General features: G+C 29.9%; 3 protein-coding genes across 5 annotated transcripts; all 3 read left to right on the top strand.

Annotated features, from left to right (window-relative positions):
- The first annotated feature begins 16,244 nt into the window (after positions 1 to 16,244).
- LOC119603292 (facilitated trehalose transporter Tret1-like) lies at positions 16,245 to 18,623 on the top strand. Its single transcript, XM_037955283.1, has 6 exons — positions 16,245 to 16,553; positions 16,635 to 16,867; positions 17,247 to 17,377; positions 17,460 to 17,803; positions 17,880 to 18,301; positions 18,367 to 18,623. The coding sequence occupies exons 1-6, from the start codon at positions 16,478 to 16,480 to the stop codon at positions 18,568 to 18,570; spliced, it is 1,410 nt and encodes a 469-aa protein (XP_037811211.1). The 5' UTR covers positions 16,245 to 16,477; the 3' UTR covers positions 18,571 to 18,623.
- A 4,724-nt stretch (positions 18,624 to 23,347) lies between these two features.
- LOC119603304 (receptor-type tyrosine-protein kinase FLT3) lies at positions 23,348 to 56,138 on the top strand. Of its 3 annotated transcripts, none has more exons than XM_037955321.1 (16): positions 23,348 to 23,468; positions 45,034 to 45,058; positions 45,591 to 45,659; positions 46,319 to 46,401; positions 49,588 to 49,732; positions 49,855 to 50,014; positions 50,356 to 50,600; positions 50,677 to 50,753; positions 51,259 to 51,398; positions 53,231 to 53,267; positions 53,323 to 53,485; positions 53,547 to 53,701; positions 53,792 to 53,996; positions 54,399 to 54,540; positions 54,599 to 54,704; positions 55,391 to 56,138. In XM_037955321.1, exons 1-16 carry the CDS (start codon positions 23,391 to 23,393, stop codon positions 55,745 to 55,747), a joined length of 2,187 nt encoding a protein of 728 aa, XP_037811249.1. In that variant the 5' UTR covers positions 23,348 to 23,390; the 3' UTR covers positions 55,748 to 56,138. The 3 variants fall into 3 exon arrangements, with proteins under 3 accessions (XP_037811249.1, XP_037811240.1, XP_037811234.1); XM_037955312.1 differs by having other exon boundaries at positions 45,579 to 45,659; positions 53,329 to 53,485; XM_037955306.1 differs by having other exon boundaries at positions 45,579 to 45,659.
- A 4,399-nt stretch (positions 56,139 to 60,537) lies between these two features.
- Positions 60,538 to 70,670, top strand: LOC119603298 (facilitated trehalose transporter Tret1-like). The gene is made up of 8 exons (XM_037955298.1): positions 60,538 to 60,720; positions 68,552 to 68,784; positions 68,966 to 69,096; positions 69,152 to 69,344; positions 69,424 to 69,577; positions 69,639 to 69,853; positions 70,098 to 70,364; positions 70,452 to 70,670. The coding sequence occupies exons 1-8, from the start codon at positions 60,678 to 60,680 to the stop codon at positions 70,596 to 70,598; spliced, it is 1,383 nt and encodes a 460-aa protein (XP_037811226.1). The 5' UTR covers positions 60,538 to 60,677; the 3' UTR covers positions 70,599 to 70,670.
- Positions 70,671 to 72,089: the final 1,419 nt, after the last annotated feature.

Genomic DNA, 72,089 nt, shown 5'->3' with positions numbered 1-72,089 from the left:
GGAACAAGTTCGCATTAGCTACATACCTACACTGCATTAAATGTTATTATTAATTTCAATTGAAATTAATGGAAGATTCATATGCATGTATATTAGAGTGTTCCGAGGAACATCATTTTTAAGAATTTCATGTAGGAATACCACTCAATCGATACGTATTAATGTACTCAACACGAGAAAAATATTTTTTTTGGAATGGTCCTCAGCTCCCTACAAGCGATTGAAAATCCTGGCCTTAGTATAATTTTTTTAAAATAAAAAATTTTCGATTTTTTCGAAATGGGTCTCAAAAATTCCATAATTTTGAACTGATTACGGGAAAAATAATTTTAAAATTCTTGTAGTGGGTTGGAGCTGAAAATTGCGGAATTTTTGACACCCAATTCGAAAAGATTGCACTAATATTTTTTTAACATATTGTACTGAGATCAAGATTTTCAATCGCAGGTAGGGAACTGAGGACCTTTTTTAAAAAATTGTTTTTTATTTTTCTTGTACATTGAAACGCATCGCACATTGGGGTCTCCTTTAAGTAAACTTTGCATAAAGTAAATATTTAGAAATGATTTTTTTGATAAAAATTTAATATGCCTGGAAAGCTAAGACTTTTTTCTATATAACGCTAACATTAATTTTCACATTTTTATTGTATAGGATGATGCAGCAAAGTTTATATTTTTCCCGATTTTTTTTTAATTATTTGATACCATAACTTTTTTTGTACGAATCTAACATTTAATATAAAAAGTCAAAAAATTTTTTTTCTATACCAAATATACTATTGTTATGTGTGAAAAGGTGTTATTTTAAATTATCTTTACAGACAAATATTTAATTATTAACGTTTTTTTTTTGTTTTGCAATTTTTAAAAGTGAAAAAGTACACTTTGGGCACTGATGGCCTCTAAGCGACCATATCCCAGCGGTAAAAATACACATTATGTACTCGCTTATCTAAGTGATATTTCGTGGAAGTCAGTGGTGATGCTTTCACTTATTCTTCCACTTAGATTTAACATAAAAGTGTCCTAGGCTGCCACATCGATGTGCTCTCGCTTAGAATGTAAGCCACAATATCATTAGGACAAATTAAAATTTCACTTACATAATGTGTGGAGTTCTAAGCGAAGTTAATGAGACGCTTATAAACGCTTGCAAATAGTAATGTAATGTATGTATGTAGATTACAATCCTATTTGCATTTGTCTTCCCTTTTTGTTATAGAAAAAATATATATTTTTTTATATTTATTTTAAAATTATGCAAGTTTATTTAAAAATGATTATCAAATAATAAACATGTATATAACAATAAAAATATAATTAAACAATTTTAACGAAGATAAATGAAATTTTTCTTAATTTTTTTTTGAAACTTTCGGCCATCTTCCTTTACAGATCCTGTAAACAATCAGGAGGAAATTATCAGTATTAAAACTAGAATGTATGAAATAAATTTACACCAATTTTTACATCCATTTCTGCCGTTTAGATCACCACAATTATTTTAAATTTTTACAATAAAATAACTTTTTTAACAAAACACAACTTCACTTACAAAAGATCAACTTTAAACTGATGCAAAAAGATTCTTCTTTTCATGTAGTATACAAAAGAAAAATAAAACGGTACTTTAGGTTTTTTTAAGAAATAAAAACAAAATGAAAAAGGCAGCTAACTCTCTGCTTAAATCGTAATCTATGTTATAATTAAAGTGCATGATATGTTGGATTACGCATACATTGCACTCTAAGTACTTAGATTGCTCGCTTAGAACGTCATACTGATGTCATCGAATATTATCTAAGTACTTTGTTTCATTTACCGCTGGGATGCTAAAGATACTCTGAAATCTTCTCAATAACACCAAAATAAAAATGTTTGCCTCTTTTTGCCTCTGCGTCATTTAGGCTCACTTTTCCAACACTCCATGATATGAAAATATTAATATTTTATTTAAAATCTAATTATGGAAAGTGAAATGAATTGATTTAAATAATCAGTAAAATAGTATAAACTAGTAAAATAATGACGGGAATTGCTATTGATTGATGCTTTATTAGTCTTACATTCTTGTAAATAAGTTTTGCAAGAATATTAGATGGAATCTGTTTGTACGGAAAAAATCCTTGATGAGAAGAGTAACTGTCATGAGAGTTTGGTATCACTTGAAACCACTTATTATCATGTTAGCGATTTTTAGTGACAAAATGTAGGAAATAAACCTGTTTTTTGTATAATTCCCTAACCCTATATAACTGTTAAATCAACTTTCTCTAAAAAAATCAAATAATCTTCCAGAAGATGCATTAAATTTAGTCTTTCGCGAAAGTTATTAGGATAAATATAAATGTAATAAAAATATTTCCAAAATTTTAAAATTTCTAAAAATTTTATTTTGAAAATTTAGCAAAAAAATTGCATTAAGTGCAACATTTTCTATTTATACTTCGTATCTAGAGGACTTCCTCTATCCATCGATACCCATAATTTATACCAAAACATTGAAGCTTAGTTAGTGCCATGTTTTGTTCAGAGAGACCCCACTGTGCATCGTTTTAGAGGTATTCCTCCTATAAATTGGTCCACGGAACACCCTAATATGTATTTTATGGAGTTTTTTTTCCATACTTATTTGTCGTACTTATTTTATTTACATACTTATTTGTCAATAACTAAATACTGATCCCGCATTTATGTATGTTAATAAATATTTAAATTTATTTATAAATACTTACCCTGTAACCGTTATTATTGATGCTAATAGAGGGAACTGATTTATGAAAAACAGAAAAGCCCCATCAATAGTTGTTCGTGTTTTTTGTTTTTATACCCACCATCGAAAAAGACAGGGGGTATATTGATTTTGTCATTCCGTTTGTAACGCATCGAAATATTGATCATACACCCACAAAAGTATATATACAAGTGACCCCCCGAAAAACAGCCATATCTGTTTTAAAATTGCGAGTATAGCGATGAAATTCGGCATAAATAAGTTTCATATGAGCTAAATTCTTTCTACCAAATTTTATGAGGTTCGGTCCATAAATGACCCTACCCCTCATATATATATATATATATATAAATGAGTCTAGCACTGAAATTCGATATAAGTAAGTTTCTCATTATCAAAAATCGGTATGACTTTAACGCACATTACTGGCTTAAAAATTCGAGTATAGCTTTGAAATTCGATATACAGAAGAAAGTTTCTTTCCAGCCAAAATCTCTCTACCGAATTTTATAATTAACCCCGATTGACCGCCCATATATGTTCATGGTTTAAAAGCTAGACAAAAATATTTTGTTTTCATAAGTGAATATTTTGTTAATCCGAAAGGGATTTATCCATAATTTACTTAAGCCCTATGTCAAATATAAACCTAATGTTTATAGAGCAGCATTCCATTTATGGCATACGGTTTGATGGTGGGTATGTAAGATTCGGCATAGTCGAATATAACATTCTTACTTCTTTTTTTATATTTGATTCTCTCGGTTATTTTCCTTTTTTATTTAACCTTATGCCATAAATTTAATATTGTTTATTATTTATTAATCAATAGATAATTGCAACGTTTATTACGAATAGTTGTCTACAGAGTCATACATAGACATTTTGACATTAAAAAATATACCCCCTAAATACGTATAATCATAAAAAATGATAATAAATACGTATCATCCAAACTACTTTTTAGTCTGGCTGTCAAAATGTATATAAATATATACATTAGACCGACTCACTTAAAAACAAGTAAAAGTGCTATATTCGGCTGTGCCGAATCTTATATACCCTTCACCACAGTGTATTTAAAAAATATCAATTCTATAAAATTTTAATTTATTTCATTTTCCCGTTTATATCATTATTATAGCAATAGCAAAACGAAACACAACAACAACAAAGGAAATAAACACACAAAAAAACAAAATACACAAGGCAGTAAAACCAACAGACATCCAAACATACGAAACTGAATACACCAAAAAACAAAAACAATATACACAAGGCAATGAAACATACGAAACGAAATACTAAAAAAAGCAAAAACAAAATACATGAAACCAACAGAAATCCAAACATACGAAACTGAATGCACCAAGAAACAAAAACAATATACACAAGGCAATGAAACACACAGCCATCCAAACATATGAAACGAAATACTCAATGAATAAGCAGTGTTGTTGTTGCTTATATCAAAGCATAAAAAAAATTGTCTTTTTTATGAAATTTTCAGAGGTTGTCTCGGATTTTTGCTCATATCTTCGGTATTTATGGACCGATTTTGCTGATTTTAAATAGCGATCTTCTCGAAAGCATGTCTAACAGAATTATTGAAGATTCGGATCTCGCCGATACCTGGGGTTCTCTAAAAACTGATTTCAACAAACACACAGGCAGACAGACAGACGGACAGACAGACAGACGGACAGACAGACAGACGGACATAGCTTAATCAACTCCGCTACCTATAGGGATCCAGAATATATATACTTTATGGGTTCGGAAAATTATATTGTAGAAATTACAAACGGAATGACAAACTTATATATACCCTTCTCACGAAGGTGAAGAGTATAAAAAAACAAAATACACAAAGCAATAAAACAAACACACATCCAAACATACTTTTTTCTTCCAAAAAGCAATGTTGTTGTCGCTTTTCAGTCAAAGCATGCAAAAAAAATTTCTTTTTCAATTAATCTACCTCGCTACCTATAAGGATCCAGAATATACATACATACAGTGTCTCTCATAAGTATTCGAATTTAGGTAAACTATGAAAAAAACCAAATTTAATAATATATTTTGTGTGGAAAATAAATAAATTAATTTGTTATATTGTCTAGATAGTCCTTAGATTTGATATCACGCCCCTTAAAACTTGAAAACTTTACATTTACTTAAATTAGTTGTGCTTTTTTTAAAAAAAGTCCATTAAACTACTTCACAAAAGTATACGAATTTTTCCTGTATTTCATATTTGATCATATTATACGATACACAAATTCTAGAATCGCATGGTTTTATGCTTAATATTGTTTTAAGGGGTAACTATCAACCGCATGGATATATTTTTGACCCAATTGGTCCACAATTTTGGGGGATTTGTACCCTCTTTTCATGTAATATCATTAAAATGGCGATTTTTGGCTATATTTGTAATGTTTTCACCCTTTTTCCAGAGATAAAACTAAAATTTAATATTGGAATTTAATAGAACCCATAGGGTATCTAAAAATAATATTTTTTGTTATAAGGATCTGTACTTAAACGTTCCAAGATGTATTTTTGCTATCGTTTTTCAGTTTCTAATTGAATTATATGGATCATAAGTCCCTTTTCGTACCTCTAGGGACGATATTTTCCCAAAGTTGTCTAGTGTATATTCATGTACATATTGGCACTAATATATTTTAAATTTTCAATATATTATAGCGGTATACAACCCCAAAACATGCCTTAATAAAACGTCATCCTATATAGTAGATTTCAGTTTTTACTACTCGTAACTTTCACGCTTATGTTGCCCGTTACAATAACACTGTAAGTCCAAAATTTTGGTTTTAATTTGATCATAGTAAATAATATTTAAACATATATCAATATTTTTGAGTTAGATCATAATGATATCGTGCCATGCAGCATGGAGGCCATTGGTATCTAAAAATAATGATTTTACTATTTTGAATGGTGTTTCTTCGAGGCATGTTTTGGAGTTGTACACTTCCACAACACATTGAAAACTTAAAATGTATAAAAGCTGATATCTAAAAGAATATATACCAGAAAACTTCCCCGAAAATAGTTGATCCTAGTATTATAAAAATGGACTTAAGTTCCAATATATTAAATTAGCGACAGAAGAAAGATCCGAATAATTTATCTTGGAACGTTTAAATACAGATTCTTGTAACAAAAAATTTTATTTTTATATACCCCAAGGGGTCTTATAAGTCCCAATATCAAATTTTTGTTTTATCTCTGGAAATAAGGAGAAAAATTTACAATTATGGCCAAAAATCGCCATTTTAATGATATTACTTGAAAAAAGGTACAAATTCCCCAAAATTGTGGACCAAATGGTCCAAAAATATATCCTTTCCGTGGATAGTAACCCCTTAAAACAATATTACGCATAAAAACCATTCGATTCTAAAATTTGTGTTGCGTATAATATGATCAAATATGAAATACAGGAAAAATTCGTATACTTTTGAGAGGCAATTTCATGGACTTTTTTTAAAAATCCATAATTAATTTAAGTCAATGCAAATTTTTCAAGTTTTAAAAAGCGTGATATCAAACATAACGACTATCTAGACAATATAACAAATTAATTTATTTATTTTGCACACAAAATATATTATTAAACTTGGTTTCTTTTTATAGTTTACCCAAATTCGAATAATTATGAGAGACACTGTATATACTTTATTGGATCGGAAAATTATATTCTGGAAATTACAAAAGGTATGACAAAATTATATGTACCATACTCATGAAGGTGAAGGGTATAAAAAGGGACTTTTAGTTTCAGAATTTTTAAGACAATATATACAATATTCTTCAAAAGGATATTCAAATAATGATTTGAATAACATCATATTAAACATTTAAGGTTGAAGTATACAACACGCGTTGTACGCGGCTATGCATTATAGGCTTCTGTCAAAAAAATTGAAATAGTGTATTCTCATTTAACAAGTTACACACTGTAGTTTGTAAAGCGTCTGTCACGAAAAGTTCAGCAACTTTCAACTTTTGACACGTCGGCAGCTGATCAGAATTGTATTTTGTTTAGTGTAGAATAAGAAAATAATTAAATAATAAAACAAGTAAGAAAGTATAGTCGGGCTTGGCCGAAAATATGATACCCTACACCAGTTATGAATATTAAATATGATTTATTTTTCATAATAAAGCATTACGGCTGTATTTATAAAAACTTATTTTAGGTTTATTAAACAATTTTAGGCAAAATTCAGGAAAATCGTATTTATAAACGTGAAATAGCTTAAAACACCTTCAATAAACCATTGACAATTAGAAGAATTTTATTGTAGGCTCGACCCTTCTTTAAGCCAACAATAACTTGATTTTTAACAATTTTTTTCTCATATAAAGATTTTTCCGGTAATTTTAGGTTGATTGCGAAAACTAATTATGGTTTCTTTTAAAATAAAATCTAAAAATTCTAATTTTAACGTTTACAAATTTGTAAATAAAATCCCAGAAAATTTTTAAACGATTATATTTTGAGGAAAAAAGGCGTTATTGGATTAATGCATGAATATTTGACAATATTCCAATTGTCCAGCACTGTTTTTAGGCAATTTGGAAATGCCCGTCTGTCAACCAAATGATGGACAAAATCATTTGATTTGGCTTTTTCAAAGTTTGTTGGTTAAATATAATGCCATAAAGTAATTAACCATGTAAATTATATTGATTAGTGTTATACTAATGCAAAATATATTCGCCGGCATTAAAATTAGTCAAATATCAAAGAAATTTATCAATATTTGCAAAAATTTATCAAAAATTACAAGGAAAATAAGTAAAAATAAGAAAATGTGTCATAGTGATGTATATTTTGTCGCAAAATATCCGTTATTTGGATACTTTTAATAATAATTAGAAATTATATGTTATATTTATACATCTGAACTAAATAGACATTTATTAAAGCCATATATATATTTATTTTTCTTAAAAGTTTGTTTTTATTGTCAAAAATCTATTATAAACAAAAATATGAAATTAAGAAAACCGAATCAACGAATATTTTATCCTAATTGTACGCAACACTAACACATAAAATGACAGCCATATTGTACAGTGCTGCCAACTTAAACATAAATCAGCACAATAGTTAATATACGTTTATTATTTGTTTATGAATATCACAATTTTATTAATGGTTTTTAAGGCTAAAGTGTGCTTTAACTATTGAGTGCATTAAAAGCAAAATAAGATTTTTTTATAAATACAAGCGTTAATCTTCAATATTACCCTGTTTCTGATTTATTTAAGCAATTTATTGACGAAAACCTTATTTTCTAAAAGAGGCTTTATATTGGGGATAGGAGCAAATGTGGACCGATCCCGATAAAATGGGCTGGAGAGATTTGTATTTATATAATATTTGTATGTGCTAAATTCAAGTCACTTTCTGAAGGGGGCTTTGTTTGGGGGCTAGGGTCAAATGAAGTCCGATAATTTCGAAATTCGGCAAGGTCATAGAGGCTTGTATAAAACTTAGTTGTGCGAACTTTCATCGAGATACATTTATATTATACATAATTATGAGCACAAAAGCCCTTTTCGGGGGGTTCAGTTGTATGGGGGCTAAGTGAACTAATGGACCGATTTTAACCATTTCCGTCCTTAGCTCAAAACAAAAGTGAATTCCAAATTTCATCAAATTATCTTTAAAATTGCGACCTGTACTTTGATAAAAACGTTTACATGGACGGACGGACGGACATCGTTAAATCGATTCAGAAAGTGATTCTGAGTCGCTCGATATACTTTAAAGTGGGTATAGTACTAATATTTTAATACGTTACAAACATCAGCACAGACGCATAATACCCTTCCCACTATAGTGGTGTAGGGTATAATGAAATAAATTACACCAACAATGAAAGAGAAATATTTAAAAAATTAACAAAAACTTAAATTTTGATTTTTAAAACAGTAATAGTCTTAAAAGTCATTAAAAGAAAGATCAAAATGTCGCTTAGTGTGTAACTTGCAGCTTTTAAAGCGCGAATAGTTTGAAAAGCATAAAACGCGTTGCCGTCTCAACTCCCAATTTTTTCTTGAATAATCATTTCTGGTGGGATAATAAAGCAATGTGGCTGTAAACACTAAATTCAAGCAAAAAAGACCTGCAACAAACGGAGTAAATTCATGAATTACACTGATAATGAACTGGTTAATTTTTTGGTGAAACATACATTACACCACTATACATAGTAGGGAGAGAATTATGCATTTGTGCTGATGCTTGCCACACTTTCTGAGTCTATTAAGCTCTGCCCGTCTGTATGTTCATGGTTGAAATTAGTCCATTATTTTACCCAGCCCCTATAAAACCATTTCATGTTTGTACCAGTGATATTTTTCTATGTACTATGTCTTTCAATTAATTTGTAAAATGAGTGCAATGCTATCAATATTTTGTTTATTAAGTTCAAGTTAAAACAAGTAAGAAATTATAGTCGGGCGTGGCCGACCATATGATACCCTACACCAGTTATGAATATTAAATGTGATTTATTTTTCATAATAAAGCATTTATCTTCAATATTCCCTTATTCCGATACATTTAAGCAATTTATGGATGAAAAACTAATTTTCTGAAAGAGGCTTTATATGGGGGCTAGGGGCAAATATGGACCAAGCCCGATAAAGTTTTGTGAATATATTTATATTGACATAATATTTTATAGTGCTGAATTTCATCGCGATATTTGTGTTTATAAGCTAATTTGGGACATTCAAGTAATTTTCTGAAGGGGACTTTGTATGGGAGCTAGGGTCAAATGTGGCCCGATCTTTATGAAATTTGGCAGGGTCATCAAGACTTCTATAAAACTTAGTTGTGCCGTATTTTATCGATATATCTGTATATTTAACATAATTATGAGCTCAGAAGCCCTTTTCGGGGGGTTCTGTTGTATGGGGGCTAGGTGAAATAATGGACCGATTTTAACCATTTTCAATAGGCTTCGTCCTTAGGTCAAATAAAACGTGCGTGCCAAATTTCATCCAATTATCTTGAAAATTGCGACCTGTACCTTGCGCACAAGGTTTACATGGACAGCCAGCCAGCCAGCCAGACGGACGGACGGACATAGCTTAATCGACTCAGAAAACGATTCTAAGCCAATTGGTATACTTTAAGGTGGGTCTAGGACGAATATTTTTGTATGTTACAAACATCAGCACAAATCCAATATACCCTCCCCACTAAAGTGGTGTAGGGTATAAAAACAACAACCAAATGTTTTTATGTTGTTAAATTTGACGACTTTTGTTATGAAATTGTTTGGATTTTGCGTTTATTTTTTAACAGGTGCCAGTCGTGACTCTTATCGCTATCAAATTGTCAAAATTTTGATAATACTTTTGTGTACACACTTACTATACATTAGGGTATTTTTGAATTTAATTTATATTTTTGGAATTTCAAATAGAGAGGGATATGATTTTTTCTAACAGCAATAATGATCAATAATTTTGTGTTTTCATAAGACTTATCTTTCATTTGAAATGATGGAATCAAATATTGTTCTAATCCGACTATAATGCGAAAGCTTCATTTCGAGAAGGACCGAGCAATAACTCAATAATATTATAAATCACTAAAACAGTATTAAATTATTGGTTAATAAAGTAAATTCTTAAGAGAAATGTTCGTTCTACGTTATCTCATTTTAACAGCTTTAAAAATGTTTTCACATAATTATTCCAGAAAAAATTACTCGAGTCACTCGACTCAAACAAACATTTTTGTATTATTTTATCATTAAATCGAAACAACAATTCCGTTTACACTAATGCCCGAATTCAGAAAGAAGAAAAGAAAACAATTTTTAAAATTTTGTATGAAAACTACTCAGTTATTGTCAGTGTTTTTCATATAAAATTTTAAATATTGTTTTACATACTTCTTTCTGAATACGGGCCTTAATCGAGTGATTTAAATGTAGTTGCAGACTCATTTGAAACTACACAATAATGATTGAGTAAATATGTAAAACAAACACTCGTAAACATTATGCTAAACAAGGAATTGAGTGCAATGAAGTCAGTGATTACTCTTTGTGGGTAGCAAATAGAAATACCCTTTTCTTTAACATATAAATTGTAAATTATTTAAGAAAACTTCGATATCTTCTAAAGTTATAGTCAGATACCCATAATTTACAGCAAAGAATACCATGTACAGATTCAAATATTGCTGCCAAAGATTAGATAATATACATAGTACGTTTAGAAATTGAAAGTTTTCAGTTTTTTTTATTTTTATCAAAAGCGTAGGATTGCTGTAGAATTAAAAGATTTTTTGTTCATATTGCGTTGACTAAATAAAATAATATTTAATTTCTATTTAAACAAATGACAACAATGGCACTATCTGAATGTTAGTTAATAAATGGTATTTATTTTCCATTAATATATTGATCTCAAATAAACACACATTCTCTCAATAATAAATGTGTACATTAGACCTGTACTGAAAATGTTTTTATTTTTTTTTTGATGGATCTAGTTAAAACCTAATAAAAAAAGTCTGTAAGTCAATGGAAAATAAGGAAATTATACACTTAATTGGTTAAATGTATTCATTGCACTAAAATTATATTTAAATTTAAAATATTGATCGTTATCTTTTAAATATTAAATTGTCACATTCTTCAAATAGTTCAGATCATTCTGCGCTCCTTTAAAGTGTGGCAGTCATATAAACGTGTTTATATATATATTGCTCCTTTTCGTGTTTTTTTGTTTCCTGTTTCCTGGCTAGCCTATATGATCTGACATACATTTGTGTAATCACACATTGACCAGTAAATCACAACTTAAAGCTAAAACGACGTCAAAGACTATAACGTCTCTTTATGACCTACACTTCTGAACCCAAATCTATGAGATATGCTTTCAAGTATTTACTTGTCTAAAACCGATTTTACTGGTTTTAGACAAGTCTACAAATATCAGAGATATGATCAACAAATTTCAACTCGTTTGGTAAACTCGCATTCCACTAAGCGATCAAAAAGCTCTTAAGGGAAAGATGTAAGCTTTCTTTTGAGCTAAAAATAAAGGAAATAAAAAGGGCCCAAATTGAAAAAAAAATTAATTTTGCAAAAAAAGTTAAATTTTGTTTAAATAGCGCCTAACTAATTCGACTCTAATGTTTACACGAGAGCTTGAAGTCCAAAATTAAATCAATGTGTTTGATGGTCCTTTGAAAATTTAAAACCTGTACGACTGGTGTATAGAATTCTAAGAATTTTTATGTATCTTCTGGCAATACGGATTCTGTCTTTGATGGGTTGAACCCTAAGCCCGTTTTCCTGGTTCGCTAGCTTCTGGAGATCACTTATTGTCTCTATTTTATCAATATTACAAATCTTAAACTGCTATGAAACTTAATAAATTGCCTAGGTGGATTTCGGATCGTTCGTTCTTCCTCAGTTGCATTAGACATAACTTCCACCATAGTTGTTGGATTTCCCTAGGGACCTGCCGCTCCCTAAATAAGGCATGCACATACATATATTAATTAGTGTTTAGTTAGATTGAAAGGAGGCTGTATATTACATCAAATCCGAATAAATACACCTAAGTCTCCAGCCGGTCTTTTGTGCTCTTCCTTACCAGTGTATCATGTGGAAATCGAACCCACGATTTGGAAAGACTAGAACCATGGCGAAACTAATAAGGTGAAGTCATTTCAACAGCTGATTGTTCTTTTGTGTATGGAAATTTAGTCCGATGCTGTCAAACACCATATAAAAAAATTCTCTCTCAAAACCGACTCCATATATAAAAAATTGAATGAATTCGCCACAAAATGAAATGACTTCACCTTATAATATATTCGCCTTGACTAGAACACTAAGTAGTAAAACTTCTGTAGGCTGTGGGATGTCATGGCCAATCGACTACAATATATAGAATATAGAAATTTAATTGATTTTATAGTTTTCAATAACAATGATGGACTTATTGTTAAAGTTTCTAAATATTTGTAATGAGAAGCGATCACCAATTGATTTTTTTTCTGTGTGTACGTGAGAGTTTTATTACGGTTTGGTCGGATATACATACATAAGTACTATGTAAGTGGTGTAAATAGTAAGACGATCAGATGTACATAGTAAAATATGTCTTACGTCCTTTAAAAAACCGATATAATATAATATTTATTATAGACTCACTTTTCGTACACATTTTCGGTTTTAGGAATATCTAAATATAAACTTTTTTACTTATCTACCACGGGTTTATGTGTCTGAGAATGGTTTTACTATATGAATGTTATTATTTTATTTCAAAGTACTCGTAATAAATATGCTATGATTTATAATAGATATAATACTACCAAGGAAGATTGTTTTAAATCTTTTTTAGTATAAGTAATAGCACATTCCACACAAATTCTCTACAAATGATTAAATCAAATTTAAACAAAAGCATATTCGTATAGATGTGAAATATTTATTTGCTTAATCATTGTTAAAATTATAAAATCATGCACAAAATACAAACTAAATCACACACCGAATGGTATTAAATAATTTTCAATCATATTCACTTACTTGTCTTTTATTATTAATAATAGTAATAATATTAATTCTTATACTCTGCACTCGTCATGCAGTTGTAAATGTCTTTACGGATTTGGTCCCACGAAGGAGACTTCTGTTTCTCCTTTCGTTTGCGTTACTTCATAACATTTTTGAGGCCCTACTCATTGATCCATTATTCGTTACCTCGAACTATTTTAGTTTTCCATTTTAGTATTTATATAGTCCTGTTGGAGAATCGAGGTCACCTAAATGAATGGCGATAAAAACCCACCAGATGATGACTAAGAAACTTATATTTAAATCCGAAAGTTTCTTAAAAATTCATCAAAGTCAATTTTATCTTTAGACTAAATAAATTTGTTCGTAAGAAAAAAATTGACAATCATTTCACTTTAAACCATGACTCCAATGTCTTGTTGTATTTTCTTTTTACTTCAACGAATGATAGTAAAGTTGCAAGCTACATATATTTTGAAAAATAAGTAAAAGTCTTTATTTTATCAAAATACAGCTCCTGTGATCGGTAGGTAGTGCCACATCGACGGAGCTTACTAAGCGAAATATCTACCTTACGATAAATACGATGGGGGCTGATGTACATAGATGTGATAATAATGTCAATCATACTCGATGAGGGAGCTAGGCCATAAACAAGAGTGGTGAATGTCTAATAGAATACCTTCTATTTACTAGCTAGGTTTATGTAATAAAGATAAAAGTCCAAAGTTTTTCAGTTGAATAAGGGAACTAGTATTTGATATAATGCTGGTTAGCAACACTGACTTGATTAATTTTTTGATCGGGGGATATCACTTGAATGTTCTGTTTCCGATTCGAATTCACTAGTCTCGTTGAAGTCTTATCGGATGGATTGAATAACCTTCGAGATCTACACAGCTCAGTGAATTTTCTTTCTCTGACTCCAAGTGGCACTTTTTGTACCTCATAGGCTAAAGTAGCTAAGGAAAGAGTGAAGAAAACTTTTCAACAAAAACCTAAAAGGACTAAAAGTTGCATACTCTTAGAAAAATCCAACAACCATGTATAAGTAAGTGTCATCATTCCAGTTTTTTAAATATCCAGGGCTAGAAGATACATATATTCTACAGTTTACAGTCCGATATCTCTCCAGCCTGACAAGAAGCATGAAGTTGCATATGTTTTCAACAAGTTAGTGAGCCTCTTCGTAGCACCCGAAGCCTTGTAAAAGGATAGAGTCACTCTAGTTCTAAAACCTGGAAAATACAAATGAATTTCGAAGTGCTTTGCGTTGACACCTGCCGTGTTCGCCTATTTCAAGGTGGTCTTTTTTAACCACTGTGCTTCTGTGACGACTCACCACCTCCACTTTCGAGAGGAAAGAACACCACTTCCGTTTACAAAATGGTAATACTTGTATAAGATATCTTTTATCCATCATTCAACTCTGGTATACGGGTGGGTAAGATCGGTATACCCCTACGTATACACTTAACACCAACTCATTTCCAACGCTTAGTCCCAGAGTCACTCCTCTGTGGGATATCTTTTAACTTCGGGAACAGCACCGAACTTATCCGCGAATTTGAGTTTAAATCACTGCCAATATGTGGATCCCGAAGGAACCACTACCAACTGACAAGCCAGGACAAAGTCATGTGAGCAACTGGCTACCCGTAGTACCAGATTATGTGGTTCTCTGGTTCGACCCCATGTCAAATCATTCCAAGGAAAGGCCGAGGATATATTTGATAATCACCAATTTATAGTCCCGGTAGACTAGAGGTATTGGTAGCACCTCTTTTCAACGGGATTGCAATCACAACAAGAAGGGGTCTTTCATTAAGGTAACATGCCCACGGAAGAAGCGATAGAAGGACAATCCTGCTGGCCGTTCTCACCTGTCGTTAATATCTTGAGGCGCTTCTCACCATCATGGTTTCCGCAAAATTCACAACACTAATCTCAGAAATCTTAAACCAGCAGAAGTGGCGCTTGACACCATGGGCCGATAAGTCCCCATGATAATTTGCACAACTTTAATAAATTATGTACATCTCTAATAAATTCTATTAAAGAAATTAAAAGAAAGTGCCGAATAGTTTATTGCAGTGGGAATCGTCGTCACTTTTATTTTTGTCGTTAATTATAGATAAATGCATACATATACAGTTATTTTTATTTCATCATTCTTATTTTGAGTTCATGAAATAACAAACTGAATCTTGGAATTTTTTGAACGACCTATACATACGTACATGAATAATTATAATACTTATTTAAACGTCTAGTTGACATTTTCACAGCCCAGATGACGTTTAAAGTTAATAAATCACTATTCACGGTAGAACTCTAAACAATAATATAATCTTATTTAAACGATCCGTCGTTTTATATAAACAGTAGGTATTATTTTATATGAAGAAGATATTCGTGTTATCATATATTTGTTTATTTGCCTTTCCAAAAATATGAATAATGTACATTATTAGTGGGGAAAATAGCTGTAACTAAGAATTATATGAAATTGAATTCTTGTAGAAAGTTTTACGATTGGTCTATAACTGACCCTAATAAATAATATGAGATTTTCTTGGAAAATCTGCATGGGGTAATAACCTTACTGTAAACTAATGATGATGGCTCACATAGTGGGGCCCTAACCATTTTCCATTGGGTCATAATACTTATTTCTAATAGGCAAGTGTAAGTACTGGCATTTAGTGATAATGTATTTGAATCTTTGAACGAGTAAGTACGTGTGAAGTTGTTTATACATGATATTCTAATCTTTATATTCTAAATAAGATTTAAAGATAATATCTGCAATTAAAATGAAATATGACGATAAATCAAATAAAAGATAAAAAATGCGATCTTCAGGCGAATTTTCACAAACGTATTTTTTTAATTTCTAGTGTTTTACTTAGTGCCAACATAATTACAAGTAAAACTAAAGAAATTAAACTCAGATTTGCCTTAAAATGACCCCAATAAGGATACAATTTTTAAAAATAATTACATCTTAAGGATGAGAAATATTGTAACTCGTTATTAATTGAAAATAAAGTACAAGAAAAACACAAGTGTGATTTAAAGAAAAAAAATAATAAAATAGAAAATAATATTAAAAAGAAGACATAAAAGTATTCAAAATGTTTTTAAATTTATTTAAGAATAATGGCGTCTTTAACATTGATTATCGCCGGCAGTTACTAGCTTCAATGAGTGGTTTGTAGAAAAATACAGTGAAAGTGAGAAAAGTTCTTATACTTTAAATCTATATTGTTTTGTATAAAATTTATTTCACAGCTACGATCATGTCACTGCTACATGGCATTGGTTTGGGATGGCTCTCGCCCATGTTACCAAAATTGCAATCTCCCGAAGAAACACCTTTCGACTTTGTAGTCGGTATTCATGAATCATCATGGATAGGCGCCACCATTTGTATAGGTGGTGTTTTAGGAAATCTTCTTTTTCTTTCGATATTAGACCGTTTTGGACGTAAGATTGCCATGTATGGTTTAGCATTTCCGCATATGGTAAGTCTATATGCACAGAATATTAGCTAGAGAAGCGATTTCACTAGACATTATTTACAACAGTATATTTTAAAAAATTGTGTGAATTAAAAAAATATGAATTTTAAACATTTGAATTTCTTTATAGTGCTGAATAAAACACTAAAACAGTGTTATTAAATTTTCAATATTTCGAACTATATAAATTTAATAGATTACAAAATTTCCCAAAATATACATAAATATGGCCAATTCGAGTTGGAAGCAATACAAAATTTCGAATTTTAATCGATTTTAAAATATATTGAAATTTAGTGGTGGAGATCTAGACATATAACTAATCACTTTATATGTATACATACAAATATTTTTCTATCACACTCTTTTATTTTAACCACAGTGCCTTTGGTTGTTCATTTACTTTGCTCATTCAATTGAATTATTATATGCTGCTCGTGTATTTGGAGGTTTAACTGGAGGCGGTATTTATATTGTGATACCGATTTTTATAAGTGAGATATCTGATCCCTCGTTAGTATTCCCACAATGTATATATACAGATAAATCCAAAACATGGGTACTTGTCTAAATAAACTTTAACATATTTCTACAGAATACGAGGACGTTTAACATCGCTATTCGCATTGACTCTCAATTTGGGTGTATTGATCGGTTATATTTTATCGTCATATGTTCCCTATCATATTATACCATGGATTGTTTTACCAGTTCCAGTAATGTATCTAATAATTGCAACATACTTTCCCGAAACCCCTCAATACTTATTGCGCACAGGACGCGAAGAAGAGGCTAGAAAATCATTTATGTTTTATAAAAACAACATCGATCAGAGGGGTGCTGCGGAAAGAATTACTGCACAGAATCAGTTTGAAGAACTGAAAATAGCAATAACACATCAAGAGAGCAAAAGTGAAAAACTCACTTTAGACGATATTTGTAAGTTAATGGCCGCTTCAATCATAATTTAAAACATTTATTTTCAAAGTTTTAACACTCTAATTTCGATTTTTAGTCAATCGAAAAGCTTTGAAAATCATCTGCACGGGTATTGTACTTATGATTCTCAATATATTTTGCGGATCATTTGCGCTGATCAACTATATGTCAAGCATTTTTACGGCTACCAAAACAGAGATGCATCCGGATGTCAACACTATAATAATTGGTTGTGTCCAAGTGTTTGGTACATATACGGCCACGATATTGGTTGATCGATTTGGCCGTAAGATTCTTATGATTGTATCTACATCTGGTATGGGCATGGGTATGGCAGCATTCGGAATGTATGCCTTTTTCGCCGAGGAGACAGATGTTGACCTGACACCTTACAGTAGCTGGCTTCCACTTTTGTTGATGGCGTTAATAATATTCTTGGCCAATGTTGGCATTATTTCGGTTACTTTTGTTGTGTTAGTGGAAATATTACCACCCAAGGTAAACATAAAATTCTGCCTATCCGGTGTTTACAATGAATCAATTTTCTCTATGTTTATTTTTAGATTCGCTCCATTGGATCCTCCTTTTGTTTGGCTCTACTCAGTTTATTCGCTCTAGCTCTTCTTCGATTTTTCCCAGTAGCAATGCATTCATTTGGACTATCAGCCGCAATGTGGTTTTGTGCTACAGTTTGCGCATTTGGACTATTCTATATCTCAGTGTTTTTAGAGGAAACAAAAGGCAAATCAATGAACAATGAAAAATAATTACAAATATATTTTTGTTTTTAATGTAATCTCAATAAATGTTGGCTAACATATTTTTGTATTTATTTATTTTGTAACTTATTAAATCCACTAGATATTTCTTAGGTTTTATCTGCTATCATAAAAAACATAATTAAACACATACGATCCTTATTGAATATATTATTTAGTACTTTTTATCTCTCAAGTGGTATAAACAAACATCAATTTGAACATGCAGGGTCCTAACTGAATAATCATCTGTAAATAGGGGAACCGGAACTAGGGTTGCCAGCCTGGCTGGACTTGGCTGGAATGTCCAGCTTTTTTGATGCTTGTCCAGTTTCAAGCTAAAATTGAATTTGTCCAGCTAGATAGAATTTTTTTAGCACACTGCAATAATTTTTATGTTATCTTTGTCAAATCATGTTAGCCAACACTGATTGTACATTTGTTATACAACTAAGTTATGATTTCCCTCTTCTATCATCATGTCTCAACACTTGAACAGCTGATGTCGTAATAAATATTAGGTCTGTTCGCGTACTCGATAATTTGTAACAATTTGCAACAATTGTTACTGGATTCCGTTCGCGTTCGAGCGATAAAAATTACAGTTCGTTGATAGAGAATTTTTTGATTTTACTGGATATTTTTTCCCCAGTAAAAAATATCCAACTTATATTCACAACATATGTTTGTTTTTTGAATATGTAAACAAACCAAAGAAATCGAAAATTTGGTAAATTTTAAATTTTTTGAAAGAAATATATAAATTAATAACACACGAATATTAAAAAGTTATTTGTAATTAGATTTATTTTAATTTTATTTATCATAAATTAGTTTTTAAAAGAGTTTATTTGTTGTGAAAAATCATATCAAATATTGTCAATCTAGCGTTTTTAAAACAATTTAGTTTGTCTTTCTTTTAGCGATTTTGTGTAAATTTTTATTTTAATAATATGTTTGTATCATAAAGTTTTAAAACAATAATATATTTTTAATGATGCTACATATTTTGTTAACTTTAAATATCCATTTATTTATAAGAAAAATCAAAGTTTCAATTATTTGTTTTTTTGAGATTTCAGCAAAAGGGCATTACTAATCTTTGTTTATAAACAAAAACTTGCACATTTTTTTTTTTAAATTGGCTCTCTATCATAAAGTTACTGGATAGGTATTTCTTACAGGAAAGTACGCGAAAAAACATATTATTGCGAGCGATAGTCAATTTCTTTACGTACATCTTACGTACTTATGATTTTTAAAATTTAAAACTTCAAAAATGGAGCTTTTTCACATCTTTTGCTCTTAAAAACTAAGTTAACGAAGTGATCGGGGAAAACTAAAAATATATTCGTACTATATGGACTATAACAAAACGGAATTGGTATATGAGAACCCCTGCATTTTTTTGGTGTATCACTGTGAAATTATTTACACAAAACCAAAATTAACATTTTCTCGGCATTTTTTTATGTCCAGCTTTTTTTGTTTTGTCCAGCTTTTTAAAACCCGATGTCCAGCTTCTTGCGAATCGGAATCTGGCAACCCTAACCGGAACACATGACACACAGTCCTTATTAAATACGAATTTATAGCGAGAGACTTTAGTTAACATTTAGCATGTAGCGACCAGAGTGGATGAGAATCTACTATGAGGAATTTTTTGGACCTTTTTGTTTATCATCCCTGCAGGAAATGGAACTAGTACCAAACTAGTACTTTACTAGTACCAAAATCACCAGTACTAGTTCCCAACTGTAAACTTTCCTATACCATCTTAATGCTCAAATTAACATTGAGTGTGTTTGAAAAATTACTAGTTCTGGACTTATACTAGTACACTTGGACCCAATTGGGTCCTTTAGAACAAGTTTATTACTAGTTCTAATGTTCACAAAAAGTCACCGTAATTGGTGATTTTGCTCCTTTATAATTCTCCTGCTAGGTTCCAAGTAAAAATACAAAATTAGTTTTTATATTGTTTTGTTTATAAAAATTCAATTCAAATAAAAAATTTTATAAATATGTATGTACATTTATACAAGTTTGAAGAAATGCTGGTTTCTATCCGCCCACCAACGTTGATATCGTGGGTTATACATATAATGTCCTCCAAATTGCATTCAGGTATTGCCTTAAATACATTTGCGATAAAATAAGTACATACATACATATGTATGTACATATGAAACTCATTGCTATTTTAAAATTTAACAGACGTACTTACATGGGGTTCTGTATCCAACTATACCTAAACAGTCATTCACTATTTATCCTCTAATTTAAAAGGAAATGTTTGTAAATTTCCTTTATTTTATGCAAAATGTTTGAGAATTTTATTTTAATAATTTCAATAATTTATTTTTTCCAACACATGTCAAATAAAAATCGGTCTGCAAGTGGTGCTCCTTTAACTACTTCTAGTACTAGTATATTTCCATAAAAACTCTAACCTCTTTTGTACTAGTGTCTGCTGTACTAGTAATAGTACTAGTGGCCTTTAGACAGTTATCGCTTCATTTCCTGCAGGAATATTATACTTTTTTAATTTTCTATAATATTGAACACAGAAATATAAAATTTTTGATTGAATGAGGATCTATGAGGTATTTTATAGGACTGTTTCCTTCTACAAATAGTACTTTCGAAATTTTTTATAATATGGAAGCAAAACGCATAAAATTAAAAATACAAGTTCCTTATTGAATGAGAATTTTATTCAAGTGGTAAAAACAGAAATATTAAAAAAGCATATAATTAATTAAAATTTTCTATAATACAATTTTGTATATATTTAATTCTGATTCGGGTAGCGAAGCATTAATTATGACTTAATAATACAAATGATAATTCAAAAATATAAAATAAAAGAAAAAACTAAGAATTTTATATTCAAAAAAGGTTTTCCCAAATTAATATACAGATGTTTACTGATAAATGAGCAGTTAATATTGAAAGTGGTATGAGTCCAGTTGTCCAGAATAGACAACATTCATTTTCAATTATAGACCGATTGAGGTTTTAGTTGGTAATACGATTTCTATTGAAATTATATTTATATATGTATACATTAGACCGACTCACAAAAATAGTGTTTGAGTTACTCCCCCTCAAAATATTCGTTGTTATGTAATATGATGTTACCAAAACTATTTTGGGTTGGTCCGTTCGGAGGTGGACAGTTTTCAAGAAAATATCCTATAGGGGACATGATTTTTCATGTTCAATTCAAAATTTTATCCAGGTTCAAAAAAGCTTTGTTTTGTTTTATGATGGTTCCCAAAATAATTCTAGTCTATCGTTGGCCGTTTGTAAGCTGGACCGGTTACAAAAAAGTCCCTTTTTAGTTATTTGTTTAAATTTTCTGTTTTTTCTTAAAAATATGCAATATGTCGAATATGACAATTATGAGCAGACGGTTTTCTATGATTTTACATCATTGGACGTGGCTTTAACACCCCTTTCAAACGATACCCCATATTGAATATATTGTTTCAAAACAAAACTAAAATTAAAAAAAAAAATAATTCAAAAATACCTTTTTTGAATTTGGTCCTGCTCACGAACGGCCATCGCTAGACATAAAATATTTTGGGAATCATTATAAAACAAAGCAAGCTAAATTTTGAGAGAGGTAACAAAAACAAGTTTTTGCTTTCTATACAGAGTGAGTCGGTCTAATATACATACATAATTCGGTGGTAATACCGATATTCAGGAGGGAGTTATTAACAATAAATCTATTCTCTGGAATAATGTAAATTTGTTACATTACATTTGTTATTTTAATCCCTGGACAAAGGAAAAGACTTGTTATAAAATTTGTAATTGCTGCTATAGTTAGTTTGTTTGAAAGGAGGATATGTGTATATTAGAGTGGCCCTAAAATGAAAGTTGCTGATGTTCCCACCGAAAATAAAAATTGAATTCATTCTAAGATACCATTTCCCAAAATGGTAGTAGGGTGTGGATGCCCTTATTTTCCCTCCATACAAACGGGGCAACCCTAATGTATATACATCAAATCCGAAGAAATACACCTGCTATAGTTTCTGAAAAATCTAAGAATGAGAAAATACATTTTGTTTTCTAGATTGTTTCAGAATTTAGTTGTTGTAATTAGCTTTCAAGTACTTACCACGTTCGCTTACAAATAACTACTTAAATAAGTACTTATAAATAAGAAGCTAAAAAGTTGTTTTGTTTTATGCACAAAAAATTGCTCACACAGAAATCGAACAGTCTGCTAAAATATCGGCTAAATCTATGCTGAGAATTTGTTCTTTACAGAAAATTTTCTATATATGCGTTTGTTATATAGAAAAATGTGTTTATTTTGGTTTGTTAGATAGAAAAGTATCTCTATATAAGTATTTTCTATAGAAAATTGCCATTATTACAGTTATTTTTATGAAAAATTATTTCTAACAGTTTTTTTTAAATTTTTATATATGAAGACAAAAATGATGTGGCAACTCTTTTCAATTTGTCTGAAAAATGTGGCAATTTTCACATTTTATTGGATCACTCGCTAGCAAATGTATTTTATTTAGAAACAAAGTAGGGTTACAAAGAAATAAATATTTAATTTAGATAAAAAATTATAAATACAGGTTTTGAAATACATATAAAATGATCGCAAATTTACAACATGCTTTATAATCGAGTTATTAGTTTTATAATAACATTTTATACATAGAAACTGTTTAAGAAATCTAGAAAATGTATAAGTTTTTACAATTCCAAATAATATTTACAATTACATATTTTATATATTTTAGATATACGCATTACTGTCCAAATGACAAATCCTATGGGGCTACGAAGACATGCCAGAAAAACGATCTGTCTATATAATACTCAGCAATTTATTGCTTCACACACTAAATGTTATGGCCATCACAAATGTAAGTACAATCAACATTTTTATTCATAATAATTTCTACTATTTCCAATATACAGTTTGTTTTTCAATATAATTAATATGGAACCTTAAATGAACTACATATGTACGTGCATATATTAAACTGACTTAGAACAAGTTAGAGAGCTATATTCGGCTATGCCGAATCTTAAATACCCTCCACCAGCAAGCTACTTTTTATTAAAACCCATTTAACTATGTATCTTATTTTTAGATAACTAATTTTGTATGGGGGCTATGGGAAATATTGGATCGATTGTAAAGATTTTGAACATAATTGATCACTGCCCTAAAAAAATAATGTGTGACAAAATTCATCGAAATATCTTTGGTAGTTTCAGAGAAAACTTCAAAAGAATTAGGAAAAAACTTAATTTTTTTCAAGGTAGTCAGAAATTTTTACTCATAACTTTTTACGTTGTGAACCGATTTTACTGATTTTCAATACCAAACTGCTTAGGATAATAATAAATATTTTGGGTGAATTTGGTTGATTTCCTTTGCTTAGTTTTAACATGAGCGTGTTTTACACAGACAGACAGACGGACATGGCTAAATCGACTCAGAATTTCATAAGGACCCAGATTATATATACTTCGTTGGGTCTTAGATGAATATTTCTTGGTGTTACACACGGAATGACAAACTTATATATACCCTCTATCACCACTGATGGTGGTGGAGGGTATAAAAATAGTGCTTAAGTTTGCATTTCTTAAAATGTACATGGGGGATTTCATGTCAAGTGACCCAACTTTTGAAACCATATCTTCCGATTGTGAATCAAATGTAACAAATTTCAGACCAATATCTTTTCTGGATTCAAAAATAACCGATTTTGAATTGGAAAAACATTAAAATAGTGCATATGGGAAATTCTTTTTTTGTTTTAGATTTTAAGAAATCAACTTTGTGCATTAAATATTTCTTTCGTTTAATATTTTGAAAATAAAGTGATGACGAATTTTTATATACAAGACTTGAAAGAATATGTCCATAAAATTTTGTAGTCAAGACTAGTTCCATGTTATAGAAATAAACACTTTAAATTTCTCAAAAAAATAAAATTAGAAATTTCTGAAATAAAAAATATATTTCTGAAATATAATTAGAATTTTCTGAAATATAAAATACATTTCTGAAACATAATTAGAAATTTCTGAAATATAACTAGAAATTTCTGAAACATAATTAGAAGTTTCTGAAATATAATTAGAAATTTCTGAAATTCAATTGGAAAGTTCTGATATACAATTGGAAATGGTGTAGTGAGGGTGGCTTACAACTGAGAAAGTCAATTTTGCTAATGTAGACTGTATACACTTGTTGAATGACTATAGTCCATATTTAATTGTTGTGCCAATTATAAGCAAAGAATGATCACAAAGTTTTGAAACCAAATTTATACAATTTTACAAAATATTCAGTTTTTTGTATAACCGAAGAGCCGCAAATATGCTATGCAGCTCTTCGGTTAAGCAAAATTTAGAAATAGAAAAAGTAGACAATTTTTACAAAATTGTTAAGCTCTTTTAAAGCTATAGGGTTGCCACATTTTTTAAAATTTAAGTGAAAAATATCAGTTATAACCAGTGTCGCCAGATGTGGGGATTTTTTCAAGTTTAATTTGGGGACAGATTTTCGTGGGGAGGGATTTGTTGATTATCGTAAAATTTGGGGATTTTTTATAATTTTTGCGCTATTTTTGGGGATTTTTATATTTTTTTTTTATATATTAATACTATTTTCATTCTAGTTTAGTTTTTTTTTATATAAGGGTCGTATTAAAATATTTCAAACATGGTTCACACCTTACCTCCTTCGATTTTGAGAAACTTGGTACACATACTTTTGGAATAAATACAAAATTTAAAGTTCTAAAGAATTTTCAAAATCGTTAATTTTTTTCTCAAAGGCCTGAAGTTTAATATCGTATAATTTCGAAATAAATTGCTCGATTTTATTAATCTTGGTCTCAAATTAATGGTTATGTGTTCTAGCTTCACAATTTTTTAGAACTAAAATTAGAATATAGTCTAAGCGATCACATATAAAGAATGGGACAATTAGGGGATTTCAAGAATGTTTTATTTTAGTGAAATTACCAACAGTATTTTCATACAAATTAAGTAAATTTATAATTAATTTTCGACGAAAAATTTATTTTTTGTTCAAAATTTTGAATTCTTTTTGTTCATCAAAGACAGAAATTTTAAACAGGAAGTTAATTTTCTAAAGATCTTCATGGTCCCATTTAGATTTTTATACCCACCATCAAAAAAGATAGGGGGTATATTGATTATGTCACTCCGTTTGTAACACATCGAAATATTGATCGTATATTCTGGGCCCTTATTAAATTCTAAGACGATCTAGCAATGTCCGTCTGTCTGTTTTAAGCACGATAGGGTTCGAACGGAAAGAGCTAGATACTTAAAATTTTCCACAAATATTTCATATAGGTAAGGTTTGTTTGGTATTGCAAATGGGCTATATCGATCCACGATTTCGCATAGCACCCATACAAGTAGCCCCCGAAAAACAGCTTTAACAATCATAACTGTTTTAAAAATACGAGTGTAGCGATGGAATAATAAATAAGTTTTATATGCGTCAAAATCTCTCTACCAAATTTTGTTAGGATCGGTCCATAATTGACCCTACCCCCCATATAAGGTCCTCTTCAGAAAACGACTTCATCGCTGGCTTAACATTTTTAAGTTAAAAATACGAGTACAGCGATAAAATTCTACATAAGTAAGTTTTATATGCGTCAAAATCGTTCTAATAAATTTGTAAGGATCGGTCCATAATTGATCCTACCCCCATATAAGGTTCCCTTGAGAAATTTACTTTAACGCTTATTATTGGCTTAAAAAAACGATGAATTTTGACATAAACAAGTTTTGTATTAATTAAAATCGCATTACAAAATATTATGAGGATCGGTCTACAATTGAACCTACCCTTCATATATAACGCCACAATAATAAAATTACAAGTTCCTCATAGTTGTACTCACCATAAAAAGATTTTTATTATAATTCTTCATTCCGAATTTTAAGAGGATTGGTCTATAGCTGACCATAGCCGACAAAACATACATAATCTATGTACAAAATTTTTTGGGCAAGCGTAAATTACTTTTACGCTTATGACTGGATTAAAAATACGAGAACAGCAATGAAATTCGAAACGAATAAGTGTTATACGACTCGAAATCTTTCCACAAAATTCTACGACAGTCCATAATTGACCCTACCTCCCATATATATTCATAGTTAAAAAATTGGACAAAAAAAAATTGTTTTTAAAAATTAATATTTTGTTACACTCTTATAAATTTTTGTTTAAATTTACACTATTTATTGTAGGTAACCAGACTCCTATTATAATAAGTGTAAAAATATATGTTGAAAAGTATTCAAAAATTTTAAACACATTGTATGTAAAAATAATTGAAACAAATTTGTTATTTTTACCTATTTACGTGTATAAAAAAGTTTTGTTTAAATTTAAACACTTTGTGCCAAAGTATAACAAGTAGTCCGACTCTCACATATGGGAAATTACTCTTTCACATGTACGAGTGCCGTGTGAATACGGCTCTCTTATGAGAAAATTAAACTTGTCAAAGCACTCAAATGTTCACCTTACTTTTTTGGCCACTTTTAGGCATCCTACGCGAAATTGCACTTATCCACAAAAAAACTGCATTTTTTTAAATAGTTTTCAAGCACTTTTTATTAAGAATTTTGTTTAATTTGCTTGAACTGGAAAAAATATTTTTTTAATTATTGACATTTCATTTTTGTTGTTGTTGAATTTTATTTTACAGAGTTTCAATTTTTGGTATTGAAAATTCAAACAAATTTAAAATTGTAATTTCCCAGCAGTTCGACGGGACAGTCCCGAACTGACCACTTAACCTACCACTTGTGGTGGCCCCTAGCCACCTGACTACCCAGGTGACCAACCATTTTAACATGGGCTTGTCCTACGAGGAAGTCAATCGTCACTCTACACCCTACAAAGATACAGTAAAGAGACGATTGCCTCCGCTCTCGCTTACAAAGGGGACACTAAAGTGACGACTGTCTTCATTCTCGTTTACAAAGAGTTTATTTGTGACGAAAGACCAAAAACATACGAATTGGAGGTGGTAAGATATTAATGGAACTAAAATTTAAAAATTTCAAGTGTCTACTCTCTAGAATACTATGGGACAATAATGTGACGATTGACCCGAAAGATATAAATTTGAGTCAACCAGATGGTGGCACATTAGTAGAAAGTAACAATCATTTCTCCAAAAGATGGGTAAAATAGCTACTTTCGGAAGTACAACAAAAAAAAAAAACAACTTTTAAGAGTATAATCTCTAGGTTACTTGAGGACAGTAAAGAGACGACTGTCTTGTTTTTGGTCTTTCGTGGTTATACTAAACAACATACTTTTCAATGACAACTACTTACCGTTTGCATTACTTAGAAGAAAATTAAATTTGTATGTAAAAACCATTATTTGACGCTCCATAATATAGCTAAGCAGTGGTGCAGTGAGTAGAATATTTGACTAACAAACAGAAGTTATTAAAAACAAAACATCTTCCTCAACAAGTACTTCTTTAACTCCCTATTTGTAAGCGACAATGACACCACCGTGTTAATATATTGAGTTAAAATGCTAATGAAAAGAGGTTTTATTAGCTTTTTAACTCATTACTTTTCAATGTAAGTTTTTCTTGGGAAGTTAGCTAAACATCTGCGTTTGAGAGAGAATGAACTTAAAAATGATGCATATTGTATATATATATATATATAGAATAAATAAAAATAAACATAAACAGAATTAGTCTATATTAACTAAACTAATAAATACCAATTTTTGTTACTGCACGAATAACGGATATACGTGAAGATAATTTGAGAGAAAAAAACATTATGCAGTTTTTATCAGTACATTTTCACGTATATGCAGTATGACCATTTTGGCATTTTTGCAGCTAGATTTAGCATTTTTTATTTTGATTTAGCTGTAAAATTTTAATTTAGCATTTGGCATTTTATTTAGCATTTTTATAAAATATTTTTAGCATTTTTAGCATTTTTAGTTTTTTTTTTTGCAATGTTAGTATATAAACAAAAAAAGACAAATTTTTGCAAAAAAGATTTATATTAGAAATAGGTTTAACCGGAAAAAATCAGAATTAAATGTCTACCCAAACACAAGCAACAAGAAATATGAGAAATGTAATAATTTACACTGTAATTCAAAATAATGCAAAAAGATTCATGAAGATAAATAACTTAAAATTACGCCAATACAAGTGAATACTTTAAAATATTGTATTCTAAAATATTTTTCTGGAACCCAATGCTTTTTTAAATTCGAGGTGATAGAAATAATTCAAGAGATTTCATATATTTTTACAAATACGTTCAGTACGCTATTTTACAAACTAATACTTTTTGTTTGCTCATGGAATGAAACATATAATTTTGGAAAAGGCTATGTATGACGGTTAATTAACAAATTTAATTTTTTCCTATACGAAATAAAGAGGTTTTAATTTTTATCATCCTTCAGGAGTTCTTGTTAATTTATTGAAAATAAGTATTGAAAAAAAATCAATAATATATAGTTACGACTTTCTCATCCTACTTTCTGTTCTTTTTATTTTTACCAAATTTTTAGTAATTTTGTTGTCGCGTTTTTTTTTAATTAAAAAAAAATACATAAATTTCGAAAATATTATTGACAATTTATTCCAGAATTACAAACTTACGGATTTGAATATATCTCTCAATTCATTTCATACATTCTCATATATATTTTTCCGAAAAAATCTTGGAAGTATTAGTTATAAACCTGACATCTATTCACCGAGATTAAAAATTATTTCAACGGAATTTTCAATATTTTTGTGACATGAAAACCATTTTTAAAGTGTTTTGAGGAAGACAAATAAAATTGTTTATATAAAAAAAAGTAAAACTAGAAATATTGTACTTTTCCTTCAGAAAACACATATAGGTTTTATACCATGAGCAACTAGTGTAATTAATAGAGTTTTAATGTAATTTTTGCATTCAGAAATATTTTAAAGTTAGAGACATCACATATTGCTAAATTTACAAAAATTTTTAAATAATTTTTAGCATTTCTTTTTATCTTAATACCACGGAACTTAATTTTTTACCCTACTCCACTATACTACGTTTGAGTATACTAATCGGTTCAGAATCATTTTCTGAATCGATTAAGCCATGTAAGTCTGACCGTCTGGTAGAGGTTGAAATTTTCAAAACAATAAGCACGTATGCTTTTTGGTCCAATGACAAAACCTTTTAAAAATGGTTAAAGTTCGACCTTTATTTTACCTAGCCCCCATACATATACAAATGTATAAAGCCTTTCTCAGAAAATTAGTTTAAATATATCGGAACCAAGGTTCAATTCAACAAAAATGCTTTATTACGAAAAATAAATCAAATATTATACTCATATGGTCAACCACGGCAGAATATACTTTCTTACTTGTTATAAATTACAATGAATTTCAGTTACAAATTGATATGAATTGTTCATGAAAACACTTAAAAAATTTTAGCATTTTTTTTTTTTTGGCATTTTAAAATCAATTTAGCATTTTTTCTAGCATTATTTTGGATGGGATTTAGCCGCAACATTTTTTTAGACCTGGTCACACTGCGTATATGCCACAAATTAACAAAATAGTTCTCAACAAGTAAGAGTGTTATATTCGGCTATGCCGAATCTTATATACCCACCATCAAACCTCGTTTGAATCGAATGAAACTTATGTCGAATTTCATCTATATACTCGTATTTTTAGGCCAGTTATAAGCGTTAAAGTAATTTTCTGAAGGGGACCTTATATAGGGAGGTAGGGTCAATTATGGGTCGATCCTCATAAAATTTGGTAGACAGAATTTGGTTCGTATTAAATTTATTTGTGTCGAATTTCATCGCTACACTCGTATTTTTAAGCCATTAATGAGCGTTGCAGTCATTTTCTGAAGGGGACCTTATATGGGGGGTAGGATCAACATAAAATTTTTTAGATAGATTTTGACTCATATGAAACTTACTTATGTCGAATTTCATCTATATACTAGTATTTTTAAGCCAGTAATGAGCGTTAAAGTCATTTTCTGAAGGGGACCTTATATGGGGGGTAGGGTCAATTATGGACCGATCCTAATAAAATTTTGCATAGTGATTTTGGATCACAAGAAACTTACTTATGTCGAATTTCATCGCTATATTCGTATTTTTAAATAAGTTATGGCTGTTAAAGCTGCTTTTCGAGGGATATTTTTACAGTAATCGATGTAGAAAAATCAAGCACTACATTATATAAAAAAATTTTGCCACATTTTACGGCTCAATTTTTGTATATAAATTGTTGAAACTTTAACTTCAATTCCCAAAAAAAAAAATTTCTGGAGATACGTGAAGATAACTTCGGGCGACGATGTGTCTTTTCGGCAGCTTTTTATATTTCAAAAAATTTACATGCATTTTTTAGAGTATAATTCGAAGATCAAGTACATAATTGGCTTAAGCCTGATCTTCCTGATGTTTACAGTAGAACATTCCTTTTACGGCATACGATTTGATGGTGGGTATATAAGATTCGGCATAGCCGAATATAACATTCTTACTTGTTGTATATTTTGTCGTTGACATTATAATCTAATTTTACACAGAAAAAAATAATTTTTTTTTGTATTTGATTCATAAAAATGTATAATCAAATACGTATTTAACAACAACAAAAATAGAAAAAAATAAAAATTTTGTGTACGAAATCAATTATAAGTAGAGTAATTGAATATACAATTTTTGTTATAGGTTGAACTTCAAAAAATAAAATAATTGAAAACGAGGTTTTGGTAATTGAAATCGTTTTTCAGTTTTTTCTGTGTAGTATAGGAATTATAAAAATTAAAAAATACATTTTTTAGATATCTTTGTTCATGAATTGTTTTTGAAATTTGTTATCCTATAGCACCGTGCAAGAGTATTTATTGGTAAAACTGCGTTTTTAGTTTTTAATTTTCTGAACTTTTCTCCTTTTTAAGAATATAAAAATGTATTAAAATATTTCTATCAAATAGTTTTCGTCAATATGGGTATCAAATCAAAGAGGACTAATCTATGGAAATCAAAATTATATTTTGTTTTTAACTTTTCAGGGCGAACAAGTGTTAATAATGTCCATTGAAAATGTCATTCTTCTCCAAAATGCATTCTTATATATTGTTCTTATAGCACTATTAGTTAAGTCGCTAAAAAAATATATTATTACTCTAATATTAAAAAATTAATTTCTTGTTAAATAAGAAAATTTTATATTTTTGAAAGTTTAAAGTCCTTTAGATTAGAAAATTAAAAACTGATTATATATTTTTTCTCTACTTTCACTCGTATTTGGTTTTGTTCCAGTCCAAAAAGTAATGTCCAATATTTTAAATATTTTATTTTTTTTATATTTTAAATTTTTAAATTTTTAAAAATTACCCATATTGATGTAAACATTTAACTAATTTAAAAGAGTGAATAATTTCCTAAAACAAATCATTTTTGTTAAATGTTATCTTTGCCATTTCCGTCTGAGTGTCGGTGGAAATTTTCTGAAGACCCCAGATATCTTAGGGATCCAAATAATTCAATAATTATGTCAGACATGCCTTCGAGAAGTTTCCTATTTAAAATCAACTAAATCCATCCATAAGTAATAGATATATGAGCAAAAATCAGAGACAACCTCTGAATATTTCATCACAAAAAGACAATTTTTGCATGCTTTGACAAAGAAGCAAACACAACTTTGGTTATTGTAAAAAACATATGTACAGTGAATCAACTAAGTTTTTTGCCTACCTTTTTTTAAGAGAATTTTGTTTTTTGTTCATAAATAAAATTTAAAAAAAAAACAGGTAAAAAGTAAATTTATGTTTTCCAATTGAAAATAGAGATTGTGTAGAATGGGAAAACCAATAAAAAATATTAAAATAAAAATTTTGGTGCATTTGTTGTTGCATTTTATTATTTTTCATCAGAATTTGCACGTCAATGAAGTATTTTGCATATTGAAATTTCCAGTTAATTTCGTTGGGTTTTTCAAATTATTTTTGAATTGCTTTTTGGAATTTATTGTTTTATTGTTAAAAGGACACGTGTTAAGTATTTTTCAATTGGAATTTTCAAAAATCATATCCTTATTGTGTGAAACTGTGTAGTTATTTGCGTTAAAAATGTTTAAAGGGAAATAATGAGGCAATTCCAATATAAAAATTAGTTTCGATTTTTAGAACAAGTATAAATCAATGAAATTCAATTATGAGATGTTTAATCAATCATTAAAAAATATAAAATATAGAAATTGATGAAATAACACAAAGAATTATTAAAAAAAACACATTGAGTTGTCTTTCAAAATCTTTAACTGCCAAAGGAGAGCGAAAGCAAAAACCATTGAAGTCCTCATTCATCTTCTCCAAAGTCCATATACGAACTTAAAAGAACACTATGTTTAAATTTAGACATCTAAACAGACCTTAGGTTGCTGGGAAACAATATAAAGTGAACTATCTTGTGGTACGGAAAAATAATTAATTTAGATATTTACAAATAGAGGCGGTTCTCATCACCTAAGATCCACAAAAGCAATATTTTTCAGCTAATACATACACTTATATATAGTTAGAACCCAAATCAAGAATAACTATCCAAATCCAACTACGCCTACTGTATTTTATTCATAAAATAAAGCATTCAAAATATGAGGTAGAAAATCAAGATTCTAGCATGTAATAGTTCTATAGTGGTATACGGTGTTATCCCCATACTTAGAGTGGCTAGGATGGTACTTAGTGTTAGCTTTATTGAATAAGAATCAATATTATACAATTCTTAATAAAATTCACACAGTACTCCCCAAATAGATGGGGTTTCCGTAATGTAGGTTTTGTTTATCAATACAAAATGACCAAAAACTCAGATTATTTTTGTTATAATCTATAGATTTATACCCCACTAAAATTTTTTTCTAGGTCCAAATCCATTGATTTCCTAATATATCATGTATCCAATTCAAAATTACTTATTATTTTCGAAATTAAATCAAAGAAACGATAGTTTTCATGGATAATAAATCGGTAAAGAAATGTCCAAACTAAGTCGTTCCACTACTAAAATATCTAAAAAATGTTATTCTAATATATAGGAGTAATAAATATATTAAATTTTATAAAATAATGCAGCAATATTAAAAAAATGAACAAAAAACCTAAAAAAGCAAAATACTTTATTGACCTTAAAAATTAACAATACGTTCACATTTTATCAAAAATCTCGTTAATTAATATCACGATTTTACTTTTTATGGTAGAAAATTAAAATATAAGATATTCTTTAAAAAATACAACAAACAAATTGCTTTATTTTGCTAAAAATAATTGTTCAGAAAAAGTTTTTTCTTAAAATTTATAAAATTTTACATAGGCAAATTACTTAATTGATTCACTGTATGTATGTTTGGATGTGTGTTGTTTTTATTTCTTTGCGTATTTTTATACCCTTCACCTTCGTGAGAAGGGTATATATAAGTTTGTCATTCCGTTTGTAATTTCTATAATATAATTTTCCGACCCCATAAAGTATATATATATTCTGGATCCTTATAGGTAGCGGAATTGATTAAGCTATGTCTGTCTGTCTGTCTATGTGTTTGTTGAAATCAGTTTTTAGAGGACCCCAGATAACGGCGAGATTCAAATCTTCAATAATTCTCTTAGACATGCTTTCGAGAAGATCGCTATTTAAAATCAGCAAAATCGGTCCATAAATACCGGAGATATGAGCAAAATTCCGAGACAACCTCTGAAAAAGACAATTTTGTTCATGCTTTGATATAAGCAACAACAACAACACTGCTTATTCATTGAGTATTTCGTTTCATATGTTTGGACAATATACACATTGCCTTGTGTATATTGTTTTTGTTTCTTGGTGCATTCAGTTTCGTATGTTTAGATGTCTGTTGTTTTCTTTGCGTTGTATATTTTGTTTTTGCTTTTTTGTGAGTATTTCGTTTCGTATGTTTCATTGCCTTGTGTATATTGTTTTTGTTTTTTGGTGTATTCAGTTTCGTATGTTTGGATGTCTGTTGGTTTCATTGTGTTGTGTATTTTGTTTTTTCGTGTATTTCGTTTCGTATGTTTCGTTTAGCGTTGTTGTTGTTCATTTTGCTATTGCTATAATAATGATATAAACAGGAAAATGAAATAAATTAAAATTTTATAGAATTGATATTTTTTAAATACACTGTGGTGAAGGGTATATAAGATTCGGCATAGCCGAATATAGCACTCTTACTTGTTTTTTTTTTTTGCACCGATCTTCATGAAACTTGGTAGAGAGTTATATAACAATTGTTTATGTCGAAATTCGTTGTTATACATGCCTTTTAAAGATAATCATTAACGTTAAAGTCATTTTCTAAAGAGGACCTAAATGTGGCCAAGGGAAAAATGTGGCCCATTCTTTATAGTATACTTTATAGGTACCAACTTGACCTAAATTATATCACGATTGCTGCTTAATTAATATATGCATGGCTGTTTTAATTGTATTCCGGGGCCATATTCAAAATCAAATTCCGATATTGCGCCTTTTAAATACCAAACAATGGAAAATATTTGTGTCGGACGGACATGAGGGTTTTTCATGAACAAATTTTGGGGAATTCAATTTAAAAATGGGGATTTTTTGGGGATATGAGTCAAAATTTTTCTGGCAACACTCGTTATAACTCTCGTGGACTTTCCTTTACATGTTTACAAAATTTTGTCCAAAGCGGAGACCAGTGTCGCCAGATGTGTGGATTTGTCCTAGGTCCCATAAGAAATACACGTGTTTGTGTGAGGTGCACAGCCAAATCTGCTTATTCGCAGTCAGTGTTGCCACAAAAATTTTGACTTATGTCCCCAATCTTAAGCTTGAAGTCCCCAAATAATCCCCATTTTTAAATTGAAATCCCCATAGTTTTCCCCAATTTCTTTCATGAAAAACTGACATGTTCGTCACAAGTATTCTCCATTGATAGGCACTGCACAGTGGGGTCTCCCCGAACAAATCTTGGCATTAACTAAACTACAAAGTTTTGATACAAGTGATTGGTAGCGTTAGAAAGGGGAGAGCTTCTAGATTTGAAATATTAAAAAAGAACTTTGAACTTAGTGCAAATTTTCGCAAAAAATACACTATGTATTTTCATATTTTTTGGATCATTAGCGCTAAAAATTACTAATAATCCCAGCAAATACTTGGTAATGACTTTCAGTTGTAACCACTTACCTATTAACATAGTTTTCAATGACTACTATATATAGTCCTGTTTACATAGAAGTAGTCTAATAACGTCTTATTAATAATGTGATATATAACTACTTTTTAATTCATTTGTCATCTTCTTCGTGAAGCTATCGGAGCTGTATAAATTTGTTCATACAATTTAAATTGACTTATTTTTCTAATTACTTGTAAGCGATTGTGGTAAGTACTTGCACTAATAACAACACCATTTAGTCAAGTACAAAATCTCTGTGAATTTTTATTTAATTTTTCTTTCAAAAAAGCATATATATGGTAAAAACGTATGAAAAAGTCTTTGAAATTGAAAAAGTCTTTTAGTGAAATCAATTTTAGTTACTCGTTAACTATTGGAGAATTATTTAAATCAATTAATTTTGTGTTTAATAATTCGATTTTTTTAAATAAAATACAAATGTTTTAATATTTTTGTTTTATGGAGTGTTAGAAAAATAAATAAAAAATGGCATAGAGGCAAAAAATATAGATGTGGTGATATTAAGAACACATTATAGTATCTTATGTATATGATCGCCGAGGGGCCATCAGCGGCCAAATAGTACTTTTTCTCCTTTAAAAATGGCAAAAAAAAACATAAATATATATATGAAAAGTGGCATTTTAATAAGTAGTGAATAATTGAATCCTATTGTGTAATGGTTATTTAAAATATAATTTTTCATACAAAACAACATTATATTTGGACTTGAAAATTAAAATTTTAAGAAAATTTATAGAATGGTAGTTTTTTATATAAAAAAGGTAAAGGTATTAATTAAAAAAAAAAAACAAGTTAGAGTGCTATATTCGGCTATACCGAATCTTAAATACCCTCCACCAGCAAGCTACTTTTTATTGAAACCCATCTAACTATCTAATTTTTAGATAACTTGCCAAAATTTTTGTCGAACTAATTTTGATTAGGTCCAGAAAAATTTATATTAATACGCCAGTTCGAAAATATTTTAATAGAATGATTTATCTATACACAGAACATACTCATGTCGAATTTTATCCGGATATAATAATTTAATAACGAATTAAGTGTTATTAAGTGATTTTCAGAAGTTAACCTTATATGGGAGCTAAGACAACTTATGAACCGGTCCGCAAAAAATTCCATATAATGATTTATATACATATATAGAAAATACACATTTATGTCAAATTTTATATCTATGTATAAAATGTGCGTTTAAGTGATTCATATGTGCACAAATCATATTTTATCAAGATATCTTTATTTGATAATGAAATATGTGCGTTTAAGGGATTTTTTGAAGTGGTCCTATTACCAAATATGGACCGATCCAGAAAAAAATTGGTAGAATGTTTTATATGCCTATCCAGAAAAAATTTCGTTGAGTGATTTATGTAAAGACAAAACATATTTGTGTCGAATTTTCTCAAGATAACTTTATTTGACAATGAAATATGTGTGTTTAAGTGACTCTCAGAAGTGGACCTTATATAGAAGCTATGACCAATAATGGACCGATCCGAGAAAAAGTGGTAGAATGATTCATATGTACACAAAACTTATTCAAGTCGAATTTCACCCCTATAGCTTTAGAATTCAATGAAATGTATGCGTTTAAGTGATTTTCGAAAGTGGACCTTATATGGGAGCTATGACCAATTATGGGCCTATCCGGAAAAAATTTCGTAGAGTAATTCATGTTTAGGCAAAACATATTTGTGTCGCATTTTGTCAATAGCTTTACTTGACATTGAAATATGTGCTTTTAAGTTATTTTCGGAAGTTGGCCTTATATGGGAGCTATGACCAATAAGGGACCGATCCGTAAAAATAATAGTGCAATGATTTGAATGCACACAAAACATATTTTTGTCGAATTTTATCCCGATAGCTTTAGAATTCAATGAAGTATATGCGTTTAAGTTACTTAGCATTGAAATATGTGCTTTTAAGTGATTTTCGGAAGTGGGCCTTATATGGAAGCTATGACCAATTATGGACCGATCCGTAAAAAAATTTGTAGAATGATTTGTATGTATACAAAACAGATTTATGTCGAATTTTATCCCGATAGCTTTATAATTCAATGAAATATATGCGTTTAAGTGATTTTCGGATGTCGACCTTATATGGGAGCTATGACCAATTATGGGCCTATCCGGAAAAAATTTCGTAGAGTGATTTATATTTAGACTAAACATATTTGTGTCGAATTTCATTAGAATAGCTTTAGTTGACAATGAAATATGAGCTTTTAAATGATTTTCGGAAGTGGGCCTTATATGGGAGCTATGACCAATAATGGACCGATCCGTAAAAACTTTTGTAGAATGATTTGTATGTATACAAAACATATCCTACTCGAATTTTATCACAATAGCTTTATTCATCAATGAAATATGAGCGTTTAGGTGATTTTCGGAAGTGGACCTTATATGGGAGCTATGACCAATTGTGGACCGACTGAGGTCTACGTTGACAGTATGATTTCTGTTCATATTATATTTACATGTACAAAATTTGGTGTTGATACCGATATATTTGATTGAGTTATTAACGATAAACTAATTTCCGGGAATATATACCTTTGTATGGGGGCAATGAGAAATATTGGATCGATTGTAAAGATTTTGAACATAATTGATCACTGCCCTAAAAAAATAATGTGTGACAAAATTCATCGAAATATCTTTCGTATTTTCTGAGAAAACTTCAAAAGAATTATGAAAAAAACGTAATTATTTTCGAGGTAGTCTGAAATTTTTACTCATACTCTTTACTCTTTTTATGTTGTGAACCGATTTTGCTGATTTTCAATACCAAACTGCTTAGGATAATAATAAATATTTTGGGTGAATTTGGTTGATTTCCTTTGCTTAGTTTTAACGTGAGCGTGTTTTACACAGACAGACAGACAGACGGACAGACGGACATAGCTAAATCGACTCAGAATTTCATAAGGACCCAGAATATATATACTTTGTTGGGTCTTAGATGAATATTTCTTGGTGTTACACACGGAACGACAAACTTATATATACCCTCTATCACCACTGATGGTGGTGGAGGGTATAAAAACAATATGAAAAATTATCTTCTGGATGAATATTTCTTGGTGTTACACACGGAACGACAAACTTATATATACCCTCTATCACCACTGATGGTGGTGGAGGGTATAAAAACAATATGAAAAATTATATATAAAAAACCTAAACTTTGACGCACAACCTAAAGGCCTACAAAAGGAAAATCGAAAAACTAATTATAGCGTTATATAGAACAAAGTCTTGGCTTTTAAGATACGCTATATTTTTTGCAAAAAAAATAATTTTTAAATATTGACTTTTTGCCAAGTTTACTTAAAGGAGACCCCAATGTGCACTGTTTGGTATTAAAAATGGGCAGTATCGGACTTCGATTTTTATATAGCCCTAGTTAGGTTTATGTACACAGAAAAAAATAATACATAGCTGGAATGAATTTTGTAATAAATAGTATGAATCGAACATGACTTATTTTCCCAAACCATTTTCATTCAGAATATTAAAAGTTCATAAAATGTATGAATTTCAACATGACAGAATTTTTTTGGCTTTTACTTACATATTTTCTATAATATTCTTAAAAAATTGCAAAAAAAGTCCATTATCTACAAATCTGTTTCCATATCTTGTAAATAGTGATCCTATATTAGCAAATTTTGTATGATAATTAAATAGAAATGTTGAAAAACAAAATCTGAAATAAGAAAACATCAGCAAACATAGTTAAACATCCATTCTTCATCAAATCCCGCAAATTACGTGCACATCCCATCGATTTCAATCTAAAAATCATAAAGAAATAAAAAATGTTCCAAAGAAAATTTCAAACATTTTTTAACAAATAGAAAAATAAAAATTAAATTTGAAATATTTTAAGTAAAGGCTTCTAGATTATGTTTGAAAAAATAAAAATGAAAAAATTCATACCATTTAGGAACTTATTCTTAAATATTATTAACTTTTGTCAATGTAAGCAGTTCATAATATTTATGCTGAAACTTTTTTCTGTGTACCAAGAAATTATGCTGTAAGAATGGTAATCATTGGGCCACAGTTAGCCCCCATCAGGGTTGGCAAAGTTGGCACAATTGTACTTTTTGGTACAATTCGAGGCTTAAAAGTACAATGGTAGTACACCAATCACTCATCTGAGATTTTGTCAGCATCTCTGCTAAAAGTTGAAATTTTCGAAAAATTTCGCAGACTCTTCTAATACAATAAAACTATATATTTTAATTTTTGCTAATTGATATGAGTTCCTTTTTGTATGAAAAAATAATAAATTAGCAAAATTATAAAATTATTGTTTTTGAAAGTAGTATGAGTCCATTCAAATGTGAAAAAATCTAGTATTTCCGCAATATCTATTAAAGTTTTATGCAATATAAAAATTTTTATTGCATTTTAGACCAAATACATGTAAAATAGCTATACACAGATCAGACTAATTTTCTATGGAAAATTTTATGCTGAATATCTTGGGAGCAGATATAACATCCCTCACGCACACTGATTGGAACATTTTAAAGAACTACATCTAGAAACAGAGTTTCTGTACTTCGGATAAGGGGAGCTCAACAGGTACTATAGTGACCTAAGAGTATTTCTTAGGATTTGATGTATTATGCATCCTCCTCTCAACCTAACATATGTATAGCTTGAAATGTTTTTGTTTCGATTAAGGACACTCCCACTTTAATATTAATTTAGTAAAATAATTATGATTTGGTACAATTAGAAGCAAAAATGTACTATTTTTCACGCAATTTTGTAAAATTTTAAAATGTAATTTGCTATCCCTGGCCCCCATATAAGTCCCTTCAGAAAATAACTTTAACCCTTTATAGTCCAAGAGCTGAAATCTTTTTGATTTTTTGGGACATGATAGAATTCGGTAAATAATAAAATACGTTTTACTCAGAAATTTAAAATTTTTTGTTATTAGCGTTTTATTAATGATTTTTTGATTGATTTTAAAATCGATTTTTATGATACAAGAAATTTTAAATTGTTTATTTTTTTTAATTAATAATAAATTTACACAAAATTGTCTACAAAATCTTATAAAAACAACGAAACTTTTTTTCCCCTTTTATAAAATTTTTAAAAATCGAAATTATCTTACCAATTTAGCTTGAACACAAAATTTAACTTTTTATCAAAACTGAAAATTCAATTTAGCATAAGTGAATAGTTTTGCCACATATCATGTTAAAATACATACATACAAAACAGTTAAGTGGAATCTCATGAATGTGCTCCACTAATTTGATTCGAAAATAAGTGCCTAGGACCTATTTTAGAGTCAATTTTTGGGTTTGTTACAGAAATGTTACACGCTATAAAGCCTGTATAAGAACGAAATTCTACACAAACAATTGTTATATGAATCAAAATCTCTCTACCGAACACCCCATATTACCTCTCTTACAACAAATCGGTTTACTGTAGTGAATCGTTCAAAAATTAATGTACTATAAGATTTAACAAAAATGATATGAAACTAATAACTCTTTTAAATTGTGTAAACCTCGATACATAATTAATGGACTTATTCCGAAAATCTCCCTGATGTTCATATTAATATCAATATATCGACACCCTATATTCAAAAAGTGCTAACTCAATCTTGGGCCAAAGTGAGTTTTTGATGGCAAATGATTCCTCAATACATTCTCCACGTCTGGTATAAATTTGGGATCAAAATATTAACTTTTGTGCTTTTTGTATCTGTTTTGTCTACTACACAAAGTAGAATATTTTTTGAAGAAAATAAGTGCTATCTCCAATAGTAATTTTACAACATTTTTTTGAAAGATTAATTTTATTAAATATTTATCTCCGCTATTATAAAATATGACATACTGAACAGTAATCTGTTTAATAAATTGGAATTCAATATTTAGTTTCGGAAATATAGTCATTTTTATTTTACCAATAAATGTTTCAATTTTAAAATTTTCCTTTGAACAAAATGTGCTAACTAAAGATAAATCCTTGAAAAATACAAAATGTATTAATTTGTATATAATTATAATTTGGTAAGATTATTATAAACATATTATGGAAAGAAAGTTATTAATTTGTTCAACATTATACAAATTAAACAGTTTTTTTCCTCTCCTGAAAACTAGACATTTTTGAATTAGCACTTTTTGAATATAGTGTCTCGATATGTGTAATTTTAAAAATTTTCGAACATGATTCTCTGATTTCGATGAAATTTGGTATACACATTTTTTGTATCAATACAAAATTAAAAGTTTTCCAAAATTTTCAAATTCGTTACGGTTTAGAGGTTGAAAATCCACATTTTTTCTCAAAGGCATAAAATTTAATATCGTATATTTTCTAAACTACTTTTCCGATTTTATAATTTTTGTATCTTCCATTTTTACTACACTAAAATATACAACATATACAAACAACAGAATGGGACCATGAGGGGATCTCTAGAAAGTTAACTTTTAGTAAAACAGTCCATATCATTTCTATACAAATTTAAAAATTTATACTTTTCTTTATTGATGAAAAAAAATAATTCAAACAAAAAATAAATAATGTGAATTAATTTACTTACTAAAATTCAATTTTCTTGCGATCTCCTCATGAACCCATTCTAATTTTTTGTGATATAATTGCCAAGCTACTTTTAAAATTGTTTAAACCTAGAAAACCCATAAAAACTAGACTAGAAATAATAATAATGTTAATATTTTTAAGAAAAAATAAAAATCCCCAAAAATAGCGGAAAAATTACAAAAAAATCCCCAAATTTTACGAAAATCCCCAAATCGCTCCCCACGAAAATCTGTTCCCAAATAAAACTTGAAATCCCCAATTTGGGGACAAATCCCCACATCTGGCGACACTGTTCGCAGTAACTCTCATAGCAACTTGAAAGATGAGGTGACATCGTTATTGGTTTTTGTCTTGGATCATTTGATCAAAGTGGTGAATGTATCCGCTAGGCATACTTACCACAATAAACATACTTATTTTAAAGGTACAACATCGCCATCTGTTGATAAATAATTACATTTTGTTTTGTAATATTTATTAATTGTCACAAAAAATAAATGTGGATAGAATTTATAATAATCCCAACAAAAAATAAAACGAAGTACATATGTATGTATGTACTTCCAAAAGAATAACATTTATCACCGCTGTTAAGTCAAATTCTATAATACTACAATTTCACTTCCGAATAACTTCCAAAAAAGGAATATAAAAATTACTTCTTGAGAATGACTTTAGAAGTAGTGAATTTGGAATCAAATAAAAAAACATCATCAATTCTTCAGGTCTTTTTCAGTATTTCCATGGAGTAAATTCTACTTTTTCGCTTCTTTTGAAGTTCTTTTTTTGCTGGGAATAATTACAAATAAAATGAACTTATTTCATCTAAAAACTGAAAACTTGAAGTGCAACTCGAAAAATCAATAAAAAATTATTTAAAAATTGTATTATAAATTGGGAAAATACTTCGAAAGCTAATAAATGTAATCAGAACAAACTGGCCAAAATATAAGCGTGTCTTTTTTAAAATTGGGAAATTCGATTTTTTGTTTGAAAAAATTATAATATATGGAATTTGTATACCATAGAAAAATAAATAGAACTGAAACTGAGAATAAGAAATATTACTCTCTCACATGTACAGGTTCTGTGTGAATTTCATACAATTGTATGAGTATTTTTATGTTTGTTTACATAAAATAACAAAAATATGAAAGTACAAAATGTATCCGAATACACCATACCCTACCACATTGCGAGTAAGTAGCAATAAGTTATTTAGTATTTTTTAATGTAGAAGTTATATTCAAGAGATTGATGTTTGCTTAATTAATGAAAGTACTACTCATTATAACAATATATAGTCAAAATTTCATATATATAAAATTTGTTGAGTCGAATTTTATAAATACTCTATTCTTGTATAGCATGTACCGCTTACAAAAAAGTTCAATAGGCTAATTTATGGGCGGATTACATCATTACATCGACGCAGGTGTTACAAACTTTAAGACGTAAACAAAATACCGTTCCCATTAGTGTGGTGTAGGGTGTATTTTGACTGCATTTGGGCTGCTTTGAAATTAACAATAATCGTTCATATCAAGCGTTAATTTTAGCATTAGCACAATTCCTTTGGCAAAATAGCCCCTGCTGCTGCAATAAACACTGCTAAAAGTTATGTTTTCCCATAAAATTATTGAAAACATTTTCAGAAAAAAAAAACAAATTTTTCAATCGTTTTTATTTTTTAATATTATTTTCAAGTGTCAATATTGACTCAACCCAGCAACCACAAAGAGTTTATTTAAAATTAAAAATAATTTTTAATGAAGATCTTTCTTACATTGGTCAACTGATATTGAATAAAAATGGCTAATTCAAACCATTATTTCATAAAATATCGAAATATAATATCAAACAAAAATATAAAAACTTTTTAAACGAAAGAGTTTGTGTTTGTTGGGTTACATATTTTTCAACTAATACATTCTCACGACTTAAGGCCTAACTATAATATGCTTAAACAAACTGAAGTCAGCTTAAGCAACTGTGCGAACACATATAAAATGTATGTGACAAACTATAATGTACTTAAGAGAGTTTCGTCAAGTTTCGTCAAATTTTATTTGCTTAAGCAAAGAGCGATACTGACAGCACATTACGTACGGAATCAATTGTTTGTTTATTATACACAAAGAAAATAAAGAAAAAAATGGAAAGCTAAAAGAAAATTAATTTATTTCAATAAAATATTTTGAAATATGTATTTTTTTTATTACGTGTGTCACATAAATGTGTAAATGGAGCTAAATTGTTTTGAATACACGTAAGTACATTATAGCCACCTAAAAGTTTCCTCGGATTTTCTTAAACATTTGAGAGACTTTTCGTTCGATTGTTACATTACCTTAAGCAAGCTTATGCACATTATAGTTGGGCCTTTAGGTTTTTGACAGCAGACTTAGGTTTTGTCATACTCAGTTTCAGTTCTATGTATACCTTTTCTATGTTGTATACCTTAAACATTTTTATTTTTTAATTACATATATTGTTGTGTTATTTTCCATTAAAAAAATATCTTTATTTTACAGAGTTTGCTTCATGGCGAAATTACAGGTAAATAATTACAATTTAACAAGAACGACTCACAAATTAATCGTCATCTCCATGAATTTTTGTTTCATTTATGAATTATTTCGAAAGTTTTTCTTCGCTCATTTCCTACAAGACTGGCATAATCCGAAATTCGGGGTTTTTGAACTGAGGGCTATAAAACATATGTCATACTAAAGACTTTCCTAGAGTTTTATGATATTTCAAATAATTATGTCTATTATTTTCGTTGTTAAATTGATTTTTTGTTTTAAACCTAAAAATTAAAAAGTTTAAATTTAGATGTGAATTATATTGACCTCTACTATCTGAATCTGGTTTAATTTCTCATTTTCCTCGAAACTACTTTTTTTTGGATTATGCCACTCTTGTAGCAAATGAGCTATATGTATTAAAATTTTAACTGTAATTACAAATATACGCTGTTAATTCTTAAATAAGTTTAAAATTTTAATAAATTACTAGACCTTTTGTAGTATTGTAATATCTACTAATACACATACATACATACTTTTTTAACAAGATATTGAAACAGATATTGGATTGAACGAAAATAAAGATGAACTGCAACTAAAACTAAGTTGGAAGGATAATTTGCCAAATGGTAAGTTTAACTTTATTCAAACTTTAATGCATAATGCAAACATATTATAGGATAACTTTTTTTTGAATTCACTAATGTACAATGAAAATTATACTATAAAAACTGTACAGCAATTACTATAATAATATTACAAGAAATTTAACTTAATTATCGTCAATGGCGCAACGATATGTTAAATTTGTTTGTGTTAAATTTAACATATCACCACGAACATGTAATTTTAGCAAACAAGTTTATGTTTGTCACAATAATTTGTATGATTATGGATGCTATCATAATAAAAACGCATTGAGAGGAGGATATGATAAAATCTTAAAATGATAAATATTATTTGAAATTTTCCGTCGAATTTTAAATGTTACGACTGAGCGCAATGTCATTGCGCGACTGATGCTAGACGACCAAAAGATTCCCACAAATTACATGTTTTTAATCTATAAAATTTTTTTACGAAATAAAAAATTAAGACCTGATTCAAATTATGACCGATTATTTAAGAACAGTACAAAAATGGTGTGTCACGTAAAACCAAAAATTTTTCAGAACCGTGTTATTATTTTTTAAACTTGTAAATAGATTATGACTGCTTTAAATATTAGATGATGTATCATTTTTACCGATATGTACTTATGAATATTACTCTTCATTTCAATTCGCAGATACTTCCTATAATGTCATCGTCACTGCTGTAAACAGTACTGAATGTTATGAAATGCCTTGCAGTTTATATGGAATTCCAAAGGTAACATATACATATTTTAAGAAATCAAATTTATGCATTAAATATTTCTTTCGTTTAATATTTTGAAAATTAAGTGATGGCGAATTTTTATTCACAAGACTTGAAAGAATACGTCCATAAAATTTTGTGGTCGAGAGTAGTTCCATGTTAGAGAAATAAACACTCAAAGTTAAAATTTCTCAAAAAAGTGATTGAAACCAAGTAGTTTTTTTTACAACTTTTTGATATTATGAGGGCGGCTTACAACTTAGAAAGTCAATTTTGCTAATGTAAGCTGTATATACTTGTTGACTGACTATAGTCCATATTTAATTGTTGTGCCATTTATAAGTAAAGAATTACGTGGTCGCAATGTTTTGAAACCAAATTTATACAATTTTACAAAATTTGCAGTTTTTTGGATAGAATATTTGCGGCTCTTCGGTTATGCAAAATACATAAATGAGAAAAAGTAGACATTGTAATTACGCGTCGTTTGATGTATGTATATATCCAAAATGTGCTCTAGAAGGTATCACTGCGGGAGAATCTCAAATATTGGAAAAACAAACGTGAAAGTTTCGAAAAAAGGGCTTTTTCGCGAAGCACACTAACAGCGTAACTTCAATACACCCAAAATATCGCGTGATCGAAATACTTTTAAATTTTACATGTTGAAATCATAAAGCAGCGATAAAATATTAGCATGCAAAGATTTTAGAGCGAATACAAAAAAATTGCAAATTTTTAATTTTTTACTTTAGCGAATTTCCACATTATAAACAAATTTTAAATTCTGAATTTTATCAGTAATCAATCTTTATATGGAAAGAATTGGTTTGCATCAAAAAAATTCAATCAAAGCCTGTCATGGACTGAATACGCGGGGTTCTTTCACCACAAAAATCGATGAAGCACACCTAAGCCGCTAATTTAAATTGGGGACATTATACATCAACCGGTAGCTGACAATGATGCTAATACGAAAATCGATAAGCCGTTCGAAAAAAACTGCGTTTTTGCATTAAAAAAGTGTAAAAAAGTTCATTCATGTAAATATATAAATTCTTTACAAAATTTAAATTAACCGAATAGATTTTCATTTTAACGGTTTTTTGCGTTAATAATTCATTTAAATTTAAAAATGATAAAAGCAGTTAATTTTAGATATGCTGGGATATGTTAACTGCAAAAGAAATTTCATCAAAATTTATCTTTCGCCGAAAACGCGGTGTTTCTTGAGTTACAAGATAATTCGAAGAAGCACACCTAAACCGCTAATTAAAATTGGTAACACTTAACATTAATCGGTAGCTGACAATGATGCTTATACCAAAATCGACAAGGCGTTAGAAAAAGTACGATTATGCATCAAATGCATTAAAAAAAGTTCGGTCATGTGTATGAAATTTATTTCCAAACTTTATATAGGTTTTCATTTTAACGGTTTTTATATTATTTACTCATTTAAATTCAGAAATGGAAGCAGAAGATAATTATAAACAAGCAGTTATTGGCTAACCACAAAAATATTTGCATCAAAGTTTTTCGTGTGCAGAAAACGCAGTGCTTTTCTTTTAAGAAAAACTTGTGAAGCACACCCTTCCCGCTAATTAATAAAATTATATTCTTTTAGGTTGCTATTAATGAGGTCTATAGAAAAATCTATAAAAAAATGTGTACTTAGTTTTATAAAAAAAACATTTTTTTTTTTTGAGGTTAAAAAAACTCTTAAAAAGCTAATTTATCCACGAATATTTAAAATATTTGGGTTAAATTAATTCGTATTTTGGGTCCTTCGTTGTGGATTATATCCACGCCTATATTTTCGAGTTTCAGGTAAAAACGTAATTTTGGGAATTTTTTTAAACTATTAACTTTAAACCGCTATAACTTTAGCGGCTTTTGCTAAAAATTATTCACAAGAAGATAATTTCGTGTCAAGTTTAAAAATCGATGTATTCTGATTTTGATGAAATTTTCACCAAGCTTAGTACTATGGAATGGTAGACCAGACATAAATATCGGTCAAGAACTGCCGGAGTCAGAGGGGTCAAAGTTGGACATTTTGGTCATACAGGGTTTTATTCAAATGAAACATACATGAATATTAGGGGCAAAAATGGGCGAACCAGCAATAGTGGGTGTGGCCAATACCAAATGACGCAAATTTTACAAAACTATAACAGCTACAGTTCCCAAATTTTGTACTATAAACTTTAGTTTCAAAATGAAAATTTTGTGCAATAATGGGCGGATAAGAAATAGTGGGCTTGTCGTCCCCATATAAAGTTAGTACAAAAATTCAGATTTCAGATTTCGTACGAACTATGTACTTTGATATCAATATGAATATTTTAGACAAATATGAGTGGACTAGAAAAGGGGGGCCTTGTACTTCCCATATGAATTAAATTCAAAAATTCGTATATCGGGGAAACTATTGGATCTTGAATGCTCAAATTTAACACAAAAAATGTTGACATCTATGTAGTATTTGCCTAATAAATTAAATACAACACATCATATATCTAGGAGACCATTATAGCTAGAATCCTCGCATTTTGAACGAGCAACACTGAAATCAATGTTAACAATAACCGAACTAGCAACAGGGGCTACCGTGCCCCATATGATTTAAGTTTTTACATTTGGGAAAATTTAGGATCTAGAATCCTCAAATGTTGTACGTAGTGTAAGGGGCATGGCACCTCCCATATGAATTAAATGCAATAAATCTCAAATTTTGCATTTTCAACATTGAAATCCATATAAATATTTGAAAAAATGGGAGTCCTCTAATTTTGCACGAACAACTATGACACATACATACATGAATACTATGCTATTTCTTCGTTGTTTCCAAAAAAAATTTTAAATTTTTTTTATCCAAATCGGAAGACATCGATTTTAAATATTTGGTCACTTGACACGAAATTGACTATATATATATATATATATATATTCTATAGTCCATTTTAAATATTATTTTAAGAAAGATTGAAGAAATTGCTTTTAAAACTATTTGGAACAAATCTTTCTAAGAACAATAGGCCCTGAGTATATAATTTGTAAACGGAAAATTACATTAAAGTATTTTAAATAGACTTTATGTCTGATACAATTTATTTTTAACCATTTTCGTTTAATTTGCAAATGATACTTACTGTCTTTCACAGATTATTAATTTACGCTTTCATTTTCTAGCCTAAAGACTTTATATTAATACCTGAAAATCCAATTAGTTACTTGGATATTGTGGAGTGTAGATACATGTTCGGATGCAATTATACATTGGTGGTGGAAAATTCCAACGCAGTAGTATCTAAACGACAACTATTAACAATTCCATGTATGTATGTGTGATAAATTGTCCATTATTTTTAATTATGTATAAGTATATACAAACATATTCGCAGTTTATAAGTATATTGTTCGAAATCTGATGAATTCAATTTTACATTTTATATTTAGATTGTGTATCAGGTGTGTGCTCGTGTCAGCATCAGAGTACGCTGCCAAAAGTAAATACGGTGGGATTGATATTTAACAATCACACCATTCATTTGAAGTGGTCCCTAGCAAGCGACGAAGAAATATTTAAGAATATTCAACTCAAAAAGATATCAATCATGTAAGTATTTATTGTACTTGAATGTCGCGGAATGTTGTGGAAAAAACAATTTTCTCTGGAAGATATGAATGTCATTATTTCTGAATTAATCAAATCAATCTATTTTCGACATGGATACTCGTTATCCGATGTCCCAACTAGAACTAGACGAATAATTCAGCAGTAGGTTTTAACTTAAATTTTAGGTGATTTTGGTTTTACTGACTTGAAAAATGTTGACAAGTCGCCACCTAATCGCTTTTTAATTGTTTTTGGAATATGTATAAGATAAAATTTCTTAATGTTTACTGGGTAACAATAATTCTTCAATAATATTTACATATTCAATCTTGTACTTAAAGCATTAACGAACAAACTAATCCATCATTATCATGGGGAGGTAAAAATCTACCAATTTTGGAAAAAATTTATCCATTAACAAATTACATGTCGAATGCATCTTCATCATTGTCCAATCGAATACAACAGGGCATGTTTAAAATCGAAATTAATCGTGATTTAACACCTGGAACAGTTTTAAATATACACTCGAATGTTATTGATGAGTTAGAGTGTCTGGGACCGTCGAATGTAATAAAATTGAAAGGTAAAAAATCGTCTTTAATAACGTCATATATTGGGAATTAATATATATATATTTTTTTTGTTTTTCGCAATTAAAGTGCCATCAAGTGCATTAAATTCATTAGCAAATGATGATCATGATGTTGATAATAAAAATTCCATTGATGACAATGTGGTAAGTACTGATATGTATAAATTATGGAGACTTCAATAATTTTTTTCTTTTTAATTTAAGTTTTTGTTAGTTTTCATATTACACTTTAAGTTGTCTTCTTCTTTTTTTATAAAACATGCATTGTTTTGATAGTAAACAGCTCCGTTTTAAGTTGTTTTGTATGGCAGCACCGCAAAGTTTAAACTTGCACTGAAAAACATCAAAGAGAATTAACATTAGATTAAACTTTTTTTAGATTAACTTATCTCTTTATTAATTGGCAACTGAAAAACACACTCTGGGAGTGTTGATCGTAATCGATTTCCAAAATAATTATTTTTGGGTAACTCCTATGCCGCTATTGGAAAACGAAGTTCTTGTTGAAAACTACTGAATAGAATAAATTTCTTCACAGTATCATCGTCTATAGTTTCAGCTTTTGACTTCTCAAAGAAAATATAAAATTTTTAAATATCTATTTTCAATATACATACATACATATGTTTACATTTTTTCTTTTTTTTAGAGATTGGCGTTAATTTTGGTCTCTGCGTCGTTTATTACTGCAATAATTGCAGTTTTTAGCTACTATGTTTGGATTAAACACAAATCAAAGCAAACCAATGAGGTTGAAGTTAATGGCGAATTTTTACCAACGGCAATCCCGTAAGTAATTTATCTTTTTTTGTCTCCTCCGTATAAACTTAAAGTTTTAAAAGCACAAATAGCTGCTATTCGAAATACACATCTTTAAATTGTGGGAATTAAAATCAGCAATCAATTTAGTGCCGGTTCACACAGGGAAACATTTTTTAGTAAGCGTTTGATTTAGTGTGTGAGAGAAAGAAAAATAAATATCAATCATCTCTCTCGCGGTACGAAGTTTCTTGTACTCGGTAGCTTCCCAGCGGTAAAAATACACATTATGTACTCGCTTATCTAAGTGATATTTCGTGGCAGTCAGTGGTGATGCTTTCACTTATTCTTCCACCTAGATTTAACATAAAAGTGTCCTAGGCTGCCTCATCGATGTGCTCTCGCTTAGAATGTAAACCACAGTTTCATTAAGACAAATTAAAATTTCACATACATAATGTGTGGAGTTCTAAGCGAAGTTAATGAGACGCCTATAAACGCTTGCAAATAAGAATGTAATGTATGGAGATTACAATCCTATTTGCATTTGTAAGTTAAAGTACCATGTCTTCCGATTTTGTTAAAGAAAAAATATATATTTGTTTACGTTTATTTCAAATTATGTAAGTTTATTTAAAAATTATCATCAAATAATAAACATGTATTATAGTTAATTCAATAAAAATATAATTAAAATACCAAAAATAAATCAAATGAATCTTAATTTTCTTTTGAAACTTTCGGCCATCTTCCTTTACAGATCCTGTAAACAAACAAGAGGAAATTGTCAGTATTAAAACTAGAATGTATGAAGTAAATTTACCCCAATTTTTAAATCCGCTTGTGCCATTTAGATCACCACAATTATTTTAAATTTTTACAATAAAATAACTTGTTTAAGAAAACACAACTTCACTTACAAAAGATCAACTTTAAACTGAAACAAAAATATTATTCTTTTCATGTAGTATACATACAAAAGAAAAATAAAACGGTACTTTAGTTCTGTTTTTTTTTTTTTTTGTATAGATATAAAAACAAAAAACAACATGAAAAAGGCAGCTAACTCTCTGCTTAAATCGTAATCTATGTTATAATTAAAGTGCATGATATGTTGGATTACACATGCATTGCACTCTAAGTACTTAGATTGCTCGCTTAGAACGTCATACTGATGTCATCGAATATTATCTAAGTACTTTGTTTTATTTACCGCTGGGTTGTTTTGTTATTCTTCTCATTCGTACCAAAAATAAATCAATGCTATTAATACGTCGTTGCTGAAACCAAAGTTTCTCTGTGTAGACATTAAGGAAACTTTAAAAGAGAATTATGAAAATATTTTTCAACAAAAGTTTGCCTGTGTAAACCGGCACTTACATATCCACATTAGAGTTTCCCCGTTTGTATGGAGAACAAATAAGGTACTGATGTTCCCAGGAAAAATTAAATAACAGACATCTTTTTTTCAAAATGTTTGCCCTTGTGAGTCGGAAAAAAGGTCCTTTTTTACGGGGTTTCACTCAAATGAATAACTTGAACTTTGATATCATTTGAAAGGTCTTTGAGAGGCTTTTTCAATGATGTATCATAACATTCCATAATAAGTTTTTTAAACTAAACTTGAATTTTCGGTGAGAACATCAGTACCATTTTTCCTCTCCATACAAACATATGTATGTATTTGGAATATTCCAAAGACCTTTCATTTGATATACATTTTGTCTGGGAAAAGAATCACGAGTTCAATATATGTACGTATATTCAAAATAATGTATGAAAACTATTAAAATTATTATTTTTAAGTTTATACTTTTTGTATAAAATAGTTAATATGTAGTATTTTTTGCATTTAATTTTAGAATGGAAAACAATATTAATTACGTTCCATATATTGAGGTAATTTTCTGATTATATTCAAATTGTTGTTTTGTGAATACCACTTTACATTTAGTTTCAGATGGTACAAAGAAATAGTCAATTTGAAATAGCTCCCGGTGATATACACATTGAAGCTGAAATCGGAGAAGGAGCCTTTGGTCGCGTTTTCAGAGCTACAGCTGTAAATTTATCACAAGTACAGAGAGGCGAGCTGGTTGCTGTTAAACAACTTAAGAGTATGTCTTCACAATTTGTTCTGTTGCCAATGTGTTCTTATAACAATTTTTACAATTTCAGAAATGTCAACTCAAGAAGAGGAAAGTGAATTTTTAAAAGAAATAGAAATGCTACAAAATGTTGGAATGCACAGCAACATAGTTCGATTTTTAGGATGCTGTACACTTGAAAGGCCATATTTTATGGTAATGGAGTACGTTGGTCGGGGCGATTTGGTAGGATCATTAACTATTATATGTATTTAGTATTTATTACAGCTAATATTACTTAACAATTAATGTTTATTTTTTGTATTATTTATACAGTTATCATATCTACGTAAAGTACGTGAAGAAAGTACAAAGCTTATCAAACAAAATGCCAATTATAAGAATTTAGGATCTTCTGTAAGAACTTCTGGACAAAATGATGTTAAATTGAAATATTTGGAACTAAAAATGACCTCTACACAGTCCGTTGACAGTGAAAATGAATCAATGGCGCGCGTTCCCATACCATCATTTGCTGAAAGTATGTTTATTATCATTTCCATAAATATTTATAATGATCGTTTTTATAGTAGGTAATGTAGCTACCGCCATATTTCTCTTTTTTGAACGCCATTTTTCAATCTGTTGCTCATTAAAAAAAAATAATAAAACTGGTTCTTTTATCATTAGTTCTAGAACTTATGTTATCGGAACCAATTCAGATTCTTTGATAACATTCTAGAACTAGTGGTGTTACATCTACTACTGGAATCGATGAAGAAAAACCATAAGATCGTCTAAAAATCTTTTAAGGTATCGTTTTATAACAAGTGTTAAGAACGATTTCTGTACAAGTTCTGCATTACTTTATATTTGTATTTTTTTTTTAATTTTCATTAATACAATTTCTCTTATTTAAAAATAATACCATTTACCTTTCCAGCCACATATACGGTTATCAACGATGAAGACGATGCGGACACGAAAATTTTTGAATATCGGTTGGATAATAAAGAACTTTATGATTTCGCTCTACAAATTGCAAATGGAATGAGATTTTTGGAGGAACAAAAAATTACTCACCGGTATGTTGTGATATATGATTGTCTTATTATTAAAAATTTATTTATTCAAACATTTCAGCGATTTGGCTGCACGTAATGTACTGATCGATGATAGAAAGACGTTAAAAATTTCAGATTTTGGTTTATCTCGCCATGACGTATACGTTAATACCAAAGTTAGAAAGGTAAGTGTCATTACATCTAAATACATATCGTCATATGAAATCCAAAAAGCCCTAAGTTACAAAAAAATCAAAATCGACTTTTTGATTGATTATGATGCACCGTATCAAAATACACGTTCCTGCTAAATGTTACATTCCTACAATTAAAATCAACGTCCCTATCAAAGAAATTCTAAAAGGTTATGTTCTAAAATTACCTTAAAATTCATGAAAATTTTAAAATTCTTTTGAATTTTTAACTTCGAAGCTGTGAAATGTTATAAGTTGGATTCAAATGAAACAAAAATGTCACTTTTAACGAATCCTTGTAATTTAGAGATTATTTTATCATTTTTAGAATTTTTTCAAAGAAAAATTCCAATTTCCTAAAATCTTTATGAAAACAAATAAGCCTTATGCCTTCCATGTTTTGGTCTATTTGACCAACAAAAACCGATTTGAATTTAGTTGAAAATGTTAAAACTTACTATTTTTAATGTAACTTAGGCCCTTTTGGGTTTCAGAAAAAACAAATTCTCAAAGGCGTAAGTTTCATATCTCCGTAAGTATATTTATCATTTTAGACGGTTTTTTGCTTCTCCTAAAAAATTTGTTCAATGTGACTTAGGGCTTTTTGGATTTCATATGACGATATATGTATATTTTACGTTGAATTAAAACGAATTCTCCTTTTTACAAATTTACAGTTGCCACTGAGATGGCTTTCAATCGAAGCAATACTTGACAATATTTATACAAATAAAAGCGATGTCTGGGCTTATGGTGTGGTTTTATGGGAAATCGGCACATTAGGAGCGTCTCCATATCCCACATTAAGTAATCATGAGCTGGTAAAGTTTCTGAAAATGGGAGGACGTTTAGAAAAACCCGATATTTGTACTGAACAAATCTACGAACTTATGTTGAAATGTTGGAGTGAATTTTGTGACGAAAGACCATCGTTTGAAGAGATTTACACAATATTAAGCGCCAGCAGTGCTTACATCGATATTAGTACTTTAAGTGATGACTACGTATTTCCACCCATTAAAGATAATGATTAGTTCCGTATAATATTCCTAATTTTTTAGTGCTACAATTAATTATAATAAGAAAACAAAATAATCGTACAAAATTTCACTTTTATAAAGTGTTTCATAGGTATAGTACATAAAAATAGTACATACATACATACATATGTAGTTAATATTAATAATTAATGGCATGGAGGGCTTTACTCCGCAGTTTGGAATAGTAATCCCTTAAGTATACAAGTATAAATACCTGAGTATTTGGTTAGTAATTAAAAATGAATCAATTCTACATATTTCAAAATTTATAGTATTAAATTTATAGTTTTACTCATTCCGCAACTTACCATAATATTAAGGAAAACGTGCATGTGTATATGTATTATTTACCAGCAAAACTAAAATGTTTAAAAATAATAATAAATAAAAAATATTATTTAAATTGCTTATACATACTACTTATTGATTTACTTCCTTATGCAAAAACGATTATTAACTTTAATTAATAGAGAATAGCCCCTTTTACATGCATATAATGCCTCGTTACATCGTCGAAGCCTGCGATAATATCTATCGCAGGCTTCTGGTTATGCCATAACCATAATTTCGAAAACATAAGTCATTTAGTTTTTGAAGTAGAGTATCGATTACCAGTGTCAATAATAAAGGCGATAATACGCCCGCCTCCTTGGGGACAGCCGCTAGTGGCCCATATGGTTTTCGATTTTTTACAAAGTTCAAACTTAATGACTCTTGATCTTAGAATTTCCAGAGTCCCGTTTCAGATAACCTTGGATTTTGGCGATGTGTGAGCCTAATATGAACTGTTCCATATCCATAGCCTATATGAAAGCGATTTTCTTTTAGTTTGGAGGCAGATGTTGGGTCAATTGCAAATATAATTTCTAGGATGTTGCCTTTGCTGACTCGGTTCAGTACCTTCCAGTACTCACTGAGAAATCAGCATTTTGCCCTTCTATTAGGGATAGCATCCTGGATGTTTCCGTTTCGGGCTTTTCTGGGAAATATCCCGCATAGATCTCAGCCCTAGGAAAATCATCTTCGGACAGGACTTGAAGTAAGGTTTCAGCAACAGGACATGTTCTCTAATCCACTTAGCCGAGTCTCTGCCCTTACAGTTGAATACCAACCAACCAAATGAGCATCCTGCTAATTGTGGACATGTTCTCTAATCCACTTAGCCGAGTCTCTGCCCTTACAAGATGTCGAAGTGCTTTACGTGAGTACCTGGCTGTGTAGCCCTACCCCACGGTGGTACTTTTTCAACCACTGGGTGAGTATCAAGTAAACAACTCACCACTGCCCCTTTGTGTTTGTTACACGTAGGTCGCAATTTTTGTACATGGATATGCCGGTCCATGTACAAGCACTTTGCTCAAGTACTCGAGCTATCTAATCTCTTGCCAAAGTAGTCACGTTGAGGAAATACAAGTATCATGAGCAAGCTCAATCTACCCCGACATAATGTCGCCCAACCACACTACTAAGGCTCTGTTGATTCGGCAACAGCACCTAGGGGACGTAATTGGTAGTCCGAAAAACACAGATTATATTAATTGACAAGACTTTATTTCAGTGGTCACAGACACCCACTGTGATAAGTTGAGCATACACTCAACCATGTTGGAAAATCGCTTCAAAATTAAAGAAAGGGCAGTGACGACTTCGCACTCCATTGGCTAGATAGACCGTAGTCTAACTCTCATTCATCATTCATCGTTCATCTTACATCTGTACCCATTTATCACACATCCGTCAAATCCATCAATCACTCCATTCTCTTTATAGAATTCAAAGTAGACATCAGAAACATCGTTCATCTTCGTTTACCAATTCTTCGCATTATCAGCTCAATTCCAACATTTTATTAATCCACAGTCATGCTCTGCAATTTGTACCGCTCCTTGCATCTAGGAACGATAACAGAAATGTATCTTGAAAATTTATATTTCACCGTGTATCAGTCTTTTAACCAAGCACCCCCTTCCTGCGATTTAGGTTTAAACCACAGCCACTACGTGGATCCCGAAGGAACCTCAACCAACTGACCAGCCAGGACATAGTCCTGCGGGCAACTGGCCACCCGTAGTACCAGATTATGTGGTGCTCTGGTTAGACCTCTTTTCGATTTATGCAAGGACTAGGCCAGGCAGTAAATCGTCAACACCAATTTATAGTCCCGGAAGACTACAGGTATTGGTAGCACCTATCTACCCCCGGATTGCAATACACCAAGATGCGGTCTGAACATCAAGGAAACATGCCCGGGGGGGCTCTCTGCCCTTACAGTTGAATACCAACCAACCAAATGAGCATCCTGCTAATTGTGGTTTTATAGAGCCCTTTTTCAGCTCCGCAATCTTATCCAGGACTGCCGTCTGAATTATCCTAAGTTTTTCGTCAGACCACATTTCCGTTGGGAATTCTGGTGGAATGACACCAAGACGGATGATTTCTGCAACATCTGTATACGATGGTTGAGAGTGCGGTTGTGACTTATTTTCGGTTGCATTCGCAGCTTCATGCGCGCCAGTTGCGGTGGAACTAACTACCCGTTTCGGAGAATTAGGCCTTTTTGGAGTTGATCCATCTGATCTGCCTCTTTTCTGGGGAGTTTTAAGTCACGCAGCACATTGAGAACTTCCTTCATCGGTTTTAGGCGGATTTTACGTGCCTCCTCGATGTCCATGCCGTGCTCGATATAGGCTTTTAGACTCCTACGCGATGCGCCATTAAGCTTTGGCCTTTCTATGGACAGTGTTGCCTTTGGTTCTATGGCTGCTATAGAGAATTGCGTATTAGGAAAAGATTCCAGTAACGCATCTTCTGCATCCGTTGGCTCAGTAGAGTTAGGACATGAGTCCCCCAACATCGAGTTATCCACTACAATGTGAGCGTTCAGATCCATAGATCCTTGCTCGGGTTCAGCTAGGTCCATGGGGACCTGACCTGATTCGATTTCTTTGTTTTTTGAAAGTTTAAGATCCATCTAAAAATAGAATATTAATGGGGAAATAAAAACATCTGCAACAGAGCCCCTTACAGCAGATGGGCAAAAGATACAATCGGACAGTACTCTGGTCGGGAGGCCACCGTAGTATGATACACTAACGTAGTGCCATTCATCTCATGGTCACGGTACGGATAACACCCGGGATTACGGCTTTTATCGAGCGTCCACTGTAGATCCGCCATGTTTTGCAATGAATGAGCAGAGATACCTCGTGCAGGGTGTGACTCTTGCCACACATGGTCGGTCATTGGAATATGAAGAGGCTATGGCAGTACCAACTGGTTAGCTATATTACGCATTCATACCCCTGTAGCACTCTCTCCTCTCAAATTAAGTAAATTTGACTAGATCACGTATGCAGTAATTCGCCATCTGTATTGTAAACATTGATATATTTTCATACCCATATCGAAATATTGGTCGGTAAGTAAATGATTTATAATGATTTTTGTTATTGTTCTAAAGTGATAACTTTAAAGAAATAATAAGTTTTGTAAAAAGCGGACCTCATTTATCATTTTGAAAATTAAGACCGCAAGATGCTACCTATTGATGGACAGATTAGGACGTTCAATTTAAGACATTGTATAATTTTTGATTCAAATTATATAAAAGTGGCACTGATTTTCGCGTTTATAATCGTACATTTGCTTTCTAAAAACCAAATTTCTATGCTTTACATACTGTTTCATGGAAAAGTTTTTTATTAAAAAATAATATTTACATCCCAAGAAAAATTATATTAGTTCCAGAACGCATTTTTCAGCCTGTATTCGTTCTAGTTTGGCGTTGAGACCAATGATTTTTGTTCGAAATTTTCACCTTCGGAACTGGTTCTGAGAGTGCGCTATGGAGTCGACACTCGTTCTTTGGAACGGTTCTGGAACTAGTTCTTTAATCAATGATTTTTTTCGAATTTGTCAATCTAGAAACTAGGTAGTTCTAGGGAAGCATTAGAGAATGTATTCGACTTATTTAAAAATTGTCCTTTTTTCAGCGTTTTTTGTTCGAAATTATTAAGATATACTTAGACACAGAAGATAGAAATATTATTCTTCTTTAATCTCACTCATTCAAAATCAAAAAGTTACTTTGTGTGAACCGCGTATTACACATTTCTTGAATAAAATTAAATATCATTCCGCCGCACCTATATACTGTTAAAATAATTTTGGTACAGAATATACGAAACCCGTAGCTAACTTTCCATTCTCCCGGTACAATTCAATTAGGGATCTCATTAATTCCTAATGCGTTTCCTAATTGGATAAAAATATATATTTTTAATTTTCCTTTTAATCTTATAAAAGTCGTCGGATTCTCCTTAAATGACAAGAAATAATCTCCCTACTTAATACAAAAATCTGGTGTCACATTGGATAGTTTTAATAGTGACAAGTTTTTGTTCTACTGAGGTTCTGAGACTTCTATTGTTTACATTTTTTATTAGAGTTCGATTTATAAAGAAATTTTAAAGAAAGTATTTTTAAATGGAGGTCGATTTTTTACAAATGAAACTAAGTATTAGGTTTTTTTCCTGTAAACGATAATTTTCTGGGGTAATTATTGCCCGCTTGTTTCACATTTACAAACCGTGATCTCTTAGCTACACCCTACTAAGTAAATCGTGATAAAAAATGTTTATTCAAGTGATAAAAATGTTTTATTCTCTTTCTATTTAATCGTAGTGTAGCTTTTATGCTTGTATGTGTTATGTAAATGTAAATATATATGTGATTTAAATATTTAAAATCTTTATTATTTCTACATAGAAGCAATACCCTGTATTTGCAAATACAAGTAGCTATCAGTGATCATCCGATGTCTCGGTTGGACAGTGTTAATTTAAAAAAAAAATGTATTTTAATTTCCCCACAAACGTTAACAATTAAAACCAAAATTTAAAAAAAAATATAATTCGTCTTAACAATGGAAGATCACGCAAAAAATCAATATTTAGCTGGGATATGTGGTGAGTATTTATTTATACAAACATAAATCTTTTAGAGAAACATTATATAATCTAAAAAATTTAATAAATTATGAATATACATACATATTTATGTATGTTAGGGTTATAATCAAAATTAGACCCTATCACTACGTGGTAACCAGTAGTGTTTTAATAACGAAAACCTTTTTCTTATGTCATTTTGGTGGAAAAACATTCCGCGGCAAATCGATTTCCACAAACAAATTTACATAAATTTTTTGTTTTCTTTGTGTTCCAAATTTGGATGAGGGATTAACCGCAGCCTCCATCTTTGCTTTTCCTCTGTGTAAATATCTGTAACATCTGTTCCGCTCTACATGCCTTGCTATTTCATTTTTGATATTTGCAAAAAGTTATAAATAAATGTACTATATACCTTTCGAAAATGATAAATAAGTCATTGGTTAATATTTGTTTGAATTATTAAAATTTCCCCCGAATTTTTGATTTCAGCAAAATTATTAGCAATAACTTCCTATGGACTCGAAAATAATATATATTCTCCATTTATTTTATTAAAATTAAGCAAACTTTTTCAATAATAGCATTTCCACTTAATTATTATCAACAAGTATGAATGTATAGTCAAGTATGGCCGACCATATAATACCCTACTCCAGGGAGTATGTTAACAAATTTAGATTATTTTTATTAATAAAGCATTAAATTTGTTTGGTTTATATGGTGGTAAGGGTTAATATGGGTCTATCCTTACAAAATTTAGTGAAGGAATTTACGTCTACATTAAATGTATTTATGCAGAATTTCATCGCGATATTAGTGTTTATAAGTGAATTTTAATCTTCAAGTCATTTTCTGAAGGGGTTTGTATGGAGGCTAGGGTCAAATGAGGCCCGATCATTACAAAAATCGGCAGTATACTTTGAAGTTTTGACGATTTTTGTTTAGATACTATAGCATTTAACATAATTGTGAGCTCAAAAGTCCTATTCTGGGGGTACGGTTGTATAGGCGCTAGGTGAAATAATTGACCAATTTTAACCATTTTCAATAGGCTTCGTCCATGGGAAGTAGAAAAGTATTGGTTATGTATTATGAAGCAAAAATGTTGTTCCAGCTCGATTTTTCATCAAAATATCTATACCCTATATTTAAAAAGTGCTAAATCAATAAAGTCTAGTTTTCAGGAAAGCAAAAAAACTATTTAATTCGTGAAATATTGCACTAAAAGACAATATTTCTTCCATAATACGTTTTTAAAATCCTTACTAATTCTTACCTATGAAAAAATTTTAATATTTTGCACATTTTAGCGACTTATTTAAGATAGCACTTTTTGGTCGACAAAAAAACAAATATTTATTCTAAGTTAGCATGTTTTGTTCAAAGAATAGAACAAAAATTTTATAATATATCGGCTGTATTTATAAAAACTTATTTTAGGTTTATTAAACAATTTTAGGCAAAATTCAGGAAAATCGTATTTATAAACGCGAAATAGCTTAAAACACCTTCAATAAACCATTGACAATTAGAAGAATTTTATTGTAGGCTCGACCCTTCTTTAAGCCAACAATAACTTGATTTTTAACAATTTTTTTCTCAGATAAAGATTTTTCCGGTAATATTAGGTTGATTGCGAAAAGTAATTATGGTTTCTTTTAAAATAAAATCTAAAAATTCTAATTTTAACGTTTACAAATTTGTAAATAAAATCCCAGAAAATTTTTAAACGATTATATTTTGAGGAAAAAACTCAAATCTAGGCATTATTGGATTAATGCATGAATATTTGACAATATTCCAATTGTCCAGCACTATTTTTAGGCAATTTGGAAATGCCCGTCTGTCAACCAAATGATGGACAAAATCATTTGATTTGGCTTTTTCAAAGTTTGTTGGTTAAATATAATGCCATAAAGTAATTAACCATGTAAATTATATTGATTAGTGTTATACTAATGCAAAATATATTCGCCGGCATTAAAATTAGTCAAATATCAAAGAAATTTATCAATATTTGCAAAAAATTATCAAAAATTACAAGGAAAATAAGTAAAAATAAGAAAATGTGTCATAGTGATGTATATTTTGTCGCAAAATATCCGTTATTTGGATACTTTTAATAATAATTAGAAATTATATGTTATATTTATACATCTGAACTAAATAGACATTTATTAAAGCCATATATATATATTTATTTTTCTTAAAAGTTTGTTTTTATTGTCAAAAATCTATTATAAACAAAAATATGAAATTAAGAAAACCGAATCAACGAATATTTTATCCTAATTGTACGCAACACTAACACATAAAATGACAGCCATATTGTACAGTGCTGCCAACTTAAACATAAATCAGCACAATAGTTAATATACGTTTATTATTTGTTTATGAATATCACAATTTTATTAATAGTTTTTAAGGCTAAAGTGTGCTTTAACTATTGAGTGCATTAAAAGCAAAATAAGATTTTTTTATAAATACAAGCGTATATCTTTAATAATATGCGCTATTTTATAATTTTATGAAATGTTTTTTTTTAAAGGGATATAAGTCAAACCAGTAAGTCCAATAAGATTCATTTACACCATTTAAGTAGAAAAACTCATGGCATATCTGCTTGTTTACTATTCCTTATTCTCAGCACAAATATTTGAAATTATGAAAAGTTTTTGAATATAAAAAGTACCAATATTTTTTGAATAATACTCCATAATTTGCACATTTAAAGACTTTTTTAAAATCAAAATTCTAAATTGGAACCATAGAATATTATAGATCTTAGTGTTATAAACGATTTCTGAAATAACTTTACATTTTTCGGAAAAAGATTATTTAAATCTAAAACTGGCTTTATATACAAATATATAAATGATCATATCTTAAAAACTATACATTCAATTTATTAATCTTCACCTGTTTTGTGTTCAGCATGTTCATCTTGTTAATATACAAAATAAATTTTAAATAAATTTGAAGTTTTAAAAAATGTTGTAAATTTGTATGGAAGTTAGCACTTATTTTCTTCAATAAAAATTTAACTTTGAGATAGCATATTAACAAAAATTGTTGTTAAAAGTGCAAAAATTACTTTTTGGTTTCAAGTTTATACCAGACGTGGATCATGCATTGAGGAATCCTTTTGCATCAAAAACTCACTTTGCCCAAAATTGAGTTCGCACTTTTTGAATATAGGGTCACGATATATTAAATTATAATACAATTTCATCATTTTCAATTTTTTGTTAAATTAATTTGAATTATACTATTTTCATTCGCATTCGCAAAAAATAAAATTTTGCATTTGCTTTCACTAAACTGGCATTCACAAAACCCTAATAAAAATTGCGGCAAATGACACTAACTAACCAAAAATCAAAATCGATTTCATTGTTGAATCTGACGTAATGCATCAAACCAATTTGACTATTCCGGCCAAAAAATTAGAGATTTTATTAACAAATTCAGCTATGCCGAATCTTATATACTCTTCACCACGATATGTTAAAAAATGAGTCACTTTGAATTTTATTACAAAAATAAAAAATACCAGTCGTAAAAGTCTCATTTTTAAGATTATTAATCAATTAGGGTGCTACCTTAATTAATGCTTAATTTCATGTTTCTAGGTTCAATATTACAAACTTATCTTTGTAGGTTCTCACCTAATCCGGGCTCTACATAATTTCATGTCTCTACATCCATGCCTAATATATACGAAAAATGTCGTACATTGTACGAATCGTTCGTTGTTTCGCACCACGAAATTCTTTCGTAATATATACGAAATTTTACGAAATACTTTAGTATAATGCAAAATAATCTTGGAAAAATTAATTTACATAAATTGAAAAAAGTGAATTTTGAATAAATATGGTAAAATTTACGAAATATTAATTTATGCAAACATTTTTGTTCATTTTAAAATAATTTTTCTAATTTTAGTTCAAAATTATTCTCCACACAAATTTTGAATTTTTTTATGAAAATACTTCGTGAATTATTTTATTCTTTTTCTTAAATTTTATAAAAATGTCGTAGTTTTATTTAATGATAATATAATTAATATCATTATGTTTAATTTCGCTAAAATTTAAGAAAAAAATTTTACGGAAAGTTTTCGTACTTTCGTTAAAATAGAAAAGGGTTTTATTAAATAATATTTCGTATTATACACGAAATTTTTGTAAATATTACGTATATAGAAGTTACGAAAGTTGTTTTCGTAAAGTTGAGCATGGATTATTTTCACTGTATCTTTAATATTATAGAAAATTCAAAAAGTACCTTTTGAAGAACAAAAAAATTATGTGTTCTCACTTAATCCGTATCAAAAAATTGCTTTTTATAGGTTCTCACCAAATCCGGGCCCTATATGCTAAGTTCATGTTTCTAGGTTCAATATTATAGATTATTAAAAAAAGTACCTTTTGTAGAACGAAAAACCAAAAAGTCCCCTTTTAGGTCCAATATTATAGAAAATTCAAAAAGTACCTTTTGTAGAACGAAAAAGTACCAAAATGTCCTCTTTTATAGGTTCTCACTTAATCCGGGCTCTACATACTTAATTTCACGTTTCTATCCAATAACAACACATTGCATCACTGCTTCATTCGTAATTGTTGTTCTTGCTCTGCTTTTTTTAAACAAGTAATACAATAACAACCCACTAAACAATTTTTGCCGAATTCGTAACGAATTCGTACCGACAGTCTGCACAAGTTGCCGATTTCGCATCCGAATTCAATCAGAATTCGTTACGAAAATCGTATGAAAGGTTGCTCGGAATTCGGAACTCTTTGTCTGAGGAAATTCGGAAAAATGTGCAGAGTTGTCGGTCAGAATTCGGTACGAAATCTGATGTAACTTCCTGGGGAAATTCTGTAGGAATTTTCGACAAATCTTATTGAAGTCGGACAAATGTCTGATACCATGTCTGACATTCTTTCGACATCTCGTACGAAAGTCTAATCAAATATAAGAAAGTCTGATAGATGTCTGATAAATGTCTGATAAAATTTCCGACAGTTCGTACAAAAGTCTGATCAATTATAAGAAAGTCTGATAGATGTCGGATAAATGTCTGATGAAATGTCCGACAGTTCGTACAAAAGTCTGATCAAGTATAATAAAATGGGCTGACTATTCTGATCAACGTCTGATGAAAACTATTTTCATATATACAATTTATTATGGTTTAAGTTTATTAATTTTAATAATAATTTATAAGATTCCATTATTCATGACTTCTTAAGGGTACATAAATAAATAATAGAAATTTATAGATTATTTTTAAAATTAATAAAATTAAACCATACTACTTACGTATTATATACGAAAATAGAGTTCATTATATACATCTATTTAAAATTATAAAATTAAACCATAAAAAATTATGTATTTTTTTTTGCTAATTTTTGTGTATTAACAAAGTTTAAAGAAATTTAAACAATAATCATCACATATGCAGATGTTGTTTACTTGATTTCCAAAAACCAACTGAGAAAATAAAATAAAAATTAAATTCCCTTTTAAAGTACAGTTGACGAATTTCAAAATATAAACAGGTTTGTGCATGATTTTTATAAAAAAAACAAAATTTCCTTCAGATAATGTGCAGAGTTGTCGCAAAGTTTTCTTACAAAAGTACTGAAAATGGGAACAAAATGACCGAGCAAAAAATATCAGAAAATGTGCAGACTATTCTGTTAAATATCTAAAAGAACGTTACAAAAACAATTCTCTTCAGATTATGTGCAGATTTATCGGATATAATTCTTAATCCATTTTATATTTTACTTCAGAAAATGTATAGACTATTCTCCTTTATGTCTAAAAAATAATATAGGAATAAAAAAACAAATTGTCCTCCGCCAATGTGCAGATTAGTCGTAACACTGAAATTCCCTTGCGACAATGTGCAGACAAGTCTGATATTAATCGTTTAATACTTCAGAAAATGTGCAGAAAAGTCTAACAAACAGTTTGCCGATTATTCTGTAAAATGTCTAAAGGAAATTTAGAAATTCGTTAAAAATTCTGATAAAGTATAAGAATTATTTCAGAAAATTTCTGACATCAGACATGTCTGAAAAAATTGTTTATGTGTGTTGTTGTAGTTTGTTTATTATTCTGTCTCTGAAAGAAAAATCTAAATTTTTGATGCAATTTTCAGAGGTTGTATCGGATTTTTATGAATTTGCTAATTTTAAATAGGAAACTTCCCGAAAGCATGTCAGACAGAATTCTACAGAAAATTGTTTTCAACAAACATACAGACAGACGGGCATTATAAACGGAATGACAAACTTATATATACCCTTCTCACGAAGGTGAATGGTATAAAAACAAAAGCCCCTATCTCCCAAAACATTTAAATACTCAGGCCGACAAATTTTTAACGCAGAGATCAAGAGACAAAAACATTTTAATATGTATGTACCCAGAGACCAAATTTTGTCCATCACATCGATATATCGTGTCCTGAAGTTTGAAAAACGCTATTTTTGGCACTTTTGAGACGTTATAATTTTATTTATATGTATGATGTATGACATTCGAAAGTCCATTCTGTCAGCTTTAAAATAAAAAATAAACATATGTTTCTTCTTTCTTCTTCGAGATATTTTCACCTAAATCTTCAATAAATTGACAAAAGCTGTCTTTTTTCGTACATTTATTTTTAAAAATATATATGTTTACCGCAGAAGTAGAATTGACACGAAACTTGTCACGCGCTAGTTCTAAAGTGATAGGAACCGGTTCTAGTTCTGACACTTTATATGGAGGGAACCTGTCACTTTAACATGGCGAAGTCTTACGAGGGGTTAATTGACATCTTTTTCATACTATGTGGCATGTCACGGAACTTACCTCAGCGAACCTGTGTAATTTCGGAAAATTAATTAATGAAACAATTAGCAGAAATTGGCATAAGATGCAAATAATTGTAAATTTTTATACCCTACACCACTTTAGTGTGCGCAAGGTACAGGTCGCAGTTTTCAAGATAATTGGATGAAATTTAGCACACACTCTTTTTTCGGCCCAAGGATGAGCCTATTGTAAATGGTTATAATCGGTCCATTATTTCACCTAGCCCCCATACAACAGAACCCCCCGAAAAGGGCTTCTGAGCTCATAATTATGTTAAATATACATGTATATTGATAAAAAGCGGCACAACTAAGTTTTATACAAGCCTTGATGACCTTGCCAAATTTCATAGAGATCGGGCCTCATTTGACCCTAGCTCCGATACAAAGTCCCCTTCAGAAAATTACTTGAATGTCCAAAATTAACTTATAAACACAAATATCGCGATGAAATTCAGCACAATAAAATATTATGTAAATATAAATATATTTACAAAATTTTATCGTCCATAAATTGCTTAAATGTATCGGAACAGGGTAATAGAAGATAAATGCTTTATTATGAAAAATAAATCACATTTAATATTCATAACTGGTGTAGGGTATCTTATGGTCGGTCAAGGCCGACTATACTTTCTTACTTGCTTTTAAAATACAAGGGTTACTCCACACATGTCCAAAAGTCTCGATTATTTATCAATAGATTTAAATCAATTTCCTAAAACAAATTTTGGATCTTTTACTTTTGGATCAACTGATACAAATTTTCCGCAGTGCATATTCTGGGCCCTTCGGAAATTCTTTATCATTCAACATCTAGTTTGTTAAATGTCATACATACAAAATTATATATATGTATGTACATTAGAGGTGTTTAAAAAATATCGATTTTGCTCAGATGGGTTTTATTTTGTTCATTATATGTATATACTATTTCATACTAATTTATTTATTTGTATACCGTTCAGTTAATATAATATCAATATCGTACGGTGCCTTTAATGGTTGGCCATCAGCTAGTTTTGTGGAATTGCAATCGTCCAGTAGCCCCCTTGAATCAGGACCTATAACGAATATCGAAGCTGGTTGGATTGTCTCAATGCTCAGTGTTGGTGGTTCGTTAGGCACAATTTTATTTTCTTGGGCGGCAGATAAAATTGGTAGAAAACGTTGTTTAATTTTGATAGCGTTACCAGCATTAGTAAGTATATTTTAATCAATGTGAGTTTTTCTATATGCGGATTTTACGCCACTTTATGTATTAAGTAAAATATAAAATTCCTTTATTGCGTCCGAAATAAATGTTATTGCGTTAAGACAATATTTTAAAGTTTATAAGATTTTTATAATTTAGTAAATAAAGTGTAGATTTAATTAAACAGTTGGGATGGTGGATTATACCTTTGTCGAAAAATCCTCTCCATTTGGCAGCATCGAGATTTTTGGGTGGATTTTCTGGTGGTGGATCATTCGCTGTTATTCCGGTCTATACAACAGAAATATCCGAGGATAGGTAATCCAGATGCAGCACTAATATCTACTTTTTATTAAATAATTAATTTCTATAGGGTTCGTGGGAAACTGGGTACTTTGCTGGTTTTATCCTGTAATATTGGAATTCTGTTTGCTTTTATCCTTGGAAACTATTTTAGTTACGACATTGCTGCATGGATTCTTTCAGCATTACCCTTAACATTTTTAATAACTTTTATCTTTCTACCAGAAAGTCCACAATATTTTATTAACAAAAACAATATTAAGGTACATAATTTAGCAAATTATTTAATTCCAATTGTTCTTTTAACAAATCTATGAACAATATATGTCACATTTGTATTAGGAAGCTGAAAAGTCTTTATGTTATTTTCGCAACTGCAAATTTTCCGGCAAAGAAATACCTCAAACAGTAAAAATCGATCTTGAAAAACTAATGGAAAGCAATACTCTAACAAATCCAAACTCCAAAGATATTAGCATTAGCCTCAAGGACTTTGGTAGATATTCCAATTATGTTTTTGCATTATCGGAATTAAAATTTAAGAAATCTTTTTGCAGTTGAGCCAAAAGCTCGTAAAGCGTTCATTATTGGAATCGCATTGATGGCCATTAATCAATTTTGTGGCTGCTTCGCAATGCTAAACTATACGGCTACGATTTTTAAAGAATCCGGTTCAAATCTAACACCTAATATGTCTGCAATTATAGTTGGTGTTATACAATTGCTCGGTTCATATATGTCGACAATACTTGTTGAACGTGCTGGACGCAAGGTAATATGTTATAATGGCAATTCTATCGATTGTTCTATTACGGTATATATGTTTGTTTGTGTGTATGTATGTGTGGTCTCCAATAGGTTAGTATTCTAATCTGGTAGACCGGAAGTGCCTCCCACCTGAGGTACTGGTAAGGAGCGCACAACAGGCCCAATAGAGGCCTAGGTGTATTTCTTCGGATTTGATGTATATACATCCTCCTTTCAAACTAACTAACTATTTATGTATGTGTTTTAAGGTTTTATTAACAATATCATCAATTGGAACTGGCATTGGTCTTTTATGTCTTGGAACGTTTATGTATCTTACTAAGTTGGGATTTGATATAAAGTCATTTTCGTGGATACCAGTTGCTAGTTTTTCTTTTACTATATTCATTGCTTGTTGGGGCGTTTTAACTCTACCTTTTGTCGTGGTCTCCGAAATAATGCCACCGAAAATAAGAAATGCTGGTTCCATGATTTGCATGTTAACGTTATGGCTATTTTCATTCTTTTTATTAAAAGTAAGTACTGACGCACATCCCACTTATAAGTAATTCATTGAAGCTGCCCTCGCACAATATTTACATTTCTATTTTTTTTTATTACAGTACTTGACTGTATTGTCAGAACTATTTGGAATGTATGGAATAATGTTTGTTTTCGCCAGCTGCTGTTTTGTTGGTGCCATATTTATTGTTTTATTTGTACCTGAAACTAAAGGAAAAAGTATTGAAAAAATATTAGCAAATTTGTAATAAAAATAGTATACAGTTACTCAAATCCATTATAAGTGCAAAATAATAATTTCTCAATAAAATATTTATTTTTTAAAAATTATCAAAAGTGTGTGATAAAATAAACAATATTATAGATATAGTAGGTCAAGTCTGTCATATCACGCAAGTATTGGATGAATATTAAATATGTAAATAAAAATATATGTACTCTTATCATTAACCTTACAAAACATATCTGGAAATGTTTGGTTATATCTTCCGATTTCATATGCCAGTTTAGTTATAGTGATAATATACGATATGTTCTTTAAGGTCCATGGTCGTTATGACACATTGAAAAGTGTCGTAATGTCCATGGGCATTGTGACACTTTTAAAATAGAAATGTATTGGAAAATTTGTATAGAATTTAAGAAAGAGGCACTCTTATCCCGGAAAGAATTGCTCTTTAAATAGTGCATTATGGATTCCTTTAATAAAGTGTCCTGGATAGACGGTCTTCGGCCATGATCCATGATTAAACATTTTCGATAACGACGAGGAGATGTTGCTTATGTTGAATGCGCTGAATGCGTAAAACTCCAATCGGCCTCCGAAGACTTATGTATGATCCCGTAAAGGGAAACCTAGTACGGAAAGACGAAGAAATGGGTTAAGTTCTTCGGATACAGCCATACCTATTGCAAACTAAAGTATGGAGAAACCCAGAATATTAATGGCCAGGAAAACCCGATCAGAGACTGTTCAGAAAGAAAGCAGGCTCATAGACTCTTTATGTACATGTATTTTCATCTAAAGATGTCGCACCGGGATAAAAGTGGTATAAGGATCAATGCAGCACGACAATTTCATTAAATAAAATACCAATAACATATAATGACTTATTCTGATAATATGATATTTTGGGAAATATCCCAGCATTTCCACCAAGAGTCAACCGATGATTGTCTTCATTTCCACTAATGTCTACCCACCTGGATGGCTCTAATTCGTCTTTCATCACTAATATGTTCCTTATATACGAGAATGAAGGCTTTCGTCATTTGTAAGCGAGGGCCGAGATTGTCGTGGCTTTAAGTTTCCAATCCACTAAAAAAAACAAGTAAGAAAGAGACCGACCATATACAACCTACATCTATTACAAAAATAGAATGTAATTTAGTTTTCATAATAAAGCATTTAAGTTGAATTGTACCTTGCCTCAGATATACTTAAGCCATTAATTGTTGTATAAAATTGTGGACATTTAAGTCAAATTTTGAAGGGGGCTTTGTATAGGGGCTATGGTCAAATGAAGCCCTATACTTATAAAATTCATGAGAGTCATCAAGGCTGGTATAGAACTTGGTTTTGCAGCTCTTTGTCGAGATACGAGTATATTAAACATAATTATGAACTTAAAAGCCCTATTAGTCGGGTTCAGTTGTATGAGGGCTAGGTGAAATAATGGACCGATGTTAAACATTTTCAATAGGTTTTGTCTCCGGTACCATAGATCATGTGCCAATTT

This window comes from Lucilia sericata, unplaced genomic scaffold (genome assembly GCF_015586225.1).
Source record: "Lucilia sericata isolate MDLA Ls3-8-SP2 unplaced genomic scaffold, ASM1558622v1 Contig000009F_arrow, whole genome shotgun sequence".
NCBI classification, from domain to species: domain Eukaryota; kingdom Metazoa; phylum Arthropoda; class Insecta; order Diptera; family Calliphoridae; genus Lucilia; species Lucilia sericata.
This window is presented reverse-complemented; position numbering and strand designations above follow the sequence as displayed.

What these genes read in the sequence shown, in the direction of transcription:
- LOC119603298 (XM_037955298.1), top strand. Translation starts at nt 60,678, where the DNA reads ATGGAAGATCACGCAAAAAATCAATATTTAGCTGGGATATGTG. An exon ending in ACAGAAATATCCGAGGATAG is followed by an intron (nt 69,097 to 69,151) that starts GTAATCCAGATG and finishes TAATTTCTATAG; the next exon opens with GGTTCGTGGGAAACTGGGTA. An exon ending in TTTCATTCTTTTTATTAAAA is followed by an intron (nt 70,365 to 70,451) that starts GTAAGTACTGAC and finishes TTTTTATTACAG; the next exon opens with TACTTGACTGTATTGTCAGA.
- LOC119603292 (XM_037955283.1), top strand. Translation starts at nt 16,478, where the DNA reads ATGTTTTTAAATTTATTTAAGAATAATGGCGTCTTTAACATTGATTAT. An exon ending in GTTTAGCATTTCCGCATATG is followed by an intron (nt 16,868 to 17,246) that starts GTAAGTCTATAT and finishes TTTTAACCACAG; the next exon opens with TGCCTTTGGTTGTTCATTTA. An exon ending in AGTGAGATATCTGATCCCTC is followed by an intron (nt 17,378 to 17,459) that starts GTTAGTATTCCC and finishes ATATTTCTACAG; the next exon opens with AATACGAGGACGTTTAACAT.
- LOC119603304 (XM_037955306.1), top strand. Translation starts at nt 23,391, where the DNA reads ATGCCAGAAAAACGATCTGTCTATATAATACTCAGCAATTTATTGCTT. An exon ending in ATTCCATTGATGACAATGTG is followed by an intron (nt 50,754 to 51,258) that starts GTAAGTACTGAT and finishes TCTTTTTTTTAG; the next exon opens with AGATTGGCGTTAATTTTGGT. An exon ending in TGCTGTTAAACAACTTAAGA is followed by an intron (nt 53,486 to 53,546) that starts GTATGTCTTCAC and finishes TTACAATTTCAG; the next exon opens with AAATGTCAACTCAAGAAGAG.